This window comes from Corylus avellana, chromosome ca3 (assembly GCF_901000735.1).
Source record: "Corylus avellana chromosome ca3, CavTom2PMs-1.0".
In the NCBI taxonomy this organism is placed as follows: domain Eukaryota; kingdom Viridiplantae; phylum Streptophyta; class Magnoliopsida; order Fagales; family Betulaceae; genus Corylus; species Corylus avellana.
Genome location: NC_081543.1, coordinates 5987282 through 6052347, shown reverse-complemented (window position 1 = coordinate 6052347; position 65066 = coordinate 5987282). Strand labels below are relative to the sequence as shown.

The 65066-nt window shown below is 34.9% G+C and overlaps 6 protein-coding genes across 10 annotated transcripts; 5 read left to right on the top strand and 1 right to left on the bottom strand.

Moving 5' to 3' along the window:
* The first annotated feature begins 6326 nt into the window (after nt 1-6326).
* On the top strand, nt 6327-9971 carry LOC132176029 (UDP-glucose 6-dehydrogenase 5-like). Of its 2 annotated transcripts, none has more exons than XM_059588139.1 (2): nt 6327-6432; nt 8360-9971. In XM_059588139.1, exon 2 carries the CDS (start codon nt 8369-8371, stop codon nt 9809-9811), a length of 1443 nt encoding a protein of 480 aa, XP_059444122.1. In that variant the 5' UTR covers nt 6327-6432; nt 8360-8368; the 3' UTR covers nt 9812-9971. The 2 variants fall into 2 exon arrangements, with proteins under 2 accessions (XP_059444122.1, XP_059444123.1); XM_059588140.1 differs by lacking the exon at nt 6327-6432 and adding an exon at nt 7190-7281.
* Nucleotides 9972-11147: 1176 nt separating this feature from the next.
* Nucleotides 11148-28550, bottom strand: LOC132176028 (pre-mRNA-splicing factor ATP-dependent RNA helicase DEAH1-like). Of its 2 annotated transcripts, none has more exons than XM_059588137.1 (28): nt 28187-28550; nt 27325-27429; nt 27114-27244; nt 26751-26963; nt 26565-26636; nt 26013-26099; nt 25411-25444; nt 25201-25255; nt 24944-25003; nt 24715-24786; nt 23767-23830; nt 20133-20212; nt 19885-19952; nt 19733-19790; nt 19502-19559; nt 19340-19408; nt 18775-18843; nt 18461-18550; nt 17934-18020; nt 17348-17463; nt 17201-17267; nt 15422-16462; nt 15026-15088; nt 14515-14638; nt 14316-14416; nt 13360-13422; nt 13181-13253; nt 11148-11630 (listed from the first exon to the last, which is right to left on the bottom strand). In XM_059588137.1, the coding sequence occupies exons 2-28, from the start codon at nt 27422-27424 to the stop codon at nt 11587-11589; spliced, it is 3159 nt and encodes a 1052-aa protein (XP_059444120.1). In that variant the 5' UTR covers nt 27425-27429; nt 28187-28550; the 3' UTR covers nt 11148-11586. The 2 variants fall into 2 exon arrangements, with proteins under 2 accessions (XP_059444120.1, XP_059444121.1); XM_059588138.1 differs by having other exon boundaries at nt 27325-27426.
* Nucleotides 28551-31899: 3349 nt separating this feature from the next.
* Nucleotides 31900-37404, top strand: LOC132175311 (plant intracellular Ras-group-related LRR protein 7). Its single transcript, XM_059587205.1, has 11 exons — nt 31900-32232; nt 33088-33157; nt 33390-33436; nt 34688-34796; nt 34955-35040; nt 35295-35385; nt 36101-36186; nt 36366-36452; nt 36563-36678; nt 37058-37107; nt 37196-37404. Exons 1-9 carry the CDS (start codon nt 32134-32136, stop codon nt 36671-36673), a joined length of 786 nt encoding a protein of 261 aa, XP_059443188.1. The 5' UTR covers nt 31900-32133; the 3' UTR covers nt 36674-36678; nt 37058-37107; nt 37196-37404.
* A 2159-nt stretch (nt 37405-39563) lies between these two features.
* On the top strand, nt 39564-43759 carry LOC132175319 (uncharacterized). Its single transcript, XM_059587212.1, has 3 exons — nt 39564-40279; nt 41079-41229; nt 41937-43759. Exons 2-3 carry the CDS (start codon nt 41085-41087, stop codon nt 43349-43351), a joined length of 1560 nt encoding a protein of 519 aa, XP_059443195.1. The 5' UTR covers nt 39564-40279; nt 41079-41084; the 3' UTR covers nt 43352-43759.
* Nucleotides 43760-45162: 1403 nt separating this feature from the next.
* On the top strand, nt 45163-54506 carry LOC132175600 (uncharacterized). 3 transcript variants are annotated; one of them, XM_059587590.1, is made up of 9 exons: nt 45163-45377; nt 47888-48297; nt 48536-48709; nt 50580-50753; nt 51084-51251; nt 51652-51775; nt 52136-52282; nt 52497-52621; nt 53568-54506. In XM_059587590.1, exons 2-9 carry the CDS (start codon nt 47895-47897, stop codon nt 54152-54154), a joined length of 1902 nt encoding a protein of 633 aa, XP_059443573.1. In that variant the 5' UTR covers nt 45163-45377; nt 47888-47894; the 3' UTR covers nt 54155-54506. The 3 variants fall into 3 exon arrangements, with proteins under 3 accessions (XP_059443573.1, XP_059443572.1, XP_059443571.1); XM_059587589.1 differs by having other exon boundaries at nt 52136-52363; nt 53574-54506; XM_059587588.1 differs by having other exon boundaries at nt 52136-52363.
* A 1664-nt stretch (nt 54507-56170) lies between these two features.
* Nucleotides 56171-60022, top strand: LOC132175789 (uncharacterized). The gene is made up of 9 exons (XM_059587842.1): nt 56171-56352; nt 56428-56511; nt 56605-56714; nt 56826-56876; nt 56978-57121; nt 57216-57305; nt 57840-57946; nt 58652-58736; nt 59677-60022. Exons 1-9 carry the CDS (start codon nt 56241-56243, stop codon nt 59773-59775), a joined length of 882 nt encoding a protein of 293 aa, XP_059443825.1. The 5' UTR covers nt 56171-56240; the 3' UTR covers nt 59776-60022.
* Nucleotides 60023-65066: the final 5044 nt, after the last annotated feature.

Genomic DNA, 65066 nt, shown 5'->3' with positions numbered 1-65066 from the left:
CCTACTAATTTGAAGTGCAAGATTTGTAAGTCTACCCTAAACTAGAAAACCAAGTTTCTTTTTTTATCTAATATGAAGGTGGTGCAGGCCTGAAACGTATGTTGTTTACACACACAAATTTACCTGGCAAAAGATAAACTCAAAAGAATGTAGATACTTGTCCATGAGCAGCAAACATATTTGATTTTGCCTTTGCATCAACAATGCTATATAAGCCAGATTTTATGTACACTCGTTGACTGCATACTTTGTTCAATCTGCACAATAATTGAGGAATGATCCATGCTAATTCTGGTCAACCTTCCTTTCTCTTCTTATTCCTTAGCAACCCTTGTTTAACCTTCTTCCACAGCCGTGTTACAAATCCTCCAGTATCCACCCTGGTATGCTTCATACCCATCCTTTTGTCGACGACTGCATTGGCGGATGGCGAACATGAAATTCTCCGTGGTGTCTTCATGCTTTCTCTGTAGATACGATCTAGCCCTAGGCGGTATAAGGGGGAATTTAAGTGGCGAATGTATGGCGGTGGCGAAGAGACATTTGAGCCGTGAATGGCCTTGTTGAGTTGCCGGGTCATGGCACGCAGCTCAAACGAGTCGTATAGGGTGCTGCCCTCATGTTGGGGGGTGAGCTTATTGATGGGGTTCAAAGTCCAGAAGTGGGCATGGGTTGGAGGGGTCAGTGATAGCTGTTTCTCCTCCGGGACTTCCATGGAAGTAGGGCAGGTGTGGTTTGAAGCCTCTCCCATGTTTTTGAGGTTTCTATTGAGTATTGATTGGGTGCCTCGTGAGTAACGTGGTTAGGTGCATCCTCAACAAGAAGATTGCGTTGTTGTTTACGCTTTGATTTGGCATGTTCTGCCATGTTATTATTCGGTATTCGGAGGATTAGCGGTTGATTTAAGGCTTGTATTTAGGCGTAGAGCACAAGGTACACTATTCTAATGAGATTTGTATCTAAAATGCTACGGAAGGCTTGGTATGAATCCACATGCCGGCCAAGATAATCTGAATCAAGGGAAAGTTAATCCTCATTAGTCATTCCCTTGTAATCATGGGGTAAATTTTTGTATAACTGTCATATAATTGGATGGATGAAGTGACAGGCAGTAAACATCAGTTTTTCAATCAGCACTTATTGTATTAATCATGGGGTAGGTTTTTCTATAACTGTAATACAATTGAATGAAGTGATAGGTAGTAAACATAAGTTTTTGAATCAGCACTTATATATAACTCTCTTTTTTTTGTACGAGAGTGGTACAATAGTTTAGTAAATAGTATTAAGTCGACGAAAATGACTTTCCCATAAGAGTAGTGCTACTTTGTAGATTATTATCGATTACCCTACAACTTGATGATGTGGTAGTAAAAACTAAAAATTAGCCCTTGAATCAATCTTTGTGAAAAATAAAAAATAAAAAAAATAAAAAAAAAATGAAGGGTTGATTTTCACTACCATGTCATCCCAGTGAGTAATGCTAGAAGTCCAAGAATGAGGTGGCTTTTAAAATCATTATTGGGCTTGTGATTGGTCATTATTGAATTTTGATCAACTAATGATTTTAAAAGCCACCTCATTCTTAGAGTTACACAAGAGTGACTTCTAGAATTACTCAATCCTAATTGTATGATAGTCGTATAGTAGTCAACTAAATAATATTACTCTTCTCATAATAATAGGACTAATATTATGTTGAGTAATGCTACATGCTCAACTCACATCTCACTGAATTGATGTGGCAACCATTGAATCATACTTCATTAAAAAGAAGAAAAATTCAAGAGTTGAAGGACACTGCCATATTAGCCCAATAGAATAAAAGTGGGATGAGAGTTGAGTATTTAGAATTACTCATATTATATATCACGTCATTATTTCACTATTATCTCATTATACTAATGTGACATTGACAATCTACCATTGAATTTTTTTACTAATTTAAGAATAAATTGACAACGCCACGTGAACGTAGTAAAATTGTGATCGCTATACAACACCACTTGAATAACCAAGGAAGGACCCATGTATAGACTAATTTTCAATTAAAAAAAAAAATTAAAATTATTTAAGTTAAATATATAATTTATTTAAAAAAAAAAAAAAAAAATTGAAATCAATACCAAGAGTAGGAGGGCAAGGATGGCCCCCCCGCCTATGACTTGGGCTATATCTGGTTGGTGGACCAGCCAATGGCCGTGGCCTTTAACTAGTATAGGAGCAGGTGTTGTTATTAACATAATTAATTTGGTTTAGTTTAAAAAAATTGGTTATTAGATTTATTTTTTGGACATGTATTTGTATCCGGAATAAAATAAAAAGAAACCGGAGGTTTTTCCATGAGAGGGGAGCCACTCCCCAACTACCTGTTTTAGAAGAAAGAAAAATGAAAACTATAGCTAGATAACTAACATGTATGGTGTGAGGAGCAAAATTTAGGGGTGTGCAAAAACCCATCCACCCGACATCCGACATCCAACCCCCAACTCGGTTCTGACCCGGGTTGAATTCCGACAACGGTGGAGTTAGATGTCAAAAGAATTTAATAAAAAGAAAACTATAACTAAGTAACTAGGGGCGGACCAAAGGTTTGAGGGACGAATGTTCCCCCCAAAACACGCTAGACGGACTCCAAAAAAAAAAAGTTAAAACATTTTTCTCAAATCTGAACCTAAAGGCAATTAATTTGTTGACCATCTTTTATCTTTTCTTAACAAAAAAATTTACTTCGCAAATTTTTGTGCAAATCATTCACAAAAGAAGAAATAAATCAATTAGCAAATCTGTGTAGATCTTCACAAAATAACAAAGAAATTGATGTTTTGGACCTTTTTTTTGTCAAGTCACACTCTTTCTCTTTCTTTTTTATTTTTTATTTTTTACTAATCATTTTTATCTTTTTTTTTTTTTTTGACAAACGGTTACTTAGCAAATTTTTGTGTGCAAATCTTCACAAAAGAAGAAAGAAATTGACTTTTTCTTTTTAATTCACATAATTTCTCTTTAAAGTTTTTAGTTTTTTAATAAACAAGGATAGTACATTATAATGTGGAGCCTTGTATTTAACCCACGTGTTAGATTGACCATCTCTCTCATATAATTACAGATGAAAATTTATAGTGATATGACTTTCTTAAATAAACAAAATATAGTTTAAAAAACAATTTAATTTTATCAAATAATTTTTAAATTAAAGATGAGAACATGTTTTAGAGAACTGCCAGAGACCTAAATAAATGAATCCAGAAAAATTTCTAAACTGACTTGACAAGGGTTTTTAAATTTAAAAAATGCAATTCTCTCTCCCTTGTTTGCTACTCACGGTCTGCCACGTCAATTTAAAAATTTTTCTAAGTTCATTTGTTTGTCTCCCTAGCACTTTCTCATGTTTTAATATTGTTTTCTGGTTAAATTGTATTGTTATGAATTGATTTTTTATTGTCTGCTAAATTTTTGTGTGAAATATGTTGTCATTGGGTTATAAGAGGAAATGAGAGGATGCTTAAGGCAACTAAAAGGTAGGAGACTCATTTTATAGGAAGGAGGTAACAATAGTTTTTTTTTATTATTATTTATTTATTAGGCTGATATGAGAGAATATTACCTACAATGGTTAGATAGCCTCAAAATTAATATGCATACATGTAATTTAATAATAATAATACCTACAAGCATTTCTTCAATTGCTGTATTTTCATTTACTTGTTGCATTAATGACCTATGAGCATGTGAAACCAAGTATGTACTTATACCGTCACTGTTGGGGCGGAACCAGAATTTTTGATGTGAGAGACGAATTTTTTAGTTTCGTTTATATACGTCAGGGAGATGGACTTAAATAAATACAAAAGCACAGATTCTATATGTGTGTTTGTGTGTGTTTATATAAAATAAAAATATCTAATTCTTAAATTTAATCTCATGGCATCACAAACACACGATAGTATAGATAAATAGCAAAATAAACTAATCGTGATCTATTGGGTCCAAGAAAAACGATACATTTGAGTGTGACCTCTTTCTACTAACAATTTCTTGAAGCCCCAAACAACAATAATGCTAAAAGTCGAGTCAAGCCATAGTGCAATCATAAATGATTTAATGACCATTTAACTTGTGATACCAAAACAAATATTTTGAACTCAAATGATTGCAGAATAACCACTCTACAGAATAACCACTTAAAATAACCACTCAGAGTTCCAAACCAAATTGAGTTTTTGGTTAAGAGCGAAGTAGAATATGAAAGGAAACTAAATAAATGGGGGTATTTGAAATTTTATTTTTTATTTTTTAATGTTGCAAAAACAAAAAAAAATTAAAGAGGAACACAAATATTATTTTGAAGGACAAAATTTTGGGAGGACGAAGCCTTGCTTCCGCCCAAAAGGTAACTAAACATATTATAGTGAGAAAGGAGAGTGAAAAATGACTAATCGTCATTATTGGAAATTATGTGAGGTTCATAGGGATTATAGGATTAAAAATTCCTTTTGGTTTGTGAAGAAAGAGAGAAAAAAAAAAAACCAAATATTCATCTCAAAACTGTCTTATGAGAAGAAGGGCTGAGAACAGCTTTTAGGGTTGAAGTAAAGATGTTTATTTATTTTTATTAAAAGCCATTTAAATGCTAGTTTGACCAAATTCCACATTGAAGGGTCTTTAATTAAGTTTACAACCATGAAAGAAATACGTAACTATAACTCTATCTTTATCATAGAGAGGGGTGTCCTTTCTAAAGAGATAGTTATACCTTAATAAAAGAAAATTGCATTTTATAGAGAGGGTCGGGCAATCGGCCCTATGTGAAGGGACACCGTCCCATTTAAATGTTGGTTTGACCAAATTCCACATTGAAGGGTCTTTAATTAAGCTTACAACCATAAAAGAAATACGTAACTATAACTCTATCATTATCATAGAGTGGGTTGACCTTTCTAAAGAGACAGTTACACTTCAATAAAAGAAAATTGCATTTTATAGAGAGGGTCAGGCAATCGGCCCTATGTGAAGGGACGCCGTCCCCCTCGTAGAAGAGGGGTTTGCCCCTCACATAGAAGGACGGCTACCATAGCCGACTTAATAGATTTCGAAACCTTAGGCGACAAATTTAAGTAGAACCTTTTTATTTATTTAAATATTTAATTGAATAATTTTAATTTTAAATCATTCCTTTTTACTTTTACCCTTAATTTTTTTTTTTTTTTTTTAATGACTTGCAAAATTCATTTTTGTTAGGAGACATTTAATTTCAACAAATGTCAGAACAAAGTTTTCTTCCTCCAATCTAGTCTAAAAAAGTGACATGTGTCCCTTGAACATATGAGATGCACATATTTTTTTGATAATAGGGACAAAGTTGAAATAAATTTTATTAAAAAAATATGTGTATCTCACATATTATTAAAAAAATGACATATGTCACTTTTATAGACTAGGCTGAAGGAAATTTATTCAACCCAGTTTGGAGGAAAACTTTGTCATATTGTGTTGAGCTATATATATATATATATATTTTATATTTTTTTTTAATTTTATTTTATGTAGAATTTAACTGCTTTAAGAGTGCAATTAATGTAACTTTAAAGTCTTAATATCTTGAAATTTAATTCTTTGTATTTATGTTTACAGTAATTGGAGCCTTAATTAAAGAGCACTTACTAACTTTTTTGTCATATTTGTTTACCATAATTGAGGCCTTAATTAAAGACAATTGACTAACTTTTATCATAATTGAGGCTCTAATTGTTTTTTCGTTTTTTATAAAATGAAACTTAATTATACTACAGTTATTTGGGGCCTTATTTTTATTGGGACCTTAGGCAATTGCCTAATTTGCCTAAGCATTGAGCCTGACGACCACCCCACAATGAGGAGAGACTACCCATCATAGATAGAGATAGCCACCTAAGGACGAATCACGAAACTAAGATTTTTCATCTAGAGGGGCTAAAATATGAATGAGGAGTCAAACTTATTTTTTATAGGGAGCCAAACTTAACTTTTAAGCCAATATATATATTCTAAATTACGAAAACATGAATAGTTTGGAAAATGCCACCGATTAAAAATATGTCATGTTACCATGAGAGTAAAAAAAAAAAAAAAAAAAAATCCTCTCTCAAAAGACTTCTTCTTCACTTTAATTTTTCATACACTTTTTTTTTTTCTTCATAAAACCAAAATACAGTTTTTAAATCAAAGTTTTTTCACAACATAAAAAGTAAAAACCGATTCCTATCAATAACATACGTCGAAATTTTCCAAACCATTTAATAATTTTAGAACCTACAAGAAATTGCAGGGGATCATATTCCCTCTCTCTCTCTCTCTCTCTCTATATATATATATATAATTTGGTAGAATTGTAGTATACTTCACGCTTTTCCATCAACGTCTTTTGGTGCTGATTTGTGTGCATTTTCGCAGGTATCAACACGTTAACCTGCACTGCTTCCTTTAAAATCAAGCTCTCTCTAACTCTAAATGCCACTTCTTTTTTTAAAAAAAAAAAATATTCTGTGCTCATCTCGTGGCTTCCATGTCACTCAAACGCCGTTTCTACAGCACAAGCACGTTGTTTCCGTGCCTTGCAAATTCATTTTTACTCCAACCGGTAAAATTTTTGTGCGCCGTTAAATCCCCATTTCATATGCCCACGACCACGAGATGAGATGGAAATTAGCAATAACTAAAAGATTATTATGTGTAATGGGTTGATGTGTATCTTGATAATTTCTCGTAAAAATATATATTTTTCTTTTGGGTTTTCTGGTATGAGCCAACCATTTGTATTATGGTCGTTAATGGTTTAGTGAGAACATTGATATATAAAAAACTTTTGTCTGGTATGAGCCAACCATTTGTATTATGGTCGTTAATGGTTTAGTGAGAACCATTTGTATTATGGTTAATGGTTTAGTGAGAACATTGATATATAAACAACTTTTGTCTTGAAATTGAAAGTGGGTGGCGGAAATTGATCCCTTGTTTCTCACCGAGAGCTGCTCTTGGAAACGTGTTGAACGTTCCGGGGGAACATTTTAAATCTGACGACTTTGCTTTGGTTTGTGAAAGTACAAAATTAATTTAATGTGTTCGTCTTAGATTGGTTTTGGAGCAAGTATTTAAGGAGGTTTTTACTTCCTTCCTTTCATCTACTCCTCTCTCTCTCTCTCTCTCTCTCTCTCTCTCTCTCTCTCTTTCTCCATTATAGTTGCTGTTCTTGTCCTTCTTTCTGGGTCCTTGTATTGAAGTTTATAAGAAGATACAATTAAGGTATTAATTCTTACGGTTTGAGACATAATTAAGTTTGTGTGAATTATGTTTGGTTAAATGTTGTTTTATTATTCTTAGTTTTTCCTAGTGTCGCCAATCTGTGCATGCTTGCTTAAATATTTTTGCTTCTTTTGTTGATGCTTGTCTTGTGTGGTATCTTTCAATCTAAATTAGTGTCTAAAAATTACTGGGTTTTTGTTTGTTGGGACCATTGGGAGTTTTCTTCATACAGGACTTGCCTCTTCATTGCCTATATAGGACCGTTTACCATTTACCACCACAACTTTCAAACACTTTAGGGTCGCCATCACCTTAAAGTGGATTACCATTTACCATTTATCACCTCAAGTTCCTTTTTTCATATTTTTTATTTGGAAGGAATTTTTATCATTTGAGATTTTTTTTTTTTTTTTATATTATTATTATTGGTCGAATTTAACACCCTCATCTAACGGATGGGGCTCTTTAAGAAAAAACAAATGGTAATTTAAGAGGGCTGTATCCAACCACCAAGCCCTAGCTTTTTCTTTCAGTTTGTCCAGATCCATTTGTGCCTACTACTGTTACTGTTACTGTCCATTCATTAAAATTTCAGTTTTCTGGAGTTAGTAATTGTCAAATAAAGGTCATTTTCTTAGATGTCTCAGTATGGTTACCAATAGGAGTCTTTGATTGTAAGTTGTCTTATATTAAGAGTCTTACTGTTGGTTGTAAGTCTTTAAAAATGGCTTGATTGCTAATAAAAATATAAAGAGAAATTTATTTTCCAAACCCTTGGTTTCCTCTAAGAATCCTACTTAATTTATCTCGGGCTTAATATTCAGGTTCGTAACAATTATATAGAAAAATACGACCTTCTTCAGCAGGTTCCAACCCATACTCTACAATTCAATTCAATTGCTGTTGAATCAAATTAAGCGGCTTTTTGACACTTGTGATTTGTGAGGGGACCCCAATGTAAATGACTATGAATAGAAATGAGTGTAATGGTGCTCATGCTTTGTAGTGTATAAAAGTTAGCTTATGCAAAGAAGGCTTATTTTGATATATTCTATGTGACTCAAAAAAATTCTTTCAGGTTTTAAAAATGGTGAAGATTTGCTGCATTGGAGCTGGGTATGTTGGAGGTCCTACCATGGCAGTCATTGCACTCAAGTGCCCATCAATTGAAGTGGTTGTTGTTGACATCTCTGTCTCTCGTATCACGGCCTGGAACAGTGATCAGCTCCCCATTTATGAGCCAGGTCTTGAACAAATAGTGAAGCAGTGCAGGGGAAAGAACCTATTTTTCAACACTGATGTGGAAAAACATGTCTCTGAAGCAGACATAATCTTTGTCTCGGTTAACACCCCGACGAAAACTCGGGGCCTCGGAGCCGGCAAAGCTGCAGACCTGACATATTGGGAGAGTGCAGCCAGGATGATTGCTAATGTTTCAACATCAAACAAAATTGTTGTTGAGAAGTCAACTGTTCCAGTGAAAACAGCCGAGGCAATTGAAAAGATACTCGCCTTCAATAGCAAGGGCATCAACTATCAAATTCTCTCAAACCCAGAATTTCTTGCCGAAGGAACTGCTATTCAGGACCTTTTTAATCCTGACCGGGTTCTCATCGGAGGGAGAGAAACTCCTGACGGTCAAAGGGCAATTCAAGCATTAAAACATGTATATGCTCATTGGGTGCCTGAAGACAAGATCATCACAACCAACCTCTGGTCAGCAGAGCTATCCAAGTTAGCTGCCAATGCTTTTTTGGCTCAGAGAATTTCATCCGTCAATGCCATGTCAGCTCTCTGCGAGGCAACTGGGGCAGATGTTGCACAGGTTTCCGATGCCGTTGGTAAGGACACCAGAATTGGACCCAAGTTCCTTACTGCTAGTGTCGGTTTTGGAGGATCTTGCTTTCAAAAGGACATACTCAACTTGGTCTATATCTGTGAGTGCAATGGCTTGCCCGAAGTTGCCAACTACTGGAAACAAGTGATAAAGGTGAATGACCACCAAAAAAACCGGTTTGTAAACAGGGTTGTCTCTTCAATGTTCAACACAGTGTCTGGTAAAAAGATTGCCATACTAGGGTTTGCCTTCAAGAAGGATACCGGGGACACAAGGGAAACGCCGGCAATCGACGTGTGCAAAGGCCTATTGGGGGATAAAGCACGGCTGAGCATATATGACCCACAAGTCACTGAGGATCAGATACAAAGGGATCTCTCATCAAACAAGTTTGATTGGGATCACCCAGTTCATCTCCAGCCTATGAGTCCCAATACAGTGAAGCAAGTGAGCATAGCTTGGGACGCTTATGAGGCCACCAAGGAATCTCACGGAATCTGCATTCTAACTGAGTGGGATGAGTTCAAGAGCCTTGATTTCCAAAGGATCTTTGATAATATGCAGAAACCAGCATTTGTGTTTGATGGCAGAAATATTGTGGATGTTAAGAAGCTGAGGGATATAGGATTCATTGTCTACTCAATTGGGAAGCCATTGGACCCATGGCTCAAGGACATGCCTGCTGTCGCATAAGATGAATCTGCACTCATTGTTCTTTTCTTTCACCTGTTATTCCGTGTGGCATTACAATTATGTAATGGTATTTCTGTCGTTTCACTTTGGAAACCTTAGAACAGATATTTCTGTTGCTTAATTTGCTGTTTTGAAATAATAGACCAAAATTTATGTTTTATTTCTTGTTGAGTTGTCAATCTTGCGTATTATATTCATGTTGGGAAGGACTTTAACATATTAATGGTTCCAACTACCTTAGCCTGCATCATTTCCTGTTTTTATTGAAGCCCATTGGTGTATGCAATCTTGATTGCCAGGATTTCTAAAGGAAAGGAACAGAAAATGTTAGTTCCAGTTGATCAATGAACAATCTCACCAATTTCAGTAAACGATACAAAATGTGCATAATAGAGCCTGAGAGACAGCAATCAACATCGACAACTCTGCAAAAACGCAAGTAATAAGAGTGAAGGAGAAATCGCTACACATTTGGACAGAGCCTGACCACAGTTTGGCAGAAATATTGGTAGGGCAGCAAATGCTAAATTGAAAAACTAACATTACTAATTCATCAATAGTCTCACCACTTTCAGGAAACGGGCATGATACAGAATGTGCATAGTAGAGTTTAAGAGACTACACTCGGCATAAAAAACGCGACAAAAGCTCGAGTAACAACGGCGGAAAAGTCGCAACACATTTGCACAACAAACCAGAATTGGCCATTGTTTGGCTGAAAAAATTGGTAGGACAGCAAAAGCTGACTTTAACAGACCCAACTATGAGTTGGTAAAGCAACAGAGGATAAGGTTCAATTCCTTCCCTCCTTTCTTCCTAGTGGTCACGAGTTTGAACCCGCTTGTGGTAATAGTCTGTGAACCAAATACTAGTAAGAAGGGGTTTTACCAACTTGCACTTTGGTAGAGCTATGATAACGGACTCGTTTTTCCAGACAGTAGTTATAGCTCAAACCGAACATTTCACAGCGGATGGGAACCTCGATGGTCACGCCCAAGGGGAAAATTACACTGGTCGCCCATTCTCGCCTTTTTAATTAGAAAAAAAGAAAAAAAAGACCCAACTACAAGAGTCCACTATTGTTAGGCTGAGTCATGTTCAAAGGTCACTTCAAAAGATGGGACTTCAAGAAGACGCAAAATAATGTACAGCAAAACACATATCAACTCCCAAACAACACTAACAAGAGTGAAATGAAATCCACCTTGAACTAAAAACACAGATATGATAGCAATATCAATAAGTCTTCTCATACGTATGTCGAAACTTGAGCAGAATTACACCTAGGCTGCTGAAATCTGAGTTCACTTCAACAGTACCTCAAACACAAGATACAAAAAATAAAGCTAGGAAATAAGATATATTAATCTTGAATTATAGCATTACACAATGTCTTACAAGCAGCTCTTCTTAACTAAATTCTACACTGGGTTAAGTAAGCTCTACCGCAAAATCATGGGATCAATACACTGGGATTTCTTTGTAAAGAATATAATGATATAAAAAAATTGAGTATTGTACAAAGCCCCAGACCCAAATGCATGAGAGAGTGGTTAGATACTAACCAGAGGGTGGGAAGTCCGCTGAGTTCTACATTTTCAGAAAATGCAGGAATTCTAGATATACAAAATTGTAGTTACAAATCACCATTTCCTCTATTGAAGTGTCTGTGATCACCTTTAGCCCAAAAATCCATCAGATGTATATACAGTTATCATCTTCTTTGCTAAAGCATATGCAATCTCCTTTCCCAGACTTGTGGCCAGCTCCGAGTCCTACGATGCACGCCCTTCTCCACGAGGCTTTTTCTTTGTAACCGCTGTCACAAATAATATATTTTAGCAATTCTGGCAACTAAATGATATAAGAAAAGTTGTCTTGCTATATGTTTGTTGAACATTAAAATTGAAAAGGAACCACAACTTTAACACCATGCATCAAGCAGTTGTACAATTATTTAATACCATAAATCAACCTAAAACTGTAGAGATCAACATTCAAAATGATGGCCAGATATCAATCCTGTCTCGACAATGCTACAAAAGATATTTCCCAGTAAAAAAGTCTTCCTTCAATGAATCAATTCATCTAGCCTTACATAAAGTACATACATGCTTTGACAAAAATTATGCAAACTTCATTCAGATATACTACTGCTTTCTCAATAACTTGAAAAGAAAAATGCAGATTAGGTCAATAAAAAAGGAAAAGAAAAGAATGTATTTTATCCTTCATTCACACAAATATAATAATATATGCCATTATAAAGGACTCCATTGTGCCCAGGTAAATTTTGTCTTTATTATTAAGTTCTGATTATTGTTTCTTTAAACTTCAAAGTGCATTTTATTTACTTCTATTTTTCTGTTCTTAAAAAGTTCTAATTTGGTTTCAAGTACTCTCTAGTCAGTAGCTGCAGTAAAAAATCACACTTGATCCATAACCCAGTTGCAAATTTTCAATTTCAATTTTAGAAACAAAATAGGATGGAAGTTTGCATGTTAAAAATCTTAAATGATTACCAAATTATTTAGCCTTACAAGCATAATAAGGCACATAAAGTTTCAACAACTCAGGAAACTATCACTTCTCCACATGAAGGTGATCCATCTACACATTAGTATTCAGTAAAGGTGCATAGCTTAATCCCAGTCAGTGTCGTTCTTGAAGTCTATTATATTTCTTGAACAGTTAGCATAGATAAGTTTTGTCTTCCAATGACAGATAGGATAATACAAAAGTCATATGACGTCCAAACAGCTAACTAGATCCGGTGAAATGCTAAGCAAGGTTAAATCAGATAATTAATATCAATATGGATGGTTCTACACCTACAAGGAAAACTTCCATGTAAAAGCCATCAGACTAGTGGTTTTTACAAAGAAAGATTTTGGGCATGTTTGACATTCCATGGAATGTATAAAAACCATGTTTAATACTTTTTTCGGTAAGTCATTGCATTTAATTTCAATCCACTAAAAAGTTATCAATGCAGAAGAGGAGCCACCACCCATACGAAATCACCATAACAGAGATTAGAAATTATAATAATGACAATTATTAATAACAGGCATGCGGCATTGGAATTACTTTACATCTACAAGAAGGTCCAAACAGTCTGAAAAAATCTAATCATTCCAATATTTAATCACCCGGCATGCATCCATAGGCAACCTGATTTTATTCTTTTTATCCTTAACAACATCAGAATATAAGGTGGAGTAATTCAACCAAAGGTCCTCAACAATATTGGAAGCGTTGAAGATTAAAAGGGGGAGGCACTTATCCCTACTTCAGGCAGGAGACTTGTATCTAAACACGCGCACATACATGCACACAGAGAGAGAGAGAGAGAGAGAGAGAGAGTACATTCTTCAACATCCTTAAGCTGGTAATAGTGTGGGGCTATTTCCACCAACCACTCCGGCTTTAGTTCTGTTACCTGCAATTCAAAATTCTCAGTTTTACTTATGGTAGCAAAAATATATCAAACCAGCACACAGGAAAACTGACTTGAATCAAATGGTTTGAGGGAGGATAACACTTACCTGTCTCATATATTCCTTGGTCGTGAGTACCAACTCATGGTATACAACCCATCTCGGAAGGACCTAAAGGTGAAAAAGATGTAAAAGAACATAAGCACTGTGCAACATCATATCACTTGAATTTCCTCTAAAGCATACAAATCATTTTTATGAAAAGGACTTGACTGGTCGGACTGCGAACTGGCTCCAAGTCCACTCCAGTCATACCCCAGAGATCACATCAGGTTTAAAAACAGACCTTTTTGATAAGTAATTCAAATCTCATTAGAAAGTGCAGAAATGCACAAGTCTAATATAAAAAAAAGTATACAAGAGAAACCCCCTACTAATGGAAAACACATTTTATTTAACATTTCAATTTATATTGTAATATGGAAGCCCAGAAACCCAGTTGGAGAATGAAAACAAGGGCAAGGCAGTTCAACAGCTCATTACAAAGTTGAAGACAAAAATAGTACAATTAGTATAACAACCATTCTCTTTTTTTTCGATGAATTATATAACATTCTGCATCTACACATCACTGTAAGCACCAACACCATTGAGAAGAATCAAAATCTACGTGTGAATGTAATTACCAACCCTCCTACATCTCATCTTCCTTCAGATTTTGCATCCAGAATAATCGATATTTTTAAATGAGAAACAGGCCAAACTGGAATTACTCCAACTTTCAGACTAACAACAAACCTTATTTGAAACCTCTAACAAAAATCACCTTTTCCCCTTTATTATCCTGATGTCTGTAAACCCTTGTAACAATCTAATTTTTTAAATCAACATCCTCCAACCATATATCACCTGATTAGACTATATAGAATAAGCATATACTTCTAACAGAATTATAGATGTAATGCAAGCATCTCATTGACCACATAAATGCACTTCACACTAGGCAATCATAAGCTCTCCCACCATAAACATCATCAATTATTAATGAAGCACAAATAGCTTACCTGTGACAGCCCTGAGCTAGGGTGTATGTGAACAGTCTGTGGATGTTTTACTGTCCGATAAGATCCATTCTTTTGCAGCCTTGCAGAGTGTGGGAAAAAACCTGAAAGGAGAAATATAGAATTAATTTCAACAATGAATACAAAAGAGAATCATTTTTACTTCCTAATCATTGCAAGCAAAGTGTAACCATAGATGTACCAGATGTTATAGCTTTTTTTATAGCGTCTAATTCATTGGGTTCTGAGGTTAGTTCAATTTCAACCCTTTCCAAGAGCCCTTCAAGCTGATCTCGCACATCCCTTGCACGCTTCATACTCCTAACCTGCAAACAATGAAATTGAAATTACGAAGAACATTAAGAGCACTCTTGAGCAAAAGAAAACAACCACACAATTAATTATGATTTAAGCCTGGATAAGAATGTGAATAAGGTATGCAGTCAACATAATCCTATAATTGATAACCACAAAAACTAAGATAACAGAGAGCTAAGTTTGCAATCTTCACCAAACACATCAATCGTAAACAAACAAAAATAAATAACAAAACTAAAATTTGAGCTCAACATTAAAAGAGTAGGGGAGAAAAGGAGCTTGTATTTCTCAAGGCCTTCGCACCTGGTGGCATGTATGCAGCCAATAGATTTTATGAATATCAGCACTACTAAGATAAATACAACCAAAAAAAGGAATTGTTGTTCAAACCATACCTGTATATAATTTTCATAACACCATTGTGTTGAGTAATTTGTCTCCTTCCATGAACTGTAGACCTGAATAAAAAAATAACAAATAGGTCAATCACCATACTCCAAGATGGCAACTCATTATTAGGCTCATAAAATATAATACAGTACTACAACAAATCTATTCTTTAGATTACTACTGAAAATTCAGCCAGAACAGCTTATTGTGTACATCACTACAATGAACATTACTATCTGTCCGCACCTGGAAATCCATTTGTCTTATAATTTCAAAGATCTCAAGCAAAAGAAACTTATACAATTCAAATCACTGAACATGTCTATCATGTCAGTGAAAATGTAGAGCTGTATAAGCTCTGTGCACAAAAGAACACCAAGAAAAAACCATTATTAACGAACCTTTAGCAATGCAATGTGGTCCCCAACATTTCCAGTATGAAAATTCAGCCGCGCATTGTCGGCATGAACTTGTTTATCCTTAGGACGGTAGAATATTGAGTTTCCAACAGAAAGCATAGCTGCAATGGAAATGATCTCATCGGAGCACTTGAACTTATCAGAAGCCACTATCATTTTAGATAGCATGGGATCAAGGGGGAACTCTGCCATCCGTCTACCCACTTTAGTCAACTCACCTAGTTTATTTAATGCACTCAGTGCAAAGAGTAGTTCCAGGGCTTTTAATAATGCTTCAGATGGCGGTGGGTCCATAAAATCAAAATTTAACAAGTCATGGATACCAAGGCTCTTGAGTGTAAGGACAACATTTGCAAGGTTCGTCCTTTGTATTTCTGGCACTGTATTATCTTCCAAATCGTTGTAATAATTGTAGGCAGTATATAATCGGAAGCATTTTCCAGGACCTGTTCGTCCAGATCGACCTGCCCTCTGATTAGCTGATGCTTTGGAAATAGGAGCAACCAGCAACGACTCCATCCCAGTCCTTGGATTATAGGATTTCATTTTACAGAAGCCTGGATCAATTACGTATTTGATTCCATCAATAGTCAAGGAGGTTTCAGCTATATTTGTTGCCAGAACGACCTTCCGTGCTCCTTCAGGAGTGGGTTCAAATATTTTTGCTTGGAGCTCAGTCGGTAGGTTTGCATATATGGGACAGATAATCAGCTCAGCAATCTTTGTCCCTAGGCCCCTTGTCCTGTGCTTTAAAATTTCTTCCGCTGTTTCAATCTCTTCTTGACCAGTGAAGAAAACCAATACATCTCCAGCTTCTTGTGTCACATGAATTTGGAGAACAGTAACTATGGCCGCATCCAAGTAATCAGCTTCTGGAGCTTTGGTGTAGTGTATTTCAACAGGATATCGCCTCCCTGGAATCTTAAAGATTGGAGCTGAATCAAAATAATCACTAAATTTCTCTGCATCAAGTGTTGCACTGGAGATGAGCAACTTAAGGTCAGGACGAAATCGAGAAATATCCTGTTATATACAAGAGCACAAGTAGTTAGAATGTAAACAAAAGGACAATAAATACCAGATTGAGTCCTAATCGAAAGGTATTTGACAATTTCAAATGAAACAAAACACCTCCAGTACATCTTACTGATATGAGAATGGGTGATCTTATGGGTTCCATATTAAAGCAGTCTCCAAATCTAAAACCATCAGATGGCATGAATAAATATAGTTTTTATAAGTAATCACAATTTATTAAATTTATTAAAATGTGCCTAGCTAGAAAAAGAAAAAAGATTGAAAAAAAAAAAAAAAAAACATGATAGCTAGAAATATTTAAATCAAAGGCAGATGTCCAATGGTAAAGAGTCTTGAAGAAAAAATACTTTAATTCCTCAACTGTCCATTCAGGGTCCTCAAAACTCCAATAATTTATTTCCCTCATAAGGCAGGACGAAAATATATATTTTTTTATATATCATGTTTAAATAAAAGAAAAAGGTGTTTCACAAATCACTTAACACATCATCAACTATTTAAAGGGATCAAACAACTGAAACTTCAACCCACCAGGTTATTATACCAATAGGAGATAAATCAGGTTGGATTCACCAAAACATTAACAAACCCACAGACACCTAACTGCAGGAATGCTAACTTATAATATGAAAAATGACCCCACGGTCCACCAACTAATGCACTTATATTGAAAAAGGAAAACCACAAAATAGAAACTGTTTTAATTTAAAGGTTTCTGCTTACCTTGACTAATCCAAATAGAATATCAGTTGAGAGAGTTCTTTCGTGGGCCTCATCCACCATCACCACACTGAAAATTTTGCAGACACTAAGTGAACCAGCGCAAGAAATCCAACTAAACCATAAATCTGACTCTAAAAAACATCTCACCTGTAGCTTGCCAGATCTGGCTCACCAAGGAATTCTCTCAACAACATCCCATCTGTCATATATTTAAGAACAGTCTTTTCTGAAGTGCAATCTTCAAAACGGATGGAATAGCCAACCTACAGATGAAATAAATCATTACTGTTGGCCTTCGACAGAAGAAAATTATACAGTTTGCAAAATCCAAATACAAAGGAAATCAGATTACATCAACCATAATGTCTATTGCAACATTTTAGCATAAATAAGAAACAGAAAGAACATCTCTAAAAAGATCATAAAATGGGAATAACAGTAATATTTCAATCCCAAGAAGTTTGATAAATTGATACAAAAGATGCAAAATTTCCAAGACATAAAATGCCAATCCTTCCATATCTGGTTGCTCTATGTCAGAAACATCCGTATAGCAGCCAATCCCATATCAGAATCAAGATGTGCAAAGAGGTACCACACATTCCATTAAATGAAAAGGCACACATACAGTAACAAAAATATTCATTATATTGACAAAACTAACCAGTGCTAAAAACGGAATAACGGCAAGCTATCTAAAACAAACCAGAGTACAGCATCGAAGGCAGCATACCTCATGGCCAAGTTTGACACCCATTTCTTGAGAAACTCGGGCAGCAACACTCATGGCAGCGACCCTTCGTGGCTGTGTACATCCAATCTGTAAAGGACAAAATCACAATTAAAGCCTAAACTGACTTCCATATTTTCAACTAACCAAACCTTCTCCCTTGAACACAGGATTCTTCTAGATTTAGTATGCATAGGCAACCAGGGGGAGTAATTATGATTTAAGTCAGGATGTTGCAGATCATAGGACAAGAACGTTTTATTACAGAAATCCTAACTAAATATCTTGTTTCCCATTGATATTTATGGGGTTCAAATTGGCAAATATTATAAGAAATAGAATTATATTCTGTGGGTGGGATGCATGTGTGTGTCTTATGCGCATATAAAATGGGCTTGGTAACATTGCCTCCAACTATCCATCCAAATCTTTCACAAGAAGGTGACAGCAATTAGTATTGAGGAAAAAACAAGAGGATTTTCTTTCGTATCTGCCATAACAAACATGTTATAAGCCTAAAAGAAACACACCTTTCCACGCTTTGTATATCCAGCTTCATGAAGATATTGGGGTATCTGTGTAGTCTTCCCGGAACCCGTTTCACCAACAATGACAAGAACCTACAAAAAAAAAGAGAATCAACATCATGAGAAACAAGTTTACACCTTGAATAACATCCAGGTTACATATTTCATATTTGGGTTTGTGTGTGTCTATGCAAACACATAATACAACATGAAAATTCTCAATAGTTAGTGCAGAATATAAATATAAGTGCAAAAAAGTTCATTAGCAACATGTTTGAAAAAATTCATTACTAGATGTAACCAGGAGAAATAGAAACCTGGTGATCATCAACAGCTTTGAGCAATTCATCCCGATAAGGAAATATAGGTAATGTTTTTCTGTCCTCCTGAATTAACAGAAAGACAAACCATAAGTAAAATGCATAGCAAAAACTTCTCACATTAATGTCATTCAAAGATAAATAAATACATCTCCAACAGACATCTAGACATAGTATTAATGCCACTCAATTTTCAGAAACTTCGAAGATATATGTGCCTTTTTTTTTAAGTGATAAACTTTCTAACTTATCATAAAACAAGAATTTTGCTGTCTTTCCATGTTGTTTGGGCAACTAGAGTAAATTAAACTTCCACAATCTTCTGAAACTTTCACAATGATATTTTGTTTAATTAATATTCTATTCAGTCTCTTCAGGAATGTCTCATTATTTTAAATATTCTTCCTTCTAACTTACCTCAGAAGCATTTGTGTCTTTCCCTATATAATATCTATTGCCCAAGCTTGCAACATGCTTAAAATAGTATATTTCAATCCTGATAATTCGAGGGGGAAGTATATGAAACCTCCTGCAAAAATAAAATTGACTATGGAATGCAAACCTGAAGCTTCTCCAAAGCTGATTTTGCCATAGACTTCTCAAGCAACTCAGTGGACTCTTCATCAACAATCTGTGAAAAAAGAAAGTGAGATGCAGATAAAATTTTTACCACAAAATCAGAGAGGAACTGTCATGCTATAATAAATGAAGTTAAAAGATATACATTGTCACCATCCATAACCGATGCTTTGATAAAATCAATCTGATCCTCAAACACAAACCTGAACATGAAAAGAAACAACAGGTGCAAATCATATGCATGCTCATTTAAACACAGAAGGAAACTATGACAAAATATCAAAAAGCAATCTGAGATATCAGTAAAAATCCAACCAACATGTAAAGAAGATTAATCAAAAAGATGTAATAGAGTGGAGAGACTGAATAAACATACTGATAGTCATCAGATATTTGCTTTTTATTTTTTGAACCATATTTCAACGTTGCCTTCCCTGCAAGATGATGACTTTAGAATTAGAATACTGAACAAAGAAGAATTTTGATTAAAAGATAAATTTAAATAAAGCAATTTCAACAACAGCTTACCAATTTGATGCTCCTCCCAAGCCTCTTGTTCTGCAAAAGGATTCATTTTTTCCGCAGCAGTTGGATCCCTATAAGGCACAATACGTTTTAAAAAGTTAACAAGACAGAGCATGAAGTATTTCCAGAAAATAGATTCATATACCAGTTGTGCCAGAGGAAATGCGGATAGTATGCATGTGTGTGTGTGTGCGCGATGTATGTGGTGATTGTAAACATCTCTGCCTCCTTCCTTTCCAGTGTAAACTCACCTGTAACGCTGCAAAGCCACGGAAAATCTCTTTTCCTGATTAACACCACCGTCCTGATCATAGGCTTCAGGCATCCTGTACTGCACTCTCAAAGAATGAAGAAGTATAGCACATAATTAGTTAATGACACCAACATATAATAAGAACAAGAAACACATATAGGCAGAAGATACGACAGAATGCATTCACTCATTGTTTCATATTTTTCATGGAGTTCATTTGCACCAGGAGGATAATATATTTAGAAAACTCTTCTAGGAGCAGGTCACCTTAGCATACTAGTAATATATATCATGGTAATATCAAGAAAAGAAAAAACAAACTCACTATTTAAATGTAATTTTCTAACACCTCATAAAAGTATACTTGTAACCTACATATCAGGCAAATATCTTTGATGGAACAAATTTATCTTATTCAACCATCTTTTACCCACTGCAGTCAACTCTCTTTTTCAGCCTATGCATTGGATTTTGTATTAACCTATACCGAGAATCAAAATATTAAAACATAGAACATCTTCATTAGAAATAAATGACCATTAGAAATAAATGACCATATGATCTTGTGAAATCTATAGTTCTTTTACAGAAGTTTATTATATATGATTGGTGTTGAGGTTGAACAGCAATATCATTTGCTTAATACATGGTAATTGTAAATAAACTCAAGAATAAACCAATGTGACCTTTTACAAGCATAAAGGCACATGCCATGTGCTTGCATTAGTATGTATATATATTCATGTTTACAGACTTGCTAACAATCATAAATACAAAGAGAAACTGATACTTCCCAAAACATCAAAAAAAACTAACAGAAGTATGGAGGAAAATATCTAATACTAAGAGATTTAAAAATGAATGCAAGCTTTAAAAAACTCCCATCCAGGTATGAGACATTGAACTCAGAAAAAATAGTCTCAGTCAGAATAAATAGTTCAACATTATCTGACTGCTTTAGTAGCCTATCTTGCTTAGGAGTTATGATAAAATGCATCTTGTTGATAAACTTTGTGTTTATCTTAAAGTGAGCAATCTCCTCTATAAATAATAAATGAAAATGTGTGTATAGAACATGAAATTAGCCCACTTATTTTCTCAACATGGTATCAAAGCCTTCTTCAAAGAAAATAAATAAATTGTCTTTTTTGCCCTCATCCACCCCACCTCAATTCCTCTTCACATATCCTCACAGACACACCTCTTTTCCTCTTCTTTTTCCCACTCTTTTGTTCTTTTTGATAAAGTCAGTTCACAGAGTTTTCTTTTTATATAAATAATTTGTTTCAATGAACACACACTTCCTTTCTATGAGTTGACGAAATAATCGAAACATCATTAAAAGGCGCAAAAGGCACACTCAGGTTTATAGGAAGTATAGAAGAGGAACGCCTAACTAGAAAGAAAAAATAAAAAATAAAGGTAAAAAAAATCATGAAAATAAAGCAAGGAAAGTCTAAAGCAGCTGCCAAGTGGAAAGTGTATTGAAAAAGAACTTTAAATCCACCATCGTTCTCTCATAATCTTCAAAACTCCTATCATTTCTTTCCCTCCAAATACACCAAAAAAAACATGACAGAATCATCTTCCACACTGTTGTACTCTAGGGATTGCCACTCCACCCTCTCCAACAAGCAAACAAATCAACCACTCCATAAGGCACTAGCAATCTCATTGTCGAAAAAGATGATCCACAGACTCTCCACATCTCTTACACACACAACACCAGTCCACCACAATGACATGCCGCTTTCTAAGGTTATCCATGGTGAGAATTTTCCCTAAGACAACCGACTAAGCAAAGAACGCCACTCTCAGGGGGACCTTATTTTGCCAGATACACTTTCAAGGGAAAGGAGTACCATCATGGGGGACAAGGACGTTATAGAACGATCTAACATCGAACAACCCCCTCTTTGAAGGGACCCAACAAAGCTTCTCTTCACCTCCCTGACCTGTTCTAGAGGAATACAATAAATTGAAGAACGAAGCAAAGACTTCCACCTCCCAATTATGAGCCGCTCTAATAAAAGCTTACCTTCCATCGATGGAGCCACTAGAAACCTCCAAAATAATATGCTACTGAGGCATCCTTGACGTGACCTATACTATACAAAACTGGAAAAAGCTTCATTGAGGGCTTGATTTCCACACCACTTGTCATTCCAAAATTTGATCTTAGAGTCATCTCCCACCTCAAATGATATGTACTCTCCAACTTGGGGGGGGAGTGTTAGAATAAATAGTTTAATCTTTTTCTTTTTTTTTTCGAAAAAGAGAGAGGGAAACCAGTTGTAGCTATTCTACCTGGGCATGACCGCTAGTAGCACCAGCTTGCTAGGAGCCAAACAAGAGGGGGTAGGACAGAAGGAACCGCAGGTATTCCCTCAAGTCCAATTGAACTATAGCCTAACCAAGCCCCATTTGGGGCATCGGTGGGATTCAAGGCAATTAATATTAATATGATTAAGGATTCTCATTTCGGGAATCGAACTCTTACCCTAGTACACACCCAACTACTTTGGGGATTTCCTTGAGGCCACTGAACCACCACCACTGATGGTAAGTAGTTTAATCTTATTTGACGCTTTTAGTAGCCTATCTTGTTTAGAAATTATGATAGACTGTGTCTATCTTTAAAGTGTAATCTCCTTTATAAATAATAAATGAAAGTATGGGTATAGAACATGAAAATTAGCCCACTTATTTTCTCAACAATTATATAAAAAATAAATAAATAAAAAATTATAACATGGACGCAATTAACTGCATTTGCTTTTTCCTTCTATAATGTTTATTCCATTGATGAACAAAAAGAAATTGATGTAGCCACATTGGAATTATAATGACTATCTGGAGGGCCCAGATATACTCAGATTAAGGATGAAGACTTGCAGACCTATTTTACATCATTTTCTGCAATTCCCAAGAAACAAGGCGAAAAAACCCTCCTGCCATGCGACCAAATTTTAAGCCCAAACAGGTTATGATCTGAACAGAGAGAAAAGAGGAAATATGCATTTCTAGAAAGCTTTTCTCTTTCAAACACCTTCCCTAGACTCTCTAGCAATAGAAATGTACCCCTTATCACAAAACCCTAAAGTTGTTCAGGCTCCTAATATCCGTCAATTTGTTTTAGAAATGTATCAAGCAGGAAATTGCCAATACTGGGGGAAGTTAGAAAATTAAAAGGCCTACTCAGAACCATTCTGTTCTGAGGATAATAACCTCCCTGGAAATATTCAAATAAGGAACATCAGGAATGGGAATACAATATTTAATGGCTCAGAGTTTCTGCAATGCCTAGAGCTAAAAGAGTAACCATTTAGGTCCTATTTATGGTCATCTAGGTTCTAATTGTCAAACAATCATCTTTTCAAAAGATCCTGAAGTGAATGAGAGGCAGAAAAATACTTATGGTTTGACATTGATCCACAATTCCTCTACTTTAACTATTTGCAACATTTGGAAAAATGTCACCTGCTAACAGTTAGTATTCAAAGTAGCTATAAAAGCAATTGTTTTATCATAAGTAGCTACAAAAGCAATTAACATAACAATAAACAATTAAGCTGAAGAATGAATGAATTTAATGGACCTGCCAACAATGCCTTAATGGAATTGTTGATTACCTCACTTGTATTGTCAGCATCCTCTGACCGCTTCTTCACAAGCTCGTATATTTCCTTCTTGTACCTAGAGAAATATAAAATCCACAAAATTTTTTCATCAACCCAGTTTCCAGAAATTATGTGGGTAAAACATTGCTTCAGAGCCTAATGACAGGGATTTTGAGCTTCAAACTATCACTTTGCTCCAATTGAAATTATGAAGTTACATAGCTCTTCCGCATACAAGATGTACAAGTACAAAAGCTTATCTCACGTGGATACTCAGAAAACAGGGTAATTATAGTTAATTGTCAAAGACATGGTTCAACAAAATGTACCACATGTATCAAATTACAACAAAAAGGGGAATTCCTCAAGTCGTTCACCATCTTTCTGCATTCAACCATGGTAGTCATTCGAGAGTGCTCAGAAGAACTAAGCAATGACAATGTCTGGAATCAGAGACCAACAATTTGAAATTTTATTTGAATAATATGATCAGTGTAAATTTTTCCTTTTTTACAAAATAACAGGGAGAAGAAAATAAAAAGATGTGGAACAGGTGCTTATCAAATTATGGAATAACTTCTTCAGACTAAACCAAAGTCGATGAGGTAAACTTTATTACATCAAAACCCATTTCACAAGAGTACCAAGTGCATTTCTTTTCTTCTTTTTTTTTGGGGGGGGGGGGCATGCAAGTTAATATAACATCACATCATAAAGTTCCAACATCCAGCACAGATATACTCTTCAAAAAATTAAAAAGTATATACCAACCAATTGCATCAGACACATACCGGTTTGACATTCTACTTAAAGGATAAATAGTTAAATGAAAAAATGAATAGCTCATAAACTCAGAATATGCAGAAGTAAATGATTAGTACAGAAAATATGCATAGCAGTAAGAGACAAATTACATTACTAATCCAAAAAATAAAAAATAAAAATTGAGAGACAAATTACCTTAACTCGCGATTTTCCGCTTCAGTAAGCTTCACGCCATCAAATAGATATTGCTCATCTTCTATATCATCTCTGACATGGAGCCAAATAATCAGAAATTATTAAGAAAACTCACCTATAACTATTGCCATTATTCTTCTTCTTTGTTCCCAGTGGGAAAATCATTGAAAAGCAGAAGCTGCAGCACACAGCTGAACTAAAGTTAGAGCAACATATAAATCCAGCATACCTTAACTCCTCCAGTTTCTTCTGTTCTCTTTTCTTCAAATATTCTTGTCTTGAAACTTTTCTGAACCAGGGGCAAGAAAAAGATGATTAGTTTTATTGCTATCAAGCAGATAAAATAGGAATACCAAATGGTGCAACAGATAGAATATACATAAGATCCGTCACTGGATTTTAGTACTTCTGAATATAAGTAAGGTAAAATGGGAATGATAATACACACATCAGGAACCAAATCAAATGATACATATAATGACTAACCTTAAGGTTTCAAGGCCATTTTGCTCCAAAGCATCAGATCTCCTCATTGCCTCTTCTGTTATACAATAAAATAAATCAAACTGAGCGTACCAGGGCTTTGCAATATTTGATTGAATACACATGCACACATATAAATATGTGTGTCTGCAACTATGAACCTATTTATGGATTGAAAAGTTAATAATCATGCAGAGCTCTCAAATGCTATACCTTCCTCCCTTCGTGATAACTTTGGTTCTGTTAACTGTTAAGAAATTAGAAAGAAAAAAACAAAAACAAAAAAAGCAATATCAGTAACATCAAAATTAACAAATAAAGCATTTTGTAAGAGATTATACGGGCGTCATGTATGTACATATGTATGATGAATATGTACATGCATAAATTTTGTTTAATTTATATGTACCTACATGCATGCAGGTGCTGTGAAATCCAAATCTGGGGACCATTTCCATACTGCAGATATGAACTGATCCAGGCCCAGCCCATATCCAAATATATGGCGCATGTGTGAAGTCCAAAAGAAACCACAGTTTTCAGGTATTCTATATTTCTTAAAGGACTGTGTGTCATATCCTATGTTACATGGACAAGACAGATTGATTTGCTTCTGATGGCAAGCTCAGGCATGCAGCTACCACTTAGCTGCATTTGTATGCACATGGGTATCAATCAATGATTTACAGATGCATTGGTAGCATAAACCATGATGCTTTGGACCGACAAGACATAACTCAAAAAGGTCCAAGCATATCATTTGACAACAGCTAAAAGTAACAGATCAAATTAAAAATTTTGATGTAATTGTGTACCTTCCGCGTCCCTGCTGCATCCCGTTCCCTTATATTTAGCTCCAATTGCTCCCTCTCTCTTTGGTCACGCAACCTTTCTTCTTCTGACTGCACAACAGTAGAAACACAGGCCATAATTTAAATTTGGGACAGTGGAAACAAGGATGCTTTTCCTCAATAAAATTGATGTTTAGAAAAACATGGGTACAAACTTTAATGAGGTACACAATAGTATAATCAACGAAACCATGTATGTATTCAAGAAATCATATTAAAGATCAGATATTGTTGAACATGTCAGCATCCAGTCGCACCAAAAGGTTTATACTATTATATAGCAAGCTGACAAAATCAATAAATGAGAACACCAGCTAAAAGCTTAAAAGTATTAAAGAAGTGAATCAATTGATGAAGCCCATATGCGTGGTTGGTCTTGTCCATTATAAATTATCCGAAAAAAATGAAACAAGTATTCTCCATTATAACTCAGCCTTCTACTGTCAGTGAACTGCAGTGTAACAAAGGCAAGACATGTAGAAATAAAAGCATCCACATTTAAGGATAACAAAATACCTCTGAACCATCATCTTCATCACCAGAAGTTCGTCTTTTAACCTGTCTCTCTGCTGCCCCTCGTGGAATTACCTACAGCATTGCATTAAGGCAAAGCAAGAGTAATGTGTCATTAGGATAAGCATTCTCAGTATTTTCCAAAAGGAAACAAAAAAAAAAAAACCTACCAGTTAGGTATAGACATACCTCATCATCTTCATCTTCTTGACTTTCAATCTTCTTCCTGAAACGTTTTTTATGGGAATCTACTTTTCTGGTTTCAGAAGCATCTGCAACGGAAGACCTATGATCAACATTTCCCCCAACATCATTGTCTTCATCATCATCAGCATCCAAAATTGCATAAGTCTTCTGCCTCCTTGCCAACATAGCAGCTTCCCTCTCTTGTTTTTGATAATGCTGTTACAGATAACAAGTAGAGTGAGAAGAGCAACAAATATTAGATGCATGTGTGAAGAATGAAAAATTAACACAGGAAAGAAAAATTAGCAGCTGGTTGTAAAACCTGTAAGTCTGTGCATTCCCGAAATCTCAAATAAGAAAACTCACATTCTCACCAGATGCTTTACGAGGCACTCTACTTAAGATTTCTGCAGCAAATGCACGGGTTTCACTTGATGAAGACAAACCAAATTCCACCAGCTTGCCCTCCACATCAGCTGGTGACGTTGCTTGCTTAGCTGCAACAAAAGCAACATCCCCATTAGATAGAGTGCTAACCACAATCGTGTAAGTGCTTTCAAAGGTGAATTGTACTTACCCAGTCCGATAATATACTGAACGACTGTGGGTTGAGAATATCCCAGCAGCGACATCAGCTTATCAGATACCCATGTCTTCAAATTATTTTCACTCCCCATTTCTACTGCAATGAATAAGCAACCAAATCAGATCAATGGTTCCAGCTTTTAAAACGGTTACAAAATAAAAGTACCAAAAATCATCAAAATCAAATTTCGTTGCCGAGAAAACGGCCAGAAATGTAAAAGAAACTTAAAGTTTTGATTGCTCGTGTCCTATCTGCTTCCTGAAATATTTTGAATTAAAATTGATTCTATACGGACCTGAGAAAAATAAAACCTTCACTCTTCAGCTGAGCTACGGCAGTAATGAATGTGAATCTCACGTCAATTTCAGAAACCAGCACACAAAAAAGGTTATCAGTAAATTTTCTTTTCTCTATCCTCATTTTTCTCAGCAACCAAACGTCAATTAAAAAATTCTAGCTACTTCAACTATTCCATGCAACCACCAAACAGATTCACAGAAAGTAAAATTCGAAGTTCAATAGTCCGAGCAATGAAACACAAAGTTGGTGAAATTAACCAGAAAGCCGTTACTAAATACTAGGATTTGTAATGCAAGTGTCTTTAGGCTATTCATCGAATAACAATTTCAATCAATTGCTATAAGCAATCTGTGGAGGACAGACCCCTCGAAGTGGTTATATATTTTATTTCTCTATTTTCCTTTTGATTTTCTCTGATTTTAGTTGATTACCATCTGGTATCAGAGCAGTGCTTTCTTGGGAGGTTTCGATGTGCAGTGTAGTGTAACGGTGGAGGATTGCAGTGCCGTGCGTGGTGCTGGTGTGTGGCAGTGGGATATTTCTCAGCCGTTACCTGTAGCGCTGCCTGTGGTGGTTGGGTTGCTCAGACTGAATGTTGGCTGCCGTCGACGTGTGCAGTGGGAGATCGGCGCTACTCCGGTGGGTGCTGGTGACGATCTGGCGGCGTTCTATCCGGTAGCGGCGGTCTGGTAGCGATAGTGTGACGCTGTGCGAAGAAGCCGTGCGTGGTGAGGCTGTTTCTGGTGTCACTGTGATACCGGCGGTGGGTCTGGCGTGGTGCTTCGATGCTGGGAGGGTTGGATTGTTTTTTATTGGGGTAGAGGTGGTGTTTGGTTTCTCCACTAGTGGGAGTCCTATTTCAGGGATAACTATACGGCGGACAGTTGTAGTCCCAGCGTCCGCCCAATCCAACGTGGCCTTGTGCCACGTCTGGACCTTTAAAAAAAAAAGTTTTAAAATTTTAGGAGAAATTAGGGATGAAAAAAGCTTCTCTCTCTCTCTCTCTTCCTCAATTTCAGACAAGACTCTCTCTCTTTCCCCTTCCCTCTTCCCTCTTCCCTTTCCCCTCACTTACGGCCGGCCACCGGAGATCATTAACGCCGAGCACCGCTGACGACGATACACCCACTTCTCCGGCGAAGAGCTACCCATCATCAAAATTCCCAAATCTCAAAACCCCAACGCACTGAAAAAATCCATCTCCCGCGGTGTACTAAGAAGCTTCAGACGTAGTCGTCTACCTCAAAAAGTCAAAATAACATATCCTACAACTGTTTGAATTTGCAACTTAAAATTAGTTAATAAATATTTTTATCAAACTGTCATATTTCAATCTAACCGTCTAATGTGATGAAGATCTGACGGTCCGAATTCCCATCATTAAAAAAATTAAATCAATGGTCAGATTAACATCTACTGTCCATTCTAAAAAAAAAATTGTCATGAGTAGTTTTAGATAATCAAACAAATGAATTTATAAAAAATCAGATTGTAATTGGCAGAGAAGAGAGAGATAATTGCGTTTTTTTTTAATTTAAAAACATTTTTCACGTTAGTTTAAAATTCATCTGTTTGGCTCCCTAGCACTATTCCAATCTAATAGGATCTTTTATAATAAAAAAATTATATGTTATGATCAAAATCTGACCATCCGATCATTAAAAAAAATATCAGATCTTTGACCATCCGATATTTTAAAATAATAGATCAGGTGGTCAAATTTCGTCTTTAAAAAAATAATAATGTCATGAATCTCATGATCATATGTTTATGTTAGATCATATAATGGTAATACTTAAATTATGAATATGATCATATGGTTTTCAACAAAAATGAATATGATCATATGATTTCATAAATTAAATTACATGATTAATGATTTAATTAGATCATATTAAATTATAGATAAAGTCTACTTAACACCCTCAAACTATCATCTCATTGACAATCTCCTCTTAAACTATCAATTGCGACAATATGCCCCTCAAATTACAAAAAATTGACAATATGCCCCAATGCTAACAAAAGACAAAATTACCCTTATTAAAATAAAAAATAAAAAATAAAAAAAACATAAGGGGTGCTGGACCACCCCTAAGTAACTGGGGATGGTCCGGCCACCCACCAGGGGGTGGATCGGCCACCCCCGAGCCATTTTTGAGCCACCCCCGTCTCATTAATGGGGTGGTCGGGCACCCCAAGATGTTTTTGGGGGTGGCCAAGCCAGCCACCCCAAAAACAGTTTAATCAACTTCTTTTTTCTTTTTTTTCCCTAAGCAGTTTAATCAACCTCTCAGTTGTTCATGTTGTTGTATGTCTAATTTAGGGCTTTTTTATTTCTTCTCATCAATTTATCTATGCATGAGATTGCCACGGCGGATGAGACCTATAGGTAGGAGAAGAATTGGATCATATGGCTTCCCGTGCAGGGCCAGATGCGGTGGCCATGTCTTACGAAGAAGACAAGTACACTGGTAAGAACCGTAGTTCTTAACAACTAAAATCAGAGGAAAAAAAAAAAACCTAAGAAAGATATGACCTCTTCGAGGGGGTTTAGCATTCACAATTTGCTTATATCAATTTATTTAAATTGTTATTGGATGCTTGGCCTAAAGGCACTTACATTCCTTTTAATAGAGTATAAAATAAACATAATCCTAATAGGAATAGGATTAATAACCCTAATCCTGGTAGGAGAATAAATTATAACCCAGTAAGGAAATGACTAATTATGTAATAATAGAATAGAGAGGGTTCTTAACATACATTAAAAAGGCAGCTCATGCGGAAGATGCAGATGAGAAGGATGAAATATTAAAGGAATACATAGAAGAAATATTATCCAGCAAGGAGGTGCTCTCATGGCAGAGGCAACTGACTTTTCGGGCCTTTGTGGTTAGCTCTATGCTTGGGGTTCTCTTCACCTTCATTGTCATGAAGCTGAACCTGACCACCAGAATTATCCCGTCCCTCAACGTCTCTGTCCGGCTGCTAGCGATTGCTTGCAATGTTTTTATTAATAAAACTTATTCAAACTTTTTGAAAGAACCACCCAGTTTTTTTTTTTTGTTTTTTTGTTTTAATTAAAATTTGACTTTTAATTTTATTTTATTTTTTTTAATTTTTAGGAATATTTTTTGTCTTATTGAAATTTCTATAATGGCAATTTTGTCATTTTACTAGCATTGGGGGGCAATTTATCAATTTTTTTTAAGTTTTGGGAGATATTGTCGCAATTAATTGTTTTGGAGGGGGGAGGGGGGGAGAGAGAGAGATTATCAATGTAGTGGTAATTTGAAGAGGTTAAATGGATTCTACCATTAAATTATTATGTTAATGCCTAATGGTAATACTCAAACTCCTAATGATGAAATGATGTAATGGTGGGTTTAGGACTTTAGGGTTTAGGGTAATACTTAAATTATTATGTATTATCATGAATCATGATTTATATGATCTAATGATCATATCATATGATTTAAATTATTATCATATAAAATTACTATCTCATGCCTAATGGAAATACATAATACTCAAACTCCTAATGATCTAATGTAATGGTGATTTATATGATCATATGATCTCATTAAATTAGATCATATGATTATTAATTTAAATTATTATCATATTAACTTATTATCTAATGGTAATGCTCAAACTCCAAAGTCCCCTAATGATCTAATGGTCATACACTCATACTTAAATTATATGATCATATTATCTTACAATTCATACTAATATTATCTTAGATCTAACATCATGTGATATGCGATATGTGATGTACGATTTCTAAGTATAAAGTATCTAATGATAATAATTTGATTAAATGTCACACTAACTTATACCCTATGATTATATGAATATCATATGGTATATTTCTTATTATTGACTATATATATATATATATATATATATATATTTGTTACTTAATAAAACATATACGCGTTGAGCCTTATACGAGCATACTCGCAAGGTTAACCGAGTTAAGCTAAACTTATTTCATTTAATATTCAAGTTAGAACTTATATTCACGAAACGATTTATTTTACAATCAAGTCGAGTACGAATTAACCTTATAAAAGCTTATTCCGAATTTGACATACTTATACCCCGTACCCATGTCATAGTTGTAATGGAGCAGACCTAAAAAGATTATAATAAAAAGTACGAAGGTGACTTTTTGCAAAAATGGCTAGGAAATGACAAAGGATTGAAAAGGTTGGTTGTTATGTGACACTATTTTCAATGCATTATGACATGTCTCCGCGTTCCAATTGCGTACCGCGCACGACCAACAAAGATCAAGCCCGCGTATGAAAATGAACTAAAAGCCAACGCGGTTTCCTTGTTCCTTCCCAAAATTTCCAGGAAATGACAACAGCTTCTCCTCCCAACCTCTGACCTTGAGCCACAACGCACCTAGGCCTCTCAAACCCAGTATTCACAGAGAGAGTTCGTGAAATTTTCACTTCCTCTTTGGTTGTTTTGTTTGATCGCGAAATGGGTTGCTGTGCGAGCCAGAACGCCGACTCGAAGGCCAGTAGGATAGCGCGGTGGCGCTCGACCGGCATTGTGGCTCTCCGAGACTCCAAGTTGAAGGTAATCTCTCTCCCTCTCTCCTTTCCTGTATCGCCATATGTATATTAATTGTATTTAAGCCTTTCTGCTTTTTTTTTTTTTTTTTGGGTTTTGTGGGTCTTTGAGTTCTGTGTGGAATTGTGAGGGAATTTGGGTTTGAATTAATGGGTGTGTTTGTTAGAGGGTTAAAGAGATTTGGCCAAGCTGGTTTTAGAAATTGTCTCTTTGTATCACTTGTCGTTGCTCTTAACAGTTTTGATTTGGTGTGTATATTAATTGTATTTATGCCCTTCTGCGTATTTTTGGGGTTGTGGGTCTTTGAGTTCTGTATTCAATAGTGAGGGAATTTGGGTTTGAATTAATGGGTGTGTTTCTTAGAGGGTGAAAGAGATTTGGTCAAGTTGGTTTTTGGAATTGTGTTTTTGTATCACCTGTCGTTGCTCTTAACAGTTTTGATTTAGTGTGGGTAATTTAAAGTAGAAGAGAGTTCAAAAGTTCAAATAAGTGGACGGGCTCTCATCTTGTTGAGAACACAAAATATTTCATTGGTTGAACTTGTCAGTATTGTCGCATTGGAGAACACTAAAATGATTTAGATACAATGGTTCTATCTGTTTTTAAGTTTTTGCAATTAGAGTGGTCAATGTATATTTCGATTAGATCAATATAGAGACACATATACCCGCATAGATATCTCTTCAATGCATTGAGTGAACCCATATTTTATGGTTTATGCATGCATAAGTAGAACAAAACATCATCATAGATTGGTAGATGTCAATATGTAAAAATATAAGGAGGTGAACTTGTGGATACTATAATACCAGTTGAAGAAGTACCAAATTTACTTGTTTATACTCTATTTCCCTGCAACAGGCATTCCCAAATGAAGTTTTCGACCTGGAGAGATCTGTACGAACTCTCGACTTAACACACAATAAAATAGGTAATGCTCTATTTTTATTTATTTATTTATTTTTTTCTGAAAAGCATCTGAGTCACTTGGTTAACTTTGGTGAAAGAGCCGCTTTCAGCACTTGGTCTCATACTTTTCTGTACCTGATCTCAGTTAGTAGTGAGGAATTGATGTTGTTCGTTTTTTCAAACCCTAAAGAATGAAGTTGTCTTACTTTTAACACCTCTTAGGCTCTTACTAAATTTTTCTTTCATTTTTGCAGTTGACATACCTGTGGACATAAGCAAATTAATTAACATGCAACGCCTGGTAAGGATCTTTAAATTCAGTTGTGTACATGTGCTGTAACATTCCATGATCACATGCTATAAAAGCATTTTTCATACGCATACATTATATAACATTTAGTAACATTTTTGGTGTTGAGACAGCTGGTCAATTTTGTGATGAAAAGAATGCTTCTAGTTTCAACCAATGAATACAGTATATGCGTTATTTATTTAAATTAATAACATATAAAGATTTACATTCGGAAGTTTAGTCCGTGTAACATACCAAGTTAAACTACAATGAACATAGTTGTAAAAGGAAATTTCTTGCAAAGAATAAGAACATGCAAACGTATATTAGGGTCCATTTGGCTTTGCGATTTCAAGAAGTGTGATTTAAAAATAGCGATTTGAAAACACGATTCTTAAAAGCTCAGTTAATGGTAAAATTGTAGTTCAGCCTTTAAAATCGTGCGTTTTTAAAAATATACCCCTTGCGATTTGAAAGTGCAGATTTTTTACGTTTTCAAATCGTACTTTTTTAAAAACACAATCACAAACAACACATTTTTTGCAATTTGGTTTAAAATCGCAATGCGAAATGCACCCTTAATAACAAATATGGTAGAGAGAGACAGTGGTTGGATGCTTGAGAGATTACCTATTAATAGCTTCATCAAGTTGTATAAGGCTTTAATGCTGCGTGTCTGCTGCATCTTAAAGGGAGAAGTTGGATAGAGCCATCCAGCTTCACAAAGCTTTAGTTGGCATTAGAACCCATTGTTGATTTGAATCAGTGTACCTAGGTTGGCTAACACACATAGTTGCTAACCAAGGGACATTATTGGAGGTAGAATGCTCTAATGGAACTGAATTTCTCTGATATTCAGTCTCTTTATCTTCTTAGAATTGATCAATACAAATATTTATAAGGAATAAAAAATGTACGGCCTGATCTGGCTGTGTTGGAAGCAAAGAGTCTTAGAGAGGGACATACACCAGAAAAGATATTCTTTGGAATTAATTGTAAGTGATTCATTGAAACATTTCATTGTTCTCTCTAGTCAAGTACCTCATTTATAAACTTTTCTCTTAGAGCCTTTCTTGTGACTTTATCTCTAAGGCTTATCTTTGTTATATATTTTTTATGACATGATTATGCGCACATGATTCTTTTCGTTCTTTCTTTCTTTCTTTTTTATTTTATTTTTTACAAAAATTCCCATTAGTGCTCATTATAATATGATCAAGATAGGCAGGACATGAGCTTAAAATTGCTCTATCTTTTCAGATCTTATCTGAGAATCTCATCGAGCGACTACCAACGAATTTGGGGAAACTTCAGTCTCTAAAAGTTATGACACTTGATGGAAATCGACAAACTTCTTTGCCTGATGAATGTAATTCTCTTCTCTAAATAAGTAAGAGAATGCTAATTTGTAAATTTTAATATCGTTTATGTGCCTGCCTTGGCTTTATCTGCGGACTTCCTAGATTGTAGCTTGCATGAGATTTTTTCACTAGCTTCTAACCAGATTATGTGTTTTTTTGTCTCTAGTGGGGCAGCTGGTGAGGCTTGAGCGGTTATCTGTCTCAGGAAATTTGTTAACATGCTTGCCAGAGACCATTGGGAGCTTGCGCAATGTGAGTAATTTTATCCAGTGAACTGGAATGCTATTTGACTGTTATGCTGCTGCTGTGGTTTTGGTCATTTCTTTAATGGTAGAATAGTTGAAATAGGAGTCAGATGCAGTAGTTGTGCTTGATGATCAGAATCACAAGTAAAAGTTAACTTCACATGACTTTTTGAGCATTTAAATGTCACTTTACAAAGGCATGACACATTTAGCATATGTTATAAGTTCCAGGCATCTAATATTGATTATTTGACTTTGCAGTTGTTGCTTTTAAATGTGTCAAATAACAAGTTGAAGTCTCTTCCAGAATCAATTGGGAGTTGTTTCTCGCTTGAAGAATTACAAGCAAATGGTATGTTCAAATCTTTCTTCAAGTTGATGTGTTCTTGTATAACAACTGTTGCCTAACACACTAGAACAAAAAGTGGATTTGGAAATTATGTAATTTTCTGAGATTTAGAGTCATAATTTCTGCATTTGCAGAAACTCTTAGCTCACTGCTGAATATATATATGTTAAAAAAATCTTCATCAACTATTTGGCAAAGACCATGGGTTAGTTTGATAACACTTTTTAGATGGTACTTTTTGTTTTTTGGCTGAATTTTTTTGACGCGACATAAAGGCGAAAATAGTTTTGAGTGTTTTGTTAATATTTTGTGTTTGAAGTTGTTTGTTAATGCTTTTGTTTTTTGTGCAAAAAAGTAAAAAACTTCTCTAAAAAGTGTTATCAAACAAGACCCATATTTTTCTTAATAACATTTTTACTAAATTCACTTTGACAATTTGTTACCTCTCTTGTTGAGGTGTTGAATGTCATCATGTGCTTCTCAAATTTACGATCACTATGAATTTGTTAAGCTGTTCATAGATTAGAGTGTCAATTTAGTGGACATGCTGGAGGCGCGATTCTGCCTTTTGTATTTCACATGATATCTTTTCATTATTTAACTAGTTCTTTTTGAAGAGTTCTGAGTGAACTTTACTTTGGTACCTATGTGCTATGGTTGTAATCTATTGATTCTATTTTTACCACTCACAACTACGATATTCTGGATGGCCTTTCAGATAATCTTATTGAAGATCTACCTGCATCAGTCTGCAATCTCATTCATGTAAAGTCACTCAGCTTAAACAACAATAATGTGAACCAGGTATTTTCCTCCCTCTCCATTTTATCACATGCATGTGGATATCTTGTCAACTTTCCTCATATAATAAGGGGGTTAAAGAATGGCAGAGTCGTGGTTCTTTTGAATCCCTTCATACTGTTCTATTTATTCAATATAGCTGGACATGCCTGTATTAATATTTAGTATTGCTTTCTGAACAGATACCTCCAAATCTGTTGAAAGACTGCAAAGCTCTGCAGAATATTTCCCTGCATGGAAATCCTATTTCTATGGATCAATTTCAGCAGGTATTCCATAATTTCCTTTTGGATTGTTATTTATTTATTTGTTCATTACATATTTCAGCAAACTTCTCAATATGTATGTCTCAATCCAACTAAACCTTACACACTTCTAGATGGAAGGATTTCAAGATTTTGAAGCAAGAAGAAAGAAGAAGTTTGACAAGCAAATTGATTCAAATGTGATGATGGGGTCAAAAGGCCTTGATGAGGGTGTTGATCTATGAATGAAGTAAGTTCCACGCCACAATCTCTATGGTTACTTAAGCATCTTGCACCGGCAGAGTCAATTTGTAAACATGTCCATATATGTTCAGGCTTGATCTTGAAATATTACCAATCTGATAATTTTTGGTGCTCTATCCAAACTCTTCAAGTACCAAAAGATTTATTATACTGAGTTTAAGAAGCGTCAAGCAAAAAGGAGAAAAAACAGACTTTTAGGGAGTAATTTTGTTCGGGAATCTTGAATGTAGGAGGTTTTCGTATTCTTGATTTAGTGGTTTGTACAATCTACTAAAAACTTTATATATTCTCACCATTTTTTGTTATGTTCACAAAGTTGATTCTTTATGTATATTTCCTTAATTATGGCTCTTCTTTATTTGTAGGACCTATTTGATGCTGGCTTTCGTATCTACCACAGTTACAGCTGCATATGGTAATCAACTTATGCATATTTTCTTCTTGGTTGCTTTTATTTTTTTGCTTGTTATGAATGCTCTGAACTTTTTATTCTTTTTTAACAGACCAGAGGGGGTTTACCGGAAGAGAATGGGTGTTATTTCTTGGCAGACATAAATTAAAACCAGCTTTTTATTTCAGCTTGGGATGGACAGACAACATTTGTTTATACCTCTTTTGTCGCATGTGAAATAATGTCTCCAAACTCAATTCTATCACATTGTAAATGGTGGTTGTTTTATTATTGATATGCCTGTCATTTTGCAGGCTTGTATATGTAACAAGTGCTCAGGCTGTTATGATTCCCAGGACAATTCACTGTACATCTATTATTGGAACTTAATTGAATGAACAATTGGTTGACACACAACTCTGGTAATGTCCAAGTAGTGTTGTTGCATCTAATTTGGAAAAGTGAGTTTCTCTAGCAACCATGGGAGTAGAATCCGTAGGAATTATGTAGAAATGTGCTTGTATCTTGGACAAGTGATGGATTTCTAGGTTTGGTCAAACCCCACTCAAAGGAAAATTATTGAAACATGTAAAGTAAATATGTTCATGAAAATATAAACTAGATATTGAAGTTGAAGACATGATAATTAACTTCAAATTTGAATTCAATAGAGTACTTACTAATTACAAAGTAATTGACTTGAAAGTTGCATTTGAAATGATGAAGAATAACACGAGTTTGGAAAACATAAGATACATTAAAAAACATTTAGGAAACATTCTGAGATGATTGAAACTCTTCTGAGAGCTTCTTTAAATAGAAAAGAAAACTTGTCTTTAGGTGATGGTATTGTTCATGAATGGTAATCTGTAGGGTCGCATTGTTCATGAATAGTTTTTTGTTAGGGTGGAACTATTTACAGCTGACTTTTAAATTTGAAACTTCACATGATAACTTGTCGGGCGCTATTTACTTTCATCTTTTCTTCTGAAATTTTCACATGGTAGAACTGAAACTTATCACGATAACTTTTCAAGCATTGTTTACTTCTCAGCTTTTTACATTTCGCCAAGATCATAAAGATCTTGGGAATCCTAGTAAATTGAACCGAGATATTAACTACTCTCAACCTTTTTTATGACGACTTCAAACTAATTAACTTGTAACATCAATTCTCTACTTGATGATCATCAAGTTAATTAGTTTATAGAAATGTCGTGTCCATTTGCATGTGAGATGCATATTCAATCATTCATCTTTAAATAATATTTGAGAATCACATGTTTTTTTAATAATTTTCCTTTCAACTTTGTCATTGCTATTAAAAATGCATGTGCATCTCACATGCAAATGGACATATGACATTTATATAGATTGAGTTTGAGGAAAACTCTATCCCATCAAAATAGACTTGGCCTTAGATGAAAAAGAAAAATTGCTACCACAAACAAATGATCTCATCTACACCGATAGTTTAGTATGAATTGACTTGATTCATTTGAACATTTTAACTCTCGTCTTGAGAGAGGCAATTTACACCCCTACATAACTCAATATATGGTATCTAATAATTTGAAAAAAACCAAGAAAATATATACAACCAATATAGATTACCTTATTTATGGTAGGAAAATGCTAAAGACCCAATTATTTTGCCAAACTTTGGGCCAACTTTTGCCTTATTTTTTAATTTAACAAAATAAAAAATAAAAAATAAAAAAAATGTGTGAAGCAATAAATTTTTTTTTTTTTGGTCCTTCTTTTATTTGGTATTTTTTTTAAGAGTATTTTTCTTCATAATAATATTGTGAGATGTACTCAAAACAAAAAGATTTGATTATTCACGATCTTCTTCCAAACATTGTAATATAGTTTTTATTTTTATTATTATTATTTTTATGCCTCAATCTTGTTTACATCTCTAAGATTGTGACTATTTTTTTATTTTTTAAAAGTTATTGAATGTCATATTTACCTCGAATTTATCTATATCAGCAAGGACAGGGAGGGGGGACTGGCATAGGCCATGACCCATCAATTCCTAAAAACAAAATAATTTGAAGGTAAAAAATAAAAATTTATAAGGTAAAAAAAAATTATAAGGTACTAGCCCTTCGCAGAATTTTTTTTTGGCCCCTTACCCCTACCCATAATAATTTCTGGCTCTGTCCTATCTACCAATAATATCATATTTTGTTTAGTAGTTATAAAAAATCAATGGTCTAGATTCAATTTCACTATTTCTCTTAGGAAAAACTTGAAATTTTTAAATCACGTTTGGGCTGCCCAATGTTAGAGAGAGAAAAAAGAAAAAAAAAAGCGAGCCAAAAACCCCCAATCAAGTTGTTTCCTCAGTTCTCCGTTCACATACCACGTGTCATCCTTTCATTCCCTACAATAGAATCTTAAAATCCATCACCAACCTCGTGCCAATATAAAACCTTGTATCTACGTCCCTCTATTCCCATACAAGAAGGGGCAGTCCCCGTAATTAAATTTAGATACGTGTCTCTTTTTGGTATTTCGCATTCTCGGACAACCCTTTAACAAAAACAACCTAACCCTAAATTTGCCCTTTTCGTTAATCGCCGCCACTTTTCGATCTAGATCCTTTCTCGTCCAAATTCAACCTCGATTTTCCTTCTGAATTCTTGATTCAAGGTTGGATTTAATCGTTCCTCGCTCTCCTCTACCGATCGATCCCAACTTTAGCCCTAGCCGTGATTTCCATCTAATTCTAGGGTTAGGGTTTCAGAAAATTTTCGATCCGTGTCTTCGATCTCAGATCCGTGAAACCCTTCTATGGATTAGTGATTTTGGTTTTGGGTCTTGTTTTCCTCGATTCAATCTTTTCCGATCTGTAAACTTACTATTTTTTTTTTGGGGGGGGTTTCGGAGTTTGATTCATTGAGGGGCTGTTTGATTCTTAGATCTTTCAGGATTTTGAGGTGTTTTCGCTGCGAGCCGTTGTATATGTTTGTGGTTCCGATTCAATTTTTGGAATTTCGTTGAATATTTGAAAATCTAAGGTTAGGGCTTGAAGAAATTAGGGCTTTTCTTTATTTCATTGAATTGGGTTCCGGTAAAGTGAAACTGTTCGATTATTCTCGAAAATTTCCCTTGATTCTTTGTAAATTTGAGTAGTATTTCCCAATTTCGACGATCTGATAATCATTTGGCGAAGACTTCTTTTGAGGTATAAACCAGTCCTTTTGTTAATAATTATGAAATTTTAGCGTCTCATTTGTAGTTAATCATAAAAGATTATCTGTTGTAATTCTTTGGCATTTTATTTTTTATTTTTTTAATTTTACAGTGCTCTGGGCTCATTTTTAATATTATTTTTGTTTCCTTTGGTTTTTTTTTAGGGGAATTAGGATTGTAGCTATTTTTACCAAGTTGCCCTTTATTAGAGATGGTGCTCTGTTTATGAAAGGGTTGCCCAAATCACTGGCCCCACCTTTTTTTTTAAAAAAATAGCCATAAAATCTAATAAAAAAAATATTTTTTTGGATAAGGTAAAAAATAATAAATTGATTAATACAATTCTTGATAATGTAAATAGCGCGCTACTTCTTATGGTTGCGGTGTTTATATGTAGATGATTTATGTATGCATTTTGATGGCTAATAATTCCTTGCATGTCTGAGAAAAGGGTATCTGATGAAATGTACAGAAGCATAATTAAACACATTTAGTTTCAGAAGAGTTCTTAGGATGACTTTGCTTCATATGAAAGCTCATACTAATTGAAAGAATTAGGCAATTGTAATCGACATTAGCTATTAATTATAGAAAGAGTCTTGGTCTGAAATCTTTTTTCTTTGTATGTTTTTGTTGCAAAAAGCTATTAAATGACCTGTTTTTGTTCAATTTTCCTTTTGTGGTACAATTATCTCTCTTTGGTTGCTTTGTTTACAACTGTCAGTCAAATGATAATATGAACGTTCTGTTTCTTTCGTTTTGCATTAACTTCTTTCAACTCTGTTCTGCAGTATAAAATGGTTCAGAAAAGGCGCTTTGATGATGATGAGGTGCTTGAGGTTTCTTCCAAGCTTCCAAGACAGTTGGGACACAGTAATCAGCTAGTTTCGTTTTCGGAATCTGTTTTTCCTGAAGATACTCCCCAGATCCCTCACAAATTAGGTGAGACATTTAGTCTCCATTAATATGTGGAATGCTGAATGTGGGTTTCTTTAAGTGTGTAGGGTCTCTTACTAATGTTAGACATGAGAGCCTTGGACTCCTTGTCAACCAAAAAAAAAAAAAAATTTCTATGATGTGAAGTGTAAAATGGGAATACTATCTGAGCAGTTGTATACCCACCAGATGAGTGCTACTTCTTGTGTGTCCCATTCCAAGTTTTGCCTGGTTGTGTAATTTTACTCATCCGATCTCCTCTGAACCACATGCAAATCCAAAATACTTATTTTAGCCATATAAAAGGTTTCAATGATTCATTTGTGAGCATTTTAGTAGAGTTTTAACTCTTTTTAGTGGTCCACCTTTGTTGAATAACAGAATTTTGACTCTTAACCAATTCATTTTTTCTAGTTTGAATGATTTTTATTTATCTATTTACAGACAAGCATTTCTTTATGCCTGGTTAAAAACTTTGGAGCTTGAATTTAAAAATTGTTTTGAAGCAATTGTGCATGTGCATCATTAGTTTTACCTGTTGGAAGATAGTGTTTATATGAATTCCCAGGATCATTAAATGGTATTGTTTTACTCTCCTGTTTCCCGGGTTGTCTTTATGACCAAGTGATTGGATGCAAAGACAAGTTGATTGGATGATATCCTTTTGTAACCTTTCAACAAACACTCATTGAGTTCTAATGTGTAATTGGTAGAGGGTGGATTTGGGAAAGGTAATGCTGAAGTTGATGAGAAGCTCTCAAATGGCATATTTACTGAACTTCCAAGTGCCGAGGACACTGAAGCCAGTGTTCCTGGATGCATTTCCATCTCCTCTTGGGCCACCAGCAGTACAAGTGAAGAAGATTTTTGGTTGGGGGCACCAGTTCATGGATCTTGTTTCCCAGACTATTTTCATGCCGAGCGTCCAACAAGGACATTATCTCGCGAGTATATCTATTCTATACTTTTGGATGGTCCTCCTCGAAAACGTGTTCCTATTGGACCCAATCATCAAGCTGATATTCCAGCATGGAGTTCACAGGGTACCAAGGCTACTTCAAATCATTTAGATACATCGGAAGCAATTTCAGACTCCAACCCCATCAGTGGGGATGAAGATGAGAAGAGACTGATGGGGACCTGTGTCATTCCAATGCCTGATTTGGAATTGTCTTCATGCAACGGTGTCAAAGTTGGAAATGGTAGAATTGATTGCAGCTGTGAGGATGGGGGTTCTGTTAGATGTGTCAGGCAGCACATTATGGAAGCAAGGGAGAAACTTTTGAAGAACATTGGGCTAGAAAGATTTGTGGAGCTGGGGTTTGATGACATGGGAGAGCATGTGACACAGAAATGGAATGAAGAGGAGGAGTATTTGTTTAATGAAATTGTCTTCTCGAATCTAGCATCGTTGGGTAAGAATTTCTGGAAAAATCTCTCTATTGTCTTCTCCTCCCGAACGAAAAAGGAGATTGTTAGTTACTACTTCAATGTCTTTATGCTTCGGAGGAGGGCCGAGCAGAACAGACGTGTCCCAATGAACATCGATAGTGACAATGATGAATGGCAGGGGAGTGATGATTATGGTGACAATGAACTTGGAATGACAGAGGAAGATGAGGACTCTGTTGTTGAGTCTCCTTTATATCACGATGATCCAGGTTCTGATCGGAGCAGGGAAGATGATTTGCAAGAGAATGATAAGGATGCTGCAGATGGAACCTGTGATAATAATGTAGATATTGCTAGTGGAGAGGGTGTCACCAACGTTTCAGAAGCAAGCCCTAAGAAGTTGCCTGGCAACTGTGGTTCCAGTCCCTCAATTCTGCTTCAGGATAAAACTCCTTTGGATGAAAGTGGAGATGGGGAAGTCCAAGATGATTCGTGCACATCCTCGGATTCGGGGGTTGCCTCACAAGTGACGCAGGCAAAGTCTGCAAACGGCAATCACTGGCCGAGTGGCATTAACGGGTTAAGCAGCGGGGTTGGCCATGAATATATGGTGGAGCCTTGCGACACGAAAGTTTGGGATGCCAGGTTTATGCCTTGCCCTAAGAATAAAGTTGACTTATTGTCAACTTGCAGTATGATTGAAGAGATTTTTGGAGATGGTCAGAACTTGAGCTAGTTTTGCCAATCCGCGCACCAGATGTAGTTTTTTCAGAAGCACTTGAAATCTGAGGCTTTCATGTGGAGACCATCTCACGAAGTTTCATCTCATAGATAGGGACCAGGGAGGGTTAAGTTTTGTCCTTTGTACATTTGCCTTCATTGTAATATAGTGTTTTAAAAGGCGATTGGTTACATGTGCTTAGGTCCCCTCATATTTTTTTTTTTGTTTATTATCTCCATATTCATGTAATTCAAAAAATTGTCTAAAAGAAATCCACAATGATTTTCTTTGTAGGGGGGGTATCACCCTTGGAAGGGGGAGATGGTTAGCGGATACACACAAGTATAAGGATATAGGATTCAGTGATATAATTTTGAATTACCTTTCTAATGATAGATTTATTACACAAATTTTGTTTCTCTTTCTTCCTTATGTCCTTTTTGTGTCTTTCTAAAACTGATGTGATTTTAAGATTACCATTGAATTTATGATAAATTATTATTAGATTTTGATGTATTATAAATGTGAAATGAGATTTGAACAAGTTGTATAGTGATAAGTAAAAAAAATTCTTTTTTAAAGGGATAAAAGAAAGAGAAAAAGAGTGTCCATTTCCGCGTCATAAAGAGTGTCCATTTTCGTGTCATGTCTAGCGATTTCGTCTTTGTCTTGGCCGATTGCAACATAGCCTATCCAGGGTTATTAGGTGGGGCCTAGCTGGGTGCCTTTTTGATCCTACGTGGCAGCTAAATATTCGAGGTCTAGGTTGCACGTAGATACTTTGCCATATGGTAACCAGCCTTAGGTAGTCCAACTCTTTTTAACAAATATATATGAGAAATGTTGAGGGTCAATACATATATTTTTATATTTGGCTCATTTCATCTTACAAATTAATCATCAGATTTGTAGATTTACGTAGATTTCACATAAGTTAATGATGAACCTTACAAATCTAATAGTTGATCTATTAAATTTATAAGATAATATGATCAAAATATAAGGAAATTATTGACTCATAATATATATATAGTAAGTAAACAAGATATTTTTCCTTTCTAACAAATGTTTTGGCAAAGCCTTAAATTTGATTACTTATCAAAGAGTAAAAAAATTCCTATTAATCTGTGCCAAGGTGGCCTAGTTGCCTGTTATCAGGATTGACCGTAATAAGCGACTCTATGTAAAGTTTAGACGCAATGGCTTATTCTAGGATTTTACCATTTAGGACAGTTTTTTTACTTTTTAGTAAAAAAAAAAATATAACAATCAATTTAAAACACGAACAATTTACCATTTATGAAAGAAGTTTTTACCACAATTAACCACAAAACTATAATACCACCCAGTTTTCACACACTGCATGTGGCGCTCCGTACTGACGGGACCCATCAAATAAACAAACAAATTGTACAGAATCGGAAGAGTGTGAGTCACGTACAACCCAAGCGCCACTTTTGCATTTCATTCCTCTTTTTTTTTTTTTTTTTTTTTTTTAATCCAAAAAGGTTGGAGGAAAGGCCAATTATAACTATCTTACTCGAGCGTAATTATAATAATACTGTGGGGCGTTGCTCAAGAGGAGCTTAGACGGTGTGAACCACAGGTGCTCCAACCTTCAAGACTGATCGAGCAAAGTGACTAATACTAATAGGCTAAGAAATTTTCAATGCTAGAGTCAAACCCAAACCTTAGTGCATGGTCTTTCAACTTCATCAACTTTTTCTTGAGAAAAAAAATAAAAAATAAAAATTTAACTCATTTTTTATTTCATTTCCTTCTTCTGGTAGCTGAGAGTACTCAGAATATGCAAGCAGAGACTCACACACACTGAGTCACACTCACACACCATATACACCCTCACAACAAATGCCACTCTTTCCTTCCCTCTGTGCCTTGCCCCACAAGCATACTTTTTGACTCTCCAAGACGAAGAAGAAGAAGAAGAAGAAGAAGAAGAAGAAGGGAGCAGATGACGAGGTCATAAAGAAGAATATCAGCAACAATGAGAATGAAATCACCTCGGAGTCGCACCAACTCGGTAAAAAAAAAACATAAAAACCCCTAAATACCTTATTCTGTCATTGTTTTCTCTCTCTCTCTCTCGTCTCCATTTTTGTACTTGGCACTCCATTTTCGTTGGACTGTATTTTGGGTGAAGTGGGGTTTGCATTTTTTTTTCTTCTCTCTTTTCAAGAATGTGCTGTTGAGATTTCTTTTTTATAATGTTATGGGTGAATATGGTTTGTATTCTGGAAAGTTTAATCTCTGTTTGGATACAACCTGTTGTAGGTTTTATATTTCTTTAGTAGCATTGATAGCTATGAAGCCATGTCCATAGTGGGCTAGAAATGTGTTGGACATCTTTGACCCTCCTTACGTTGCCACTAGTATACCATAAAATAATTTGGAGTTATAATATTTAATTTCCCAACAGGGCACAAATGTACAGGAAACTTCGAGCCCGAATTTACTATGATTTTGAAACTGAGTATAAATGTGGGGAAGAAATTTTATATACTCTTGACTCAGTGTAATTGTTTGATTAACATGGCTTTATGTTCCATTTAATTTCTAAAAATTTTGTGGTACATTTGTTTGGTTTTAGTAATCTTTTTCCTATTTAAACTAATTAATTTTGAAAGTAGAATGTTGTCAGGATTTAAAAACTTTATTGACTTTCTACCAAAATGTTGTTGTCACTTCCAGTTAGCAACACGTATTAAAAGATTGGTTTGCTTCTACTGCTATTTGAGCTACCAACTGAGCATCCTAGTTGAAAGATCTTGAAAGCAACTCTTGTTGTGCCTTTTGTTTTTATGATTGCTAGGATTATTTGTATCACATAATTGAAGTACTAATGACATATTTATTGATTTACTTAGAAAAAGTATTAATTACATATTTATTTCCATTGTCGTCTCTTTAGTTGTTTATCATTGGTACCATCAACATTTTTGTTATCATGACTTAGTATCTAGTTTTGTTTTGTTTTGTTTTTTTTCTATTATAGTATCTAGTTTTGTTAGTATTTTAATATGCGTCCTATATGATAATGGTCCATTTTCTTTTAGCCTTACAGGTTTTAGATAAGTATTTGACATCTCCATGTCTCATTGTTTTGTTTTGTTTTTTTTCTATTATAGTATCTAGTTTTGTTAGTATTTTAATATGCGTCCTATATGATAATGGTCCATTTTCTTTTAGCCTTACAGGTTTTAGATAAGTATTTGACATCTCCATGTCTCATTGTTTCTAGCAATTTATTCTTTGTATTGAAGCCCTACATTATATACATTCTTCAATTCTATGCCCCTGTTCTAGCCTATTCTTCAGTTTTATCACTGTAAGATTTTTTCTGACTAAGATACAGTATGAGTTCCTACTTTTTAGAACTGCACTACACTCAGTTACTTTAGAAATTGATAATATTACATATGTTTTTCTGTATATTTTATCTTCACTTCATGCTCATTTGTACTTCGCATAGGTTCTTTGCAGTTACATTTTATTTAGTCTGTCTATAACTCTATGGTTTCAGGTCTTATGTAGACCATTTTTTGTAGTCCTAAAGCTATTCAGTTTAACAGAATTTCCTATACAGTTGTTATGGGTGCTTGACATGTTTGGGGTAGAGATGGAAAGAAGTACACAATAACCTAAGTCGAATCCAAGCAAACAGAAGGAAGTTATGTGCCAGTAATCTAGATTAAGACAAGTGATTTAGTTTTTGTTTCAGAAACTGCAAAATCTGGTTTGATCCATGATTGTTATGACCTCTAGCTACATTAATGTCATATTGATTTTCTTATTTCGTAGATGTGACGGACTTTTGGGTCAAGTTTTTCTTATTTCATTCTTTTTGCCTTTGATTGGTAATTTTAATCTGGAATTCATATGTGATACTCTTCCACCTTGCAGGATGAACCTTGTAACATATGTGGTAATGTTGGATTTGAAGAATTGATAGCTACTTGCAGTAAATGTAGTATAGCTCATGAACATGTGTATGATATTACCCTTAGCCCTCTCTCTCTTTCTCCCCTCTCTCTCTCTCTCTCTCTCTCTCTCTCTCTCTCTATGAAGGAGTGTGACCTTTATTTCCCTCATTTATTTTTAGAATAATGTCTTCTAATTATGATCAGTCTGCATAATTTCTAGTTCCATCTTCTTTAGGTATATTGTTTCTCTTGTTCTTGAAAGTAATGAGAGCTAATGCTGCTGGTTCTTTCATGGCCCAAATGCAGTGTGTTTGAACCCTAATGTGGTTGGACAGATCTCTTATACTTATTCTTTTCTGCTCTTGAACCATCATAATCATTCTATCTTGTACTTGAATAGATTGGATGTGTATGGTATCGTCTTTCAACCTTATCTTTTCTTTTCCTTGCTTTCCTATAAAATTATTGTTTGAAGTTCCTACTTGCCTACACCAGACTCCCATGATGCCTTAATCTAATTTTTTTGTTTGATGAATATAATACGAAGATTAGAATTATGGTCATCCTTGTTCTCAACATGTTTCCATTTTTGCCATTTTTTTTTTTTCAGTTATTGTATGTGGGTTAATCTCCAATGGATCCCAGAAGACTGGATTTGTGAATCATGTTTGTCAAACAACATAGTTTCATTAGAAGCTAGTAGGAAGAAAGACACGATAAGAACCATGCCATTGGATTCTCCTGACGTTGTTTGCCATGAAAGTATTCATACATTAGGTCCCAGTTCACGGGGGCGGGCTTCTTCTAGAAGGCAAAAGACAGTTGAAACTGGCAAAGTGAAGTTCATTCCTACTGAGGAAGTAATTAGGCTGTCATCAAGAGCCACTGAAAAAGGAAATCCTTTAAGGTTAAAAATACATGATAGTGTTGGACCTTCAGGACTTGTGAAGTTTCCTAGGCATGGTGGAGTGCATTCAATGACTAATCAACAGACGCCTAAAGCATTAAAAAAATTAGAAGGTGATAACTTCTTTTTTGTTTTTTTCAAGATTCTAGTTTTACATCAATTCTAGTTTTTCAAGTTCTTACATCTTAGCCCGAAATTGAAAAAGGTTTTTGAAAGGGACGGAAGAAACAGATGAAATTCTCAAAATCTCTCGAGGGTGTAACAGATTTTTTTGTGCTTGTGTTGATTAAAGGTGTATATGTGCGACTGTTCATCTTATACCTGCAGTTGCTTTTATGTTTTCTGTGTCAGAACCAAAGGCTCCAGTCACTTTCACAAAGGAATATGGTCGCAAGGAACACCTGGTAGCTGCCTTTGCATCTGCTAAAGTAGTTCAAACCTTTGAAACTAATGTGGAGAAGGCTACAAATAAAGCATCATGTGCATCTTCACCATCAAAAAAATGTCTGCCTGTTGTCAGTACAGGCAAGAAAACTTTTTTGTTTTCTTATTTAAGTTGTTTTTGCCTTTAACTGAAGACTGTCACTTTTTCATTATTGAATGAAATGTCTGACTCATTAAAATAGAAAATTTGAAATGGTTTGTCCAAAAAGTTTCAATGAAGAATACGAGGCGACTAATATATGATGTATTACTTATAAATGCTTTTACACTTGTCATGATGGAAGAAAAAATGACATAGGATGGCGAAAGGAAAATTAAGGGTTATGAAAATTAGAGTTGGTGTGTGTAACAAATTGGGTATTGGTGAAATTGGTGAACAAATTAAGGGTTTATAGATCTAGTTATCTTTGTTGGAACCAAAGAATATACAATGAAAAAGCAAAGAATCACCACTAGCATCGCACTAGTACTCCATTACAAACTAGTAGAACTTACCATTGAAAACCAGCTTGTAAGGCGCGGCTGCCTAAGAACTTATATACACATGGTTAAGATTGCACTTAACTGACGTGGAACACTTACAATTGTAACATACCACCACACTCCGCAGCCGATGATTCACTTTGTCGATATTGACTTAATGGTAACTTTTTTTTTTGTTTTGGTAGCTCCATTCACCTGTTAGTTTCAATGACTTAATATTATGTTCATACATAATACAAAGACATTTTAATATAGCATATACGTTACCCTCTTTGGGACTTGGCTACAAAGTCACAACCCATTCGATCTCATACTCTACGAGCTATGTCCGATCTCGTACTCAATGTGGTGGCGGCTCTGATACCAAATGATACAAACCTTCGGTAGAACTTACTTTTGAAAATCGGCTTGTAATGGAGGGTGTCCAAGAGCTTATATACACATTGTTAAAATTACACTTAACCGATGTGGGATAGTTAGGATTTTAGCATAGGAACTTAGGAATTACTCCTTCTGAAAAACCATTAGATCTTCTAGGGTTTTAGAGAAAATTCAAAAGGGCCGTAAAATTCTGATAAGATGTCAATTATAATTAATCAAGTCATTGAAATAAATATAGGGTTCCCAATAACCTAACCGTAAAAGCACTTAGTCATGACCCTTGAAAGAAGTTGATTTTGACCTTACATTATTCAAACATCAAGTAATTTTGTAGGTGTATCAATTGCATATGACATGCATACTTGAGGTTCTCCCCTTCCTAATAAAATTTCTGTTACTTATCAAAAGAGAATAAAATAAACGATTGAAAGATCTTGTATCTGTTCCACATTTACATAAAGTTTGTCCTCAAATCGGTTAACATAGATGGAAGAGAAAAAGCTAAACAGTCAATATAATTTGCATCCTCACATTCTGTGCTCTCTCTCAACGCATTGTAGATGCTAGTCTAGACTTGGTGGCTCAACTTGAAATTTTTGAGTCAACTTAAAAAACTTTATTTCCTGCTTTTCTTGGTAACAAATTTGGTATAGACTTGATAGCCTCAACTAAAGTCACCTGCATTTGAACTGAGTATGTTACTTTTCGGATTATAATCGAAAAGTAACAAATTATCTGGGCTAGAAGAAAAGTACATTACATTACCCTAGCACTGTGAGTTTCAATTAATTACGATATAAATTTTTTAGGTACGAGTAGTAATTCAAATAAGTGATGCAAATTGGGATTGTTTGAACCAGTTGGTACAATCCTTTCCTTTTTTATTTCAATAAAGAAAGTAGTGGCCTCACTAGGCAAACCTAGCTATAAAAATGTCCTCCCATAATTGTTACCAACATGCTATGAAATGGTGGTACAAGCTACTATCTTGAGTATATACAAGTTTGATGCTCTAGCCTGGTTGTCCATGCTATTAATGATATTTATCTTTGAGTCCAATTGAATGATTATATGGTCTCCATGTCAGGGAAAGGGCCTCTTATAGCTGCTACAGAAGAGCTTGTTATGAAGAAACCATTGATGGAAGCTCTTATTCCTGCCAAAGAAGTTGAAACTTCTAATATGAAGACACAGAATGCTATAAATAAAGCATCACATACACCTTCACCATCAAGACATTCTTCACCTATTGTCAACTCAGGTAATGGAATCCCTATTGATGCCTATGAATTTACTAATATGAGCTGTTAGGCTCTTTGCATATTATTGTTTTGCAACTTTCATTTGCTGACGTAGAAGTTTCCTAATAACAAACTTAGAAGTGGAGTCAACATTTTTATTTCCATTTTTGCCTTACGAAAGCTATCTTTCACCAATTAGAAAGTATGAGATTCGATTTTATTGGGGGCATTTATTAATTCAGTATTTTGTTTTCATAAGTAAACTCAAAAGGTAATGCACTGGTTGGGAATTTTATCTTTCAATATATAGATATTCTTTTATGTCTTAGTCCTAATGATCTCCATTTCAGAAAAACTGGCTCTCGTGGATTTGGAGGAGGATATTTCTGGAGAACTACCAATGGATCCCCCAATTGCTAAAGAACATGAAACTTCTACAATGAAGACAGGGAGCAATACAAACAAAGCATCATGCACATTTTCACCACTGATGCATACTTCGCCAATTGTCACTCCAGGCAAGAGAATTACACCATTTACTTAAATATTTTACTGAAATGAAGTATTGGGTCTAGATTTTTTTATTTTTTATTTATAAAAAAAATAGGTTTAATGGTATAGAGGCAGAATAATTGTTTCACTTTATTTTAATTACATTTCATTAGGAAAAAAAAAATTAGATTTTTATGATTAAATGGATAAAGTTTTGACATTAAAATGCATATGTCATGATATCTAGATAAGGTATGATTTTACACCAAAAAAATTATAAAAAAAAAAGAAAAGAAGAAGAATGCTACTCAAATAAACTGTCATAATATCATTACATGATATTGAAATTGGCAAATCGTGTTGTAGTTTGGATTTTATTTTCTAATCCAATTGCTCGTGCTAATTGCTTTTCCTGTGTTTTTAAAGGTGGTAACTTCAAAGCTGTTGCTGAATGTAAGAACTCTGCTGTTGAAGAAAGAGACTTGCTGAATATTTTACCCAAATTCAAGCTATGTCATAATAATCTCCCGTCTCTACATGTTACTTGGAAGTGGGTAACCAATCTTCATGATTTTGCATATAACCTATTCTTTTATGACGTTGGAAGTCTTCATTCATTAAAGGAATGCACAGAAGTCAATATTTCTATCATTCTGTCTAGTAGATTGTTTCTTGGTACGCACAGGCAGATTATATTCATAACTTTGTCTGGTAGATTGTTTCTTAATACGTGCAGTGCAGATACTTAATCTTATGATATTGTAGCATTTAAGTGAATGTTTTCCTTAAGGGTACAAGGTGCAAAAGTTGTTAAGTTCCTTTAGATGGTTACTCTAGCATGTAATCTTGTAATTGAAATTTCCATGGCTTTCCTGCTCTAAAAAGTTTTCGTTGTTTTGTCTTTCTTCAGGGGAGACTTTCTTTTTACTGCTACACCTATTAAATCTTATGGTGGTCTCCAGGCTCGACCTCCATTTACTGTCAGTCGGAAAGCCTTGGAGTTTTCAAAAAGAATGCCTCCAGTCCTTCAGGTTCAGCTGCTTCCTCGGTGCCAAATGTGGGCAGAACTCTTCCAGAACAATTGTCCTGATCTTAATGATATTGCTTTATATTTTTTCCCTGCTGATAATATTGAGAGGTCTGTTTTGGAATATGATTTCTGGGTGAAAAACTCATTTTCTTCTTCTTCTTCATCTTTTTTTTTTTTCTTCATTCTAATGGTATTTGTTGGTTATAAATTTCTTTTTAACATGTCTTCTATTGATTTCTAGATCCAAAGGGAACATTGCCTGTCTGATTGAGCTGATGGAGGTCCAAAGTTCAATGATGAGAAGCTGCATTGATGGTGTGGAGTTGCTGATATTTACATCGAAGCAGCTGCATATGGACTCACAGGGTGAGTTATCTGGAATCCATAGCATTCGGTTTTCCTTTATTTTCATCTACATCTACTTTTTCGCTGTTGCTTCAGCTTTTCCCATAGATCAGTATACTAAGGACAACTATTTAGGTTTTCTGATTTTTTTTGGTAGAGATTATTGTGATTAATACTGAAAAGTTGAAATGAAATCTAGGGTTATCGACCGATATATTGGTGCTTGTGTTCAAATTACCAAGGTTTTTGCAACCTCACCAAGGAGAAAACTAGGGCTGTGAAGTACTAAAATTGTCCTTGCTTGACTGTTAAGTGGGAAAGGAAAGAAGCAAAGTCATGAGATTATTTGAAAAGATCCTTTTTATATTTGATGAACTCGATATTGACTCCATAGACCCATTTTTATAATGGGAAAATAAGTAAATTGAAAAAAACAAGGAAAAAAAGATTGCTGCTAAATTTTTACACTGAATCTTCCTTCATCTGTGTGGCAGAGGGGAGGGCCGAACAAAAAAAATGTTGCATAGTCTTAAATTTATCAACTTCATAAAATTCTTTTGATTTCTAATAAGTTAGTATTGACTTTGAACTTATTTGATGGGTTTCCATTCATTTATTTAACTTAAAATTGTGCTTCTCTCATGTGGACTGGAAATCTGCATCCTTATATGTGATATGGACTATTGGAATGGAGAGAAGCCATCACGTTTTTGGTGGTGCCATTGCAGGAATTAGGTGGAATTAAGTCCAACATTCATTAGAAAAGTCTTCTCTTTGTTAGTTTAGTAATGTGCCTTTAGGGATGAATAAGGTCATTTTATGCTTACCTTGTACTTGGGCCTTGCCTTGTAAATTTTCCTTACAAATTACTATACTTTCCTGGTTTAGCATAATTGTGCATTTGGGGATCATATTACTTCAGTTAAATAGCACCTTTCTTTTATGATTTACCTATTTATTATGAAAGTGGCAGAATACTTCTTGTGGGGAGTCTTTCACGCAGTAGAAAACAATCAGACTCTTGACAAGTCAGATGAGGAAGGCACTCCATTCATTTCTCCTTTGGAATGTGTAAGCAATGACCCCACGAGCATGGAGAACGGTGAAGCAGTTGATATGGAAATTGATATGGTAGGTGGGGAGAATGTGGGGAGAGTTGATATTGTTGTTTCAAAAGATGCATCTACGAGACTCTCTGGAATTTCTGAGGAAGAAACTGTAACTGGGAGTACCTTGAAGACGTCTGAAAAAAAGATTTTAAATGTCTCTGCTTTGTCTTCTGGGGATATTGACAAAACTAGAAGTGACTTTTCTTTGGAGCTCCCCTTGCAAAGCTCAAATGGGAAGCGTTTCACTGTGGATGAATTTGGTGTTCCGCGTTTCACTGTGGACCAACTTGGCATTCCTCGAGGCTTTGAGAAGATTGCAAGAACAAAATTGAAAGATACTTCATGTCAGATCATAATGACAACGGAAAAACCTCTTCTGGTTAGTGAGAGAACCAAGGTTTCTGTAAAGAAGGAAATATACTTCTTAAGGCAGTCTCAAGATTAATTTGTGAATGGCAAATATAGGAAATGTAGGTTTTAAGCCCAAACCACAACTCTTTTGAATAGTACAGTTGGTCCAGCAATGTAAAGATCAAGTTAGAATGGGAGACACAGCGTTAAACTGCACTACAGACTGCTCACTTTCATCATACGGTACACAGTGCATTTGTACAGTTCATATCAGTTTCTTTCTCATCATGGAAAAGTTAGGTTGTCCATAAACTGAAATTATGATTTTGTAAGGACTGTTGTCTGCTTGTTCAGCTCTAGTAACCTTTCTTGCTTCCAAAGTGCCTCTTTAATGTTGGAGCAATGTAGTCTCTAGTATCTTCTTATGTGAAACTGTTATGATGTTATTGACAATTGTTGCACATATGTGTGTGTATGTGTGTGCAATTATGGTGCAAGAGGCCATACTCAAATGGGTGAAACTATGCCTGCAAATGGTTGCAAAAAGGAGAGAAATGCTGACTGGAGAGGTAATTATGCAGAGGGAGATTATGCAGTCAGGCAGGGTCTTTTACTTTTCTCAAGCATGGCCAGTGGCTCTACCCAGTTTGCTGCTAGGCTCTGTTATTCTCGCAGTGTTGATATCAAAAACCAATGAGTGCCTCAGGCCGCCTTTTAGGGAGAAGCTCTACTTGCAAAATAAGGAAAAGTTCGTAAGAAAGCTGTCAGTTTGGAGATGAGAGGCACTCCGACACCCAAGTCGATAAAATTCAAGCTCTCAGAGAGTAAAACTAGTAAAAGCCAAGTAAAAAGGAGTAGAAGAGTGTATGTGGGTGTGTAGGGGGTGGGTATATATGGAAGTGCTCCTGGTAGTGTGGTAGCTTTAGTGTGAGTGCTTGGGCCTTCCACTAAGGCTGGTATGCACGTCTTTTATGGCTCCTGGCTTTCTTAGTAGTTCGGCCTTAGACGCCCGTTGGTATGTAATATGGTCCTCTAGTAGTCCCTCATTCCCTTGTTGATCAAACCATGAGAATCTGAATTTGTTTTGTGGGCCTTCCAGTTCCAGTCATAAGCTACTATCTCCGTAGATCATGGCCTCATGGGTGCCTCATTTCGGTAATTGGGTCCTCCAATCATTATGAAAAGAAAACTAAAATTGTTTTCTTGGAAAAGCTTACCACCAAGCATATATGCATATATGCCTATTAACTTTCAACCATGTCACCGATTAGTCTTTGTACCCTCGTAATAATAACTGGGCATCATTCTAAAAGTATACTACCAATCAAAGACATGTACTCAAACAGATTAACTAAACTAATAACTGAGCTTCTGATATTAGTTTAGTTCGCTCTTCTTTTCAAAGTTAGAATGCTTTAAAAGTATCTAGATATACCAATTTTTGTGCACATGCTTTACCTAAATGGGCATCTTCACATCTTGTGTTTGGAAGCATTCTCACGGAATCCCCTATTCTTTTCTATTCAGATTAAGAATGAGAAAGATCCTTCACTGCAATCCTCTTTTTCTTATTTTATTAGGAAAAAAAGAAGAAGCCTAAAACGGCTTTAAATAATTCCAAATCTAACTAGATGGCCCGGTGTCATTGGGTGGCTGGTCACCCATAGAGTAGTTGTGATTTTTTTCTTAAAAAAAAAAAAAGGTTTGCGAAAAACAAAAACGACTTTTTTGAAAAATGATTTTATTCTTCTATTTTTTAGAGAAATATATATATTAATTTTCGCTGGGGAATAACTATTCCTACGAATAGTATGCCGTGGTTTTCCAACAAAAAATTAATTCTTATGCAAATGCACCAAATGTTATAAAAACTACGTTACATAAATTTTGGTGAGATGAAAAAAGAAGAAGAGTGATATATAGCATTATTCTCTTGTGAATTATGGCCCGGTTTGTGCTACGCTTTACTTATTCATCTTTACGGGCCTTATTGGGCAAACCAAAATTGGCCCATCAAAAGGAGCTGGGCCACCTATTGAAACGTTAGCCAATTCGTTTTGAACAGCCCCGAGTTATGCACGGCACGACGTCGCATAAACTCGCGCCCAAAACCATAAACCACCTCTCTCTCTGTGTAAAACCCTGATCTTTGCGCGCCTATTGTGGTTGGTTTGGCGAAGATGTTGCGAAGAAACATACGGTTGAGGAGAGAGTATTTGTACAGGAAGAGCTTGGAAGGCAAAGAACGCGTGCTCTATGAGAAAAAGCGAAAGATCAAAGAAGCTCTACAAGGTTTGTATCACACACTTTTTTCCACAAACTTTTTTTATTTTATTTTAATTCCATGTGCTAATGGGGATTTCACAGAGGGAAAGCCAATTCCCACGGAGCTACGGAACGAGGAGGCGGAGCTTCGGCACCAAATCGAGCTTGAGGACGAAAACACAGCTGGTATGCTTTATTTTATGGAAATTGCTTCTCCCCTGCTGGCACCTGCTAATTTTCGCATTTTACTATGTATGGGAAATTGTGCTTAAATTCTAGTCCCGAAGACGCACATTGATGATGAATACGCAAATGCATCAGAAAGAGATCCTAAAATTTTGATAACTACGTCTCGTAATCCAAGTGGTCCACTTACACAGTTTGTAAAGGTTGGTTCTCAATTCATATATGATGGCTATACACTTTTGTTTACTCCATTGGCATTCTGCAAGCAGTTGAGTTTTGGTCATTCATTGCAATTCTTTGGCATGTTCGTGCAGGAATTGAAGGTTGTCTTTCCTAATGCACAGCGAATGAATCGTGGTGGCCAGGTTGGTGAATGGCTTTTTTTTGTCCACGCACTTAGTTCATGAACATTGTGGTGATCATTTTTCCGTTTTCAAGCATATTTTGAATATTTTATTCTTTGCAGGTTATTAAAGAGATTATTGAAACTTGCCGTGCAAATGATTTTACAGATGTCATCTTAGTTCATGAACATCGTGGTGTGCCAGATGGTATGACTATAAGCCATCTACCTTTTGGTCCAACTGCATATTTTGGATTACTCAATGTGGTTTGTAGTTTGGTCATACTAGTATTTTCTGGACTTTTGTTTTGTCCTAGTTGTCTTTGCATCAATATGCTAATAAATCCTTTTTTGCCTGTAGGTTACCAGACACGACCTTAAAGACAGGAAAGGCATTGGAAAAATGTCTGAGGCTTGCCCACACTTGATACTTAACAAGTTTTCAACAAAGGTATCCATATCTTGGTTAGAATTTTTTTTGCTTGGTTGGTTTTCATCAATATATTATGAGAAAGCTAGGTGGACAAAAATCCAATCAAATTTTGCATGTTGACGTTCTGCTGTTCTTGCCACTATTGGTGGTGCTTAGAGAACTGCATATCTATTAAATGTAGTAAATATATTGAAGGCTGTCTGTAGCTCTTTTTTTTTTTTTTGAACAAGTCCCCATATATGTAATATCAGTATTTTAAATGATTTTTCAGTAGTTATTTTAGTATTGAGCTAAGTTCAGGAAGGTGGTTGGAGGATTTTACTGCTGGAAAAACAGTAGGTTCCTTTATTTGGGTGGGTGCGGGTTTCACTATCTTTATGGATTAGCTAGCGTAGCTACAAAATTTGATGAGGATGTGATTCGTGTTATATGTATATATTTAGGTAGTTGCATTTTTATCTTGCTTTTGGCTTCTCTACTCCTATGGGATGTAGACTATATTCTGCTTTGATGTCCACTGTTTATTTGATTTGGAATTTTGATTGTTGATAGCTGGGGGAGAGGACAGCAAACATTTTGCAGCATCTTTTTCCTGTGCCAAAGCCAGATACTAAACGCATTATAACTTTTGCCAATGAGTCTGACTATATTTCATTCAGGTTGGTTAATTTTTTGATTCTTTGGAAGATGCTTTGGTTGGCTATCCTTTAGTAGTTTGTGAAACTTCTGTTGTCAAGTATGATGTTGGCTTGGACATATAATATCTTTACCAATGTAGATCTCTAGTAAATGTGGATAGGATAGGTTCAAGTTACACTTTTAACATTCAGCAACTGTTGATTAGATTGATCCTTTGACAGTCTTACCATCAGATTGCATTCAGTATCTTTTTGATTAGCTTAATATGCTATCATGTTGTGCCTTTTAGTTCATAAATAGCTATCAAAGGTTTTAGAAGGTTTATTGAACAGTTTTTGGTATTGAGTTTACAGATTTTGAATTCAGCCCCTTTTAGGTCTTTTATAGGATGCCTTGTTATGAAGTAATCCAACTTTTTTGGGTGCAAGGTTTAAAAATGGACCATTACCTTTTTGCATAGTGATTGAATCAAATTAAATGTGGCTGCTCAAGTTGTTCTGAGTGGCATCTCTTTTACTTATGCTACTGCTTTTATGATTGTTTTTTCTATTATGCATGTAGCTAATCTCATATTTTGGCTTTGTCTTTTGTAAGTGGTTGCATCTGGAATTTATTATTCTGGTGCGTAATTGATTTTTTTTTTTTTTCCATACAAGATCTGCTTTGTTCTGAACAGAATAAATGTTTGTCTTTTTGAACTCCATTAACAACTTGTAAACTTACAGGCATCATGTGTATGAGAAGCCTGGAGGTCCTAAATCAATTGAGCTTAAAGAAGTTGGTCCTCGCTTTGAAATGCGACCTTATCAGGTATTTCGTTTGCTACTTAGTTTGCTTTTCAATGAAGCTTGATTTTTTTGGTTGTTGTTGTTGTTAAGAGTTATGCTCTTCCATGTTTCTTTGGGACCATTAGCTATCCCTGAATTTGATTTGACGGCATTTTTTTGTTGATTGGTGATCACTTGATGCGTCCAAATAATTGATCTTCTTCTCAATAGTGGGAAGGATCCCCCCATATAACCCTTCCCTTTTTACTGTATTTGATCAGAAAAAAAAAAAAAAAAAAATCATCTTCCTGTTCTGCTTCCACACAAACCCTCTTGTTATTATGTTGCAGTAGCACCTCAAATTTTTACTAATTTATTAGCAAAAGGCATCAATCTTTTAGGGCAATGGGCTCAGTAATGATCTGAACATTTTCATGTAAGGCATTAGCCCACACTATATTGAGTGGGTATGAGTCATAAAGTTTTCACTTGTGTAACTTTAACAGTATTTAGACTCTAGTGTTTATCTCAATTAATTTGAAAAATTACAAAAATTGGACTCTGATTTTGGATGAATCATTTGAAAACATGTTTTAAGACATCTGTAGTGGTCTTGGCAAAGTAAACAAATAACTAAGCAACCAATCGAAATAAAGACGAAATACATCAGAATTGGTCTCCAAGGACTTTTGTCAAGTATTATCATAGTCTTGAGCTACCAAACATAAGTTCATGGATTTATTTTTAAAAGTACCTTTTCACTGATGTAAAGCTTTTTATTAGACTTTTCTAACTCAGCATTTACTGGTACTATATGTAAAACCTTCGATTCATAATTTCTTGGTCTCAGTTGAGATCCTTGGATTACTCTTGCCATTGTTGGCTTGATCACCTGGTTAAAAAGAGTCTCTACATAGTAGTAGTAGACGCGTATATTTATGTGTATTTGACTGGTATTTGGTTTCCCTATGTCGCTGTTTCAGATAAAATTAGGAACATTGGATCAGGATGAAGCTCAGACTGAATGGATCATCAGACCATTCATGAACACTGCCAAGAAAAGGAAGTTTCTTGGAGATTGATGGCACCTCAAAGACAATTTTGGCCTTTACTTGTTTAGTAAAGCTGGAGCTTTTTTGGTTTTAACTTTTCGTCTTCGAGGAAGAAATTGATATATATATATATATATATCACAGGTCTAGATAATCAGTCCTGTGATGCAAAGATGAAAGAGCCAATCACTGTAGCTCTAACCCAGAGAATTATGTTCATCACTTTCTGCCAACTTAAGATTTTAGGATCTACTTAAAAAAAAAAAAAAAAAAAGAAGATTTTAGGATCCTAAAGTGTTCTTGGTGTAAATTCAACCCTACACCCTACTTCTTAGGCTTAGTGCTAACGCCCATTGACTCTTTATCTCTATGCTCTAGTGGATCACTGCCAAGTCTAATCAGATCATGTCCAATGTTCATTTCATTTCCTATGGTCTACAGAGCTGATTGCTCTGATACCACCTATCTATGTCGCCCTCAAATTAATTAAGTGATAATTAACTTGAGATGCCACCATTAGTACTATAATAATATTATAATTGTTTGTTGCAAAATTGTACAAGTGATCTGAACTTGCCTTGCACTGCGATCTCAAAACCCAGTGAATACCCTTAGCCTCCTCTCTTGGAATTATTGCATGTTAATATGTAAAGCGCGGATGTTTTATAAGTGAAAATCATGTAAGTCTACGACTTAGTACCTTTCAAGGCAATGTCACTTCGTGTACTTACTTTTGTCGGGTAAATCTTAGACCTGTAGTGTAAAACACTCCCTCCACGCAGATTGGGTAATACTTTGATTTCGCGGGTAAGTTGGTTCCAAAGAATTGTTTGTACCCAAGAGAATTCGAACCTTAGACTTAACGGAAACACCACTAAATCTGAACCTTTACCATCTAAGCCAACCCCATGAAATTATTTATACTTCATATATCCGAAGGACCAGAAAAAAGAACAGAAAAGGAAAAAGAGCTAGCAAAACAATCACTCATTCTTGATCGAACTATACTTAGATTTGTTCTTTTATGACAATTATCATGACCAACAAGAAAAATTTACTCTTCCAAGCTACGCTTTAGGAGTGTGTTCAGACTTCATTTTCCTAAAGGATAGTTTCTTTTACAAAGTCATTCAACCAAATTTAGGCCATCTTTCATTGAAAAATATTTTCGGCATTTGGTTTATATGAAAAAGCAGAGACGGTGAACAATGGCTAGCAACTTCCAATAAACATCGACATCAACGGAGAATGAACTATGAAAGAGTGCTTACAAAAAAAAAATAGAAGTTTAAACTCGAAAAATGGTTTACAGTTTTAAAAAAAGAGAAACAATTTACAAAAATTAAAGAAGATTTTCTTAGTCAACCCGAAAATGTTTTCGGTTTGATTGTTATTTTCACTCGTACCAAACACAAAAAATAAAGAAAACGTAGAAAACGTTTTTCAAAAAAACATTTTTCTTCGAAACAATACGAACCCTAAAAGTACGAAGTATGAAGCAAGTTTTCCTTTCTACTAATTTATTCTTCAAATCCATTATAGAAAATGTCAAAACAAGTGACGAAGCAAAACAACATGATAAAGCAGTGGCTCAAAAAAAGAGTAGCAAATTTAGGCAGCCAAAAAGGAGTGATGGCAACCCAAGTGTGTCTTTGTAATCTCTAATCTGCAAGAACAGCATCTGTGAAAACAATTAAAGAAAGAAAGCTATATATATATATATATATATATATATATATATATACTTTCAAGTTTCATCTGAACCAAAACGTTTCTTCATTCATGCTCCTGCTTACGCGTGGATAAAGTTAAATGCTTTTCTTAAAGAAATGATTTATATATTTATATAATAACTCCTACTGCGTACGTACACCTCTTTACAAGTTGTACACCCAGTTGGCAGTCTTCCTTCCCAGCCGTTAATCTTCATCAAAGTGCTTCTAGTCTTTTGACTGATTATGAATGTGTTTACTTAATTAGCTACGGCTTTTGTACTGCCGGCTCACTTTTCACTGGAGGTGCCAATTTGTTTTTGAGTGTTGGGGTTTAAGTTAGGTCTAAGTAGGGTGATAATAATATATACGGAATTTAAAAATTTTTAAATTTGCTACCATTAAAAATTTTTCTTGTAGGGTCAATCGAAACTACAAGAAACTTCTTACCATTAAAAATTTTTAACACTCATTAAGGCCACTCAAAACTCTCCGTTTTACCAGATTAAAATATTAATTTTTTATTAAATTAATTTTAAAAGTTAAATCTTAAAAAAAAAAAAAAAAAAAAAAAATTGAAGGACCGCCCAACCCCTATGGGGTGGCCGTAAGCCACCCCAGGGGTGGTTTGAGTGGCCTTAACGGGTGTTAAAAATTTTTAACGGTAGGGGGTTTCTTGTAGTTTCGATTGACACAGGGACTAAATTTCCGAAAAAATACCTAAGGAGTTTTTAATGAAGGGGCATTGACCTAAGGAGTTTATATCTAAATTCTCTAATATATATAGGTTTATCTTTACCCGATATATTTAATTAAACTGATCAAATTCTTTAATCTTAATCTGAAAGTTTTATGTTGAATCTGTATCGGATTTATAGATAGTGTGTTAAAAATTGTCTACCCTACTTTTTATGTGGGTACAAATTATTTTTCTAGATAGACTGTAGCCAGTTGCTCATTGATTGAGTAATGTGGTAGTCCAATGCCCTTGGGAATTGTAACACGTGCGTCTGAGTTACCCTCTCTTGGTATACACTAATTTGCACATTTATATACTAAGGGGATAATTTGGGTTCGTTTGTCGAGTTTGGATTTTGTCAAGATATTGATATAGGTCAATTCTAATTCAACATATTTAATTAAATAGGTCAGACTCCTTAACCCTAACAACAATCCGAGTTGTATTTAATCCTATATCGTTCTTATATAATCCTGCATTACTTGGTCATGACTTAGGAAAAAGGATTTAATTTTTTAATAAATGATAGAACTATAAGATCATTGATATTAGCAAAAAAGTGTTTAGTCATTGCAAAATATATTGTATTGATTATTGTTCTTTTTTTTTTGTTATCTCTGGTCGATCCCTACAAGAGATAAGAAATTCCATCATTGAATTTGTAGAATTCACATGTGAGTTTTACAGATTCAATGGTGAATTTGCAAGAAAAGATGAACAACAGATAAACAAGAAATGAATGGGTAATACTTCTTTCTTTAGTTAGGGTGAAAATAGGAGCTTTTTGACGTTTTAAAACAGCCCAGCCCATTATGAGCCTAAAAGAAAATAAAATGATTATGCTAATCCACATAAATAGAAATAAATGCAACATTTGACAGTAATACAATTTTACATAACCAAACTGAAATGTTTTCATGATGGTAAGTTCCTGCAGTTTTCATTCTTTTCAGCCTGAGAACCCCCACAGTTCAACAAAATCTTTGATTCTTTCTTTAGCATGATTAATTATTAATTTTTTTTGACAATTATGAAGCAGGTAATGAAGTTGCATTTGGCATTAGAATGATGAAAGAGTAAATGGGCAATTGATTTTAAGATGAGCTACTTTTTTCAAGTTTTGACTAAACATTAGCCATGACTATTCACAATGGGCCATCCCTCCATGTACACCTAAAATATTAGGAAGAATAATACTCCAACCCTAACACTTAGGAGGAGGCAATTAAACTTCGCATAGACTTCAACTTACTTAAATTTCTTTGGGATTGCGTTAAGAAGCTTAAAAACTATTTTTAGTATATAAAGAGTCGTGCCAAATAAAAAGTTAGTCTATTCGGTAATTTTTTTTTTTTAAAAAAATACTTCTTTAATATTTTTCTTAAAAAAAGGTCAAAATGCACTTTTAAAAAAAGCTTAAAAATGAAACTTTATTTTCAACGCAATTTTGAATAAGTAGTGGTAGGATATAAAAGCAAATAAATGAATGATATGATAATAAAAATTGGCTATGGCTTGTGTCATGTGCCTGTGCACATAGAACGCAAGCTAGGTTGTCACGCATCCTTAATTATTGATGTTGTACAAAGCACATAATGCAAGCTTTACTTATGAAAATAACTAAACTAATTAAAAGGGGCATGTAGTGGGATGATTATATGAAGGGAAAAATACACTTTACCCCATCCCTCCAAAAGTTTCACCCATTTTTAATTTGGTTTCCAATATTTAAAAATTGACAATGTACCACAACAAAAAAATTATCAAAAATCCACAATATGGCTACTCTGTTAGCCATTTCGTCAAATAAACGAAAAATGGTTTATTTAATTTGAGGTATTTTTGGAATTCTCCTAGAAAACATGGGGCAATTTTGAAAATTTGATGAAAAGTGGCTCACATGCTCCACACGTGCATTTTTTGGTTTAAACTTTTCAAAATTGCCCCATTTTTTTTTTTGGGAGAATTCCAAAAATACCTCAAATTAAATAAACCAAAATCAGAAAAACAAAAAAAAGGACCAACTTTTTGTTTTTTTTGTTATGTTTTTTTTTTTTTATTTTTCTTTTACTAAAAATATAGGGGCAATTAGGTCTTTTCAATAATTTTCATAAGAGAAAACGGGAATTATTAACGTATGGGCCACATTGCGAATTTTTGATACTTTGTTGAAATACATTGTCAATTATGTTTAAACATTAAAGGTCAACTTGAAAATGAGATAAAACTTGAAAATGAGATAAAACTTTAAGGAGGTAAAATATATTTTTTTCCTTATTTGAAGGTTGGACTCACATGATTTAGGATTAGGTAAATGCAACCATAAGGAGGACTTTTGCATAGATAGCTCAAAAGCTACCAACAAACACAGTAGGAATGGTAGTAATGAGGTTTGCTAAATGCTAAACCCAAACCAACTTTCTTCGAAAAGCCAAAGCAACAAACGGGTCCTACATAATAGTGCTTTTTTTTTTTTTTCGGAATATAATAATTTTCTTTTTGAGAATTTATTGACTCTTTTGAGTATTCCCTAAGCATCGCTGGTGAGTACTTACTAACACATGCACCATTCTTCCTAATTTTCTTGTAGGAGGGAACACATGCACCCCAGGCAGGGGCGGAACCAAAAATTTTAATTTAGTTTAAGTTAAAAAAAAAAAAAGATTTTTGAAAAAAAAAAAAAAAATTGGAGTCCGCTTCACAAAAATAAATAATTTTTAAAATTTTGAGAGAACCGCTGATAGCTAGTTCAACCTCTATCATTATGATTAGGCCATATATTAAAAAAAGTAGTAAACATGTACTTGCTTTATATATATATATATATATATATATATATATATTCCTTCAAATTGAATTTAAATAATTAT

What these genes read in the sequence shown, in the direction of transcription:
- LOC132176029 (XM_059588139.1), top strand. Translation starts at nt 8,369, where the DNA reads ATGGTGAAGATTTGCTGCATTGGAGCTGGGTATGTTGGAGGTCCTACC.
- LOC132176028 (XM_059588137.1), bottom strand. Translation starts at nt 27,424, where the DNA reads ATGGGGAGTGAAAATAATTTGAAGACATGGGTATCTGATAAGCTGATG. An exon ending in CGGTTATGGATGGTGACAAT is followed by an intron (nt 19,409 to 19,501) that starts GTATATCTTTTA and finishes CTTTTTTCACAG; the next exon opens with ATTGTTGATGAAGAGTCCAC. An exon ending in GCTTAAGGATGTTGAAGAAT is followed by an intron (nt 11,631 to 13,180) that starts GTACTCTCTCTC and finishes TATTTGTGACAG; the next exon opens with CGGTTACAAAGAAAAAGCCT.
- LOC132175311 (XM_059587205.1), top strand. Translation starts at nt 32,134, where the DNA reads ATGGGTTGCTGTGCGAGCCAGAACGCCGACTCGAAGGCCAGTAGGATA. An exon ending in CCATTGGGAGCTTGCGCAAT is followed by an intron (nt 35,041 to 35,294) that starts GTGAGTAATTTT and finishes TTGACTTTGCAG; the next exon opens with TTGTTGCTTTTAAATGTGTC. An exon ending in CTATGGATCAATTTCAGCAG is followed by an intron (nt 36,453 to 36,562) that starts GTATTCCATAAT and finishes ACACACTTCTAG; the next exon opens with ATGGAAGGATTTCAAGATTT.
- LOC132175319 (XM_059587212.1), top strand. Translation starts at nt 41,085, where the DNA reads ATGGTTCAGAAAAGGCGCTTTGATGATGATGAGGTGCTTGAGGTTTCT. An exon ending in CCAGATCCCTCACAAATTAG is followed by an intron (nt 41,230 to 41,936) that starts GTGAGACATTTA and finishes TGTAATTGGTAG; the next exon opens with AGGGTGGATTTGGGAAAGGT.
- LOC132175600 (XM_059587588.1), top strand. Translation starts at nt 47,895, where the DNA reads ATGTGGGTTAATCTCCAATGGATCCCAGAAGACTGGATTTGTGAATCA. An exon ending in TCTGCCTGTTGTCAGTACAG is followed by an intron (nt 48,710 to 50,579) that starts GCAAGAAAACTT and finishes TCTCCATGTCAG; the next exon opens with GGAAAGGGCCTCTTATAGCT. An exon ending in TTCGCCAATTGTCACTCCAG is followed by an intron (nt 51,252 to 51,651) that starts GCAAGAGAATTA and finishes GTGTTTTTAAAG; the next exon opens with GTGGTAACTTCAAAGCTGTT.
- LOC132175789 (XM_059587842.1), top strand. Translation starts at nt 56,241, where the DNA reads ATGTTGCGAAGAAACATACGGTTGAGGAGAGAGTATTTGTACAGGAAG. An exon ending in GAATGAATCGTGGTGGCCAG is followed by an intron (nt 56,877 to 56,977) that starts GTTGGTGAATGG and finishes TATTCTTTGCAG; the next exon opens with GTTATTAAAGAGATTATTGA. An exon ending in TTGAAATGCGACCTTATCAG is followed by an intron (nt 58,737 to 59,676) that starts GTATTTCGTTTG and finishes TCGCTGTTTCAG; the next exon opens with ATAAAATTAGGAACATTGGA.